The 71,911-nt window shown below is 48.6% G+C and overlaps 1 protein-coding gene across 1 annotated transcript; it reads left to right on the top strand.

Moving 5' to 3' along the window:
- Positions 1–25,778: 25,778 nt before the first annotated feature.
- On the top strand, positions 25,779–54,368 carry IRX6 (iroquois homeobox 6). Its single transcript, XM_062586850.1, has 7 exons — positions 25,779–25,823; positions 26,870–27,121; positions 27,364–27,473; positions 27,708–28,015; positions 28,145–28,462; positions 28,730–28,826; positions 54,233–54,368. The coding sequence occupies exons 1-7, from the start codon at positions 25,779–25,781 to the stop codon at positions 54,366–54,368; spliced, it is 1,266 nt and encodes a 421-aa protein (XP_062442834.1).
- Positions 54,369–71,911: the final 17,543 nt, after the last annotated feature.

Raw genomic sequence — 71,911 nt, 5'->3', positions numbered from 1 at the left:
TTATGTTTAATAGCTCTGCTACCTACTAAAAAAGATCTTGTATTAGCAAATGGGTACAGATCCAGTCCATTAGCTTAAGACAACTGAAAAACTCAAGGGTTTTGTGAACTAATGCAATAAAATATCATTAAACACTGTAGCACGACAAGACAGACAGAAGGTTTGAGTTGAAAGTCAGGAGAAGTGTTTGAAATAAAGTAAAACGTACAATAGATATGTTTAGGTACATCTGGCTTACATTTGCAGTAGGTCATCAGAGGACCTTAGTGTCTGTGATGTAAATGAATAACAGAGCCCTCAACAATTTAACTGTCATCAGTATAAATGCTTTAACTGGCACAGTAAAGCAAAGCTCTGGGCCTCTTTCTAAATCTCCATAAGCTCCTGGTCTGAATTATAAACTGGGGCTGCATTACCTGAAGATGAAAGCAGCCAGGTCAATTCACTTAAAACCAGAGAATTACTGCTGTGGAGCTGTGATGAGCAGCAATAGAGCATACGTGCGTGTGTGCGCGCGCGTGTGTGTGTGTGTGTGTGTATGTGTGTGTGTGTGTGCACGGTCATGTTTTTAAACGTAGTTTCCTGAAGACAAGGAGGGAGGAACATCTGACTGTCCAGGCATTTGGAACTCAGATTCAAAAGCCTGACAGGAAGCAAGGGTCAAGTTTTGATTTTAAACTAGTGAAAGTTCCTAAACACTAAGGTCAAAGAAAAAACACTCAAATTAGATCTCCGCCAAGAGGACTGCGGGAAAAGCATTACATTCTATATAACCTGCACCGAGTCTGCTGCTTGTGAGCATTTCTCCATCAGGTAGCACCGTTGAGCATATAGGCCAGGATGGCAAATCCCTGCTCCGTCGCTGACTTTGATGCTCTTAACCAAATCCTCTCCGAGGTACATTTCCTCCCTCACTTTTGTCAGCTTTGAGATCATCAGGTTTGGAGAATGGGAATTATTTCCTCCTGGCGTGCTTACAGCACAACTCTGCTCCAATTGCCACTAAACACAAGTCGCAGGGGCCGTTCCAATGGCCACCAAGCATACCTCCCCCATTACTCATCTTTGTCTCCCACTTCAAGGTCTGTGCTCACATGCAATTCTCTCCGATAGCAAAGGGGCTGAAAGAAACTGCCTCTAAAGCTCCTAAAGCAATCAAAACCCAAACAGATACTACTGCTTTGAATTTTTGCACAGTTTGAAATGCTGAATAGAGGTTGGTTGGGTAAGGCAATTAAGCTCAGAAAGATACAAAAGCAGACCAATCATGTTTGCTGCGCTATCTTTTCCCCTGCAATGTGGCCAGGGTAGCATATCGCCACCATAACCTTCTAGACTTGAGATGAAATAGTCTGCCTTCCCCCCATGCATAGGATGTTCTCTTTTAAAAGAAATTCCAAACAAATTAATGGATTCCAACATGCATCATCAAATTTATATTTCCCCCTCCACAGAGTCCTACCCCTGTAAGTAATCCTTAAAATTCGTCATGAAGCTTTCAAAACAATTTATGCAAACAAACATCAAGCAGAGCTATTTGTATTGGCAGCACATTTCACTTAACAACCTACAACAAGGAACAGATGGTCTGAGCTCTGGAAACAGCTACAAAGAAAACAGTAGGAGCAAGTCCATCAGAAGCACTTTTTTCCCCCAATTTTGTGAAGATTACAGACTTGTTCTTGTTTATTTCTTTGATTAGGCTGTTATTTTATGTACTCATGAATCCTTCCCTTACATTTCATGGAACAAATCCACCAGAAGCACATTCCCTGACCGCATCTAACTTACAGAAGCGCTGTTTTATGAACTGAGCTATCTGTTCCTCACTGATCCAGCCTTCTGTAAAGTGGCAGGCAAGGAAGCAAAAGACAACACACAGATGTTGTACAAGGGATTGACAAATTTAAGACAAGCATCTTAACAATTCATAGTTGTCTTTATCCCTTGGTCTGCAATATTAAAACATGCAAAAGCGAACGATTCACACAGTCACATCCACTGCATGTTCCTTAGTGCTCACTGGTATTGCAAGATGTGATGTCTCCCTGCTTCCTCCTTGCCAAGGGGACCTTTGTCTTGTGCAGACGGACTACGAGAAGGCTCAGCCCAAGTAGGATGCTCCTGCAGCAGGGATGAGCATGAGCAGAGGACCACCAAGATGCAGTGCAGCAAGTGGACTGGGTGGTAAGCAGAGGAAAAGAGGAGAGGAAAAAAAGCCTAAACAATTGGAAGCCTGGTTTACTCCAACGCCTCTACCAAAAAGGTCTTTCTTCAAGAGAAAAGGCAGCCACAATTACTCAGCACAGTGTGGGAAGTAATCTAATGAGGAAATATCTGTAATTTTATTCTTCTAAAAAAAAATCTAAGAGAGCATTACTCAAGAACTAAGCAAAATAATGACTGAGGCCAATTTCTGTAATTGAATTCTAAAGTTTTCCCCAGGTCAAAACAAGTAATAGGGAAGATTATAATAAAAAGTACAAACAGCATTAAACTGCACATCTCCAAAGGAAGCAATCTACTCCGATCTCCAGTAATCATGCATTCTTGTTTTTACTCTCACCATTATTAAATTCACTTGTGAGTCTACTGGTATCTATGTTTTTTCCCCAGGGATTGATACAAATTCATCTGCACAAAGGCTCTCACCCAGCCCAAGATTCGATTTGAACAACCAGGGACAGCTAACACCCCCCATACATGGCCCATGCCCCCAAACTAACCCCTTGGAGTTACATAGGGGTGAATACAGACCACAATACTTAAAAAAATGAAATACAAGGAGGGAAGAACTTCTGACCAGACACCAGCATAACCATAACATCTTGAAGCAACAAGACACCCCCACACACGCTTTCTGAAAGGCATTAACTTGGGCAGGAAAAAAAACAGTCACTTTGGAAGGCTTTGAGAACTAAAAACACATTCAGTTTTAGTGGAGCAATCTCAAGGACAAAGCAGAGTGAATGACAGCTCAGAAGAACCTTTCAGCATCTCCATGGAATAAGCTTGGTTCCACCCAACACTGATCTCTGTTCCACTAACAAGAATATAGAAATGGTTTTATATCAGGGATGGCTACAAAGCTGCTTTCATTGGCTGCCGCTCCTCACATATTGTGTGCATGTCTTCTGCTGTATCACTTAATTGACCAAGAAAATTAAACTGTCACTCAGGAACAAAAATACACTCATCAGAACAAAAATATCCGCCTTATATAGCATCATAGATCCAAGTTTTTCTTCTCAGGCTGATCCATAACTTATAACTTGATGCAGCAGCAAAAGCCCACGCAGCCAATGCATACACTTCCAATGCAGCTTTTCCTATTGCTCCTGGGACTACAGGAAGAGGGAAGCAAAGTCAGGCAGATTGGTAAAGCTAAGCTATCAGCGCCCTTGAGCAAGAGTCTCAGAAAACAGCCAGAGCAGAAAGCCTGGATAAACCGTAAGAATTTTCATCTAGGCATTTCTCCCAGGTTTAACTTGTAAATTAGAAAAAAACCCATAGAAGTTGACTTTCCAGAACCTGAACCGTCTGACTGTAGTTTAAACCAATTTGAGAGTAGGTACAACTCCGAGTTCATGATCTGACCCTGTAACATGATATCCAAACTGAACAACCAGTTTGAAGTTCACTTCAGATTTCTTCATTTGCAGGATTACGACGAAGCATTTCCTGAGATGTCAAGCTTGAAACAGCTAATAGCACATGACAACCAAGCGCTTTCACATTTTACATTCTCGAGTTGCAAACACTTGGTCTCCTCCCAATCAGTGGGGGGGGGGGGGGGGGAGGGGAGAAGATACGCAGGAGCCCAGAGACCAGGGCACATGGGGCCCCAGCAGACCCTTCTTTCACTTCAACAAGCGCTGGACACAACTGGGAGTTACATGAGCTTTAAGACTAGCAACATAATTGCTGAGCTAACCCAAGAGAACCCATGCTTGCTTATTATATGATAATAAGCGAGAAGCATCCCAATATTTACAGCACAATACAGGATAATCAGCAGCTTCCCAGGACACAGCTGCTCAGCACCAGCAAACTCTCTGACACCACTTCCGTTTTCTGGTCTGAGTACCAGAGCCAAAATTCTTCTTAAACACAGTTAAAAATCGGAATACTTATTAAGCTTCAAATTTCCTTCTACTGGAAAAATGCTGTTTCAGCTGAGTTTGTGTGGAGTTACAGGAGCTCATTAGGTTAACCACTGACTGCACTTCCTGCAGGGCATCCTAGACTAGGCCCTGACCCAAATTATTTAATCTTGATCCAGATTTGAACAATTTTAAGCTACACATCTCTGGGAGACAAAAGAGGTAACAAGCTTTAAAACAGTCTTTGAATTTGTGAGCTTGCATGGAGCAGCGCACAAGCTCGATTACAGCAGAGCTCTGGCGACAGGACACAACTACTGAGCAGAGTTAAACCTTGGGAGAGAACAAGCTGCGGCAGGTGGGGATTGCACTTTTTAATGCCAACAGGGTAAAAGCTACCTGCTTTGCAGGACATTACTGCGTGGGTCAGGGGTTTAGCTTCACGATCAGTGAAGCCTGCAGCCAAAACGGTGGAAAGAACAAGAAAACAAGTGCAGGCGAGTTCAGGAACCACTCACCGGGCGCATAAGGGACTCGGGCTCGCAACGTGGCTCCTCCCAGTTCAGCAAAGCGACTGGGAACACAACTTTCACCTTCCCGTGGAGTTCCCTGCCCCACCAGTACTATCTAGTCCTAGCAGTGCTTAAATACCCTCTCGCCAGCTTTGACCACAAATCCAGCCTGGCCCCGACACATCTCCCAATGGAAGCGCCATTAAGTTTTGCTGTTACTTCCGTTTGGAGCACTCAGTCTTCAGGCCAAAGGAAACCAGGCACATACCACATCAGTAACAAACTTACTAGCCTAGAAAAGAAAATATTGATCAGCTGGCTCTCGCCTTCCAACAGCTTGCTCAGTAACTGCATCAGGAGAGGAATGTAAAGGGAAGTACGCATATCTTTGCGCAAAAAGGATTTTAAGATAGCACACGCGAAGCACGCAGCGGATTTCCAACCCGCACAATACAGTGGCGTGCAAAACTGAGTTACCTCTTACTGAGTTCGCTAGGACGCTAGAAACAGCATAGCAGAGTTAGCACGATACCCTACGCAAGCCCGTCCGGCTGGGCACAAGGCAATAGTCATTACTCGGGTTCAAATGACCTGCTAATTTGGCTGAAACCATAGTAATTTATCCAGAGCAATTTCAGATACCTTCCGACTGCATAGCACCGTGCCACATGGACGTTCCTTAAAATAAATAAGCAACCCAAGTCGCTTGTGATTTGTCTCAGGACTCAGCACAGCACAGGACAATTTAACACGGGTATTTTACGACCGACCGCAAGCGGGGAAGCACCAGGTAAAGCGGGACTGTGAAGACGATGCAAACGCATCAGCGGCGTAGAAGAGGGATTGACCAGGACGCTACAGCACACGTGCGGCAAGCTTTAGCCATGCCTACGGCCCGCGCCGGCGCCCGGAGGGACCCGCGCGCACCCGCTCAGCCTCGCGCCGGCGCCACCGCCCCGGGAGCCGTGGCGGGCTCCGACCCGGGCGGCCGGCCGCGCGACCCGCGCGCCGCACCAGCCCTCGCGACGATCGCGAGGAGCGGGGCCGAGGCAGGGCTGCCGAGCAGCCCGGGACGCGGCGCGCAGCGCCTGCGGCCGGGGAGGCTCCGCGCCCGCGTCCCTGCCTGCGCCGCGCCGCAGCGGCCTGCTTTTAACTACATCTGGGACAACAGAACATAAATCCCGAATAAGCCAACTCTGGTTCAGTAGGGGACAGTCATTTTCAGTATTCCCTCTAACGGTCTTTAACCTTAGCTGAGTAGTTTTGGAAAAACATGTGCCGGTAAAGCAGTCGAGCCCTCTCCCATACACTCCTGACCTACATATATGCTTAATATGTTAATTTTTGTTTTGGTTTCAGAACAAAACCTGCCTTTTAAAGAAAATTTTAACAGATTTTAAACCAGAAACACTGCACTCCCCTGAGGCATTAAAAAATGCAAACTGAAGACTTCCCATGTGTCGAGGTTATTACTTATTTCCTTCCAAAAACAGAGAAGTGTTGCAACAGTTGTAATGCTCCAGCTCACTAGGCCAAGAAGATGTTTTCTTTCTGCACACTCATTAACCATAGTGTGGAACTCAATAACTGTTCTAATTTCCTATTTTAAATGTTTTTCTTCCCCCCAGTTTTCATTTTGTTTTACATTTACATAGGGCTATATTCCACCACTTACCTTGAGAGTCTAGTTGCTGTCAAACACAATAAAAGGAAAGGAAAAGTGTCTGGAATCACAGAAGCTTTAGTGTTGAAAATTGTAATTTAATTTCTAGAAATGAATTTAAGCTCAAAGCTTTCTTTGTCAGCCAAGGATGAGAAATTGATAGGCTTTGAAGGCAGGCAATGTTTTTTTATTTGAATTTCTCAAGTAAATATTTACATTAGATATAATAAGAGATGTTATTTCATGCCACAAATTAAATACTAGCTAGTTATTAAATTTTTTGCAGCATACGAAGCTATCTCAGATACTCTGCTGCCCACAATAGGCACACTGTGATCAGCTCACCATTTCAGAGGGCCAAGGCTGGCTAAGCTTCTGAGCACAAGAAGGGTTACCCGAGCCTAACCTCAAACCGGAGGATCGGTCAAGCTGCTTCTGTGGCTTCAGGAGTCCTTGATACTGATCCTGCCCCAAGGATCACTTAACCTCGCCACGCTTCTGTTGCTTTTGTAAAATGCGTCTCCATCTTACAACAGACACATCTGATCTGACTCTGTTTTCCAGAAGCTCTTACCAGGGGTCCTAGAAACAGAGGTGCCAGTCAAGGCAATACTTCTGGACACCTAATCAACGAGGTACCCGCCCGCACAAAGCATCTGCTGAGGTATTTGAGTGTACGCACACATATATGCGGCAACTGTGTGTACAACACCAGGAGACAGAGGACCTGGAGGACCTGAGTACCTACTCCTTACCCAGACTCCCAGCAGCACTTAATCCTTCTTGAGAGATGGAAACCACAATAACATCTCCAAACTCAGTCCCCCATGAAGAGACTGGATGCCACAGCCATAACTCAAGCAAGCTCAGTAATGCTTCACCTTGATGCCCCAGAGCACAACGATGGGCAAGAGGTCAGCTTTGGGAACCTTCTGCCTACCCTTAGATGCCTCCTAAATAGGAAAGCTGATCGTAAGTGCTTTGTTTAATTGCAAATGATATCCATTTGGGAGTTGTGTCAGTTGGGGAGAACAAAAAGCTCCCCACAGACCCACTCTGCCCTGCAAGGCAGGGGAATAGGAGTGGGGCAGAGTAGCAGGTTCCCATCCCCTTCTCCAAGCTGTTGGCTCTAACTTAGGGCAAGCATTGCCACGTATGGTAAAGCAAGGCTCAAAACTTTCATTTCTCCTCCTATACACAAGGAAGCAGAGTTGATGAAGAAACGGCCCACTCCAGAAAGGGATGAGACAGCAAGTGGCAGGCAAAGGGACCCTCCGTGCTCCTCATGACCCTGGCAGTCTCCTCAGCCTAGTGCTGGTAGCTACTGCACTGCTAGGTCTGGCCCAGATGAGGAAGGTGTAGGGCTACAGGTACCACCTCCGTGGGATGACATTAACAGCATATCGAGCACACAAAGGCCCAACCCAGTCAGCATCCTAAAGAAGCAAGAGACCCACCATGCTGAATTTGATTTCTCTCAGAAAAAATAAACCAATGTTTTCATGACTAAGATGCCTAAAAAAAGAAGTGCTGTGCAAAATCATCGTAAACCCCTAAATCTAGCCAGAACAAACACAGGGAGCAGAGATATAGGAGTGAGGATGCAATGGCTCAAGCTCCTGTGGGCTGGTTGGCAGTCTGGGTACCCATGCTGCTTGGGATGCTAACTGCACAACCACAGGAGAAGCTTTAGAGCATGCCACAGAGTAGGGCAGCAACACTTCACAGGTGAAAAGCCCTTTCGTTTATCTTGCCTCTAATAACCGAGCAGAGTGGGCTATTATCCTACCATGTTGCTGTGTCTCGTTGAGCCCTAAAACATATACTCAGCATCAGTCATAAGAGTACAGCACAGTAGATCCTTAATGAGGCAAGGTCATTAATTCTGAAAGTCCCACTTTATCTTTTATCACTGCACTATTCTTGCCCACTGCCTTGGCAGAGCACATGGGCTGTAAATCAGCAGGGTCAGGGCTATGGGGATTCCTTTGGGAATTCCCCTGGGGATTAGGATTTCTTTATTCCCCTAGGAGCTACTTTACAGAGCACATCTCCAATACTCTGGCTACAGCATGTTGTAAAAGCCATTCTGGATAGAGTGCTCCCAACTCATTCCCAAGCATCAGAAAGGAAGTGGAAAGAAGGTTCATTTATAATATCTGAAAGGGGAGACAGAAGGGATGAAGGAAACACAGTGAGGTGTTGTCTGCAGCCCTGACACAATAAAAATTCCCAATAACATCTGGACAGCTTGGCCAGTTAATGCAGCTGTGGTCCATTTTCCAACCAGCACACTAGGACCAACCCACCAGGAACCTTGGAGACTGCGTGGAGGCACACGGAAGGCAGCGGGAATCAGCCACAGAGCAACGCCTCAGCCCCCGCATTGGATTTGGTGCCTGTAACCCCATCAAACTCGATGGAAATACCACATGCTCACAGTCCAGACAGCAGCCCAACGGTGCAGTTTAATGAGACAGAACGACCACCTAACAGCCTCGCTGTCTCAAGAGGGAGCCACACGCAAGTTCAGAGCCCACGCAAGGACCTGAAGGCCGCAGGGAAGACACCCAGCTTCCCACCAGCAAGTGGCCCACAACAGCTCTTTAAATCAAGGAGATGTTCCTCCAGCTGCCTTTCATTCCCGAGGCATCAGAGCAGGAGAACTTCTTAGCAAGAAGACAGCAGTTCCTAAAGAATAAATTAAGTTACAGAAGCCCAAGGAAATCCGCAAAATAAGGCAGTTTCTTAGTAGTAAGAGACTATCATAATATTTTCCTCTGTTCATCAGGATAATAAAACAGAGGGTAAGGCTCTTCGAACACAAGATTAAGCTAGTAGTCTAGCTAAAGGGGCGAGAAGGAAGAGTACTACTGTATTTCACTAAATATCTACCACTGAATGCTAGCATAGAGTTTCTGAAAAAAGAACACATCTAGAGTATGCTAAATACAATAAATATTAATTTAATTACTATTAACAATCAAAATCTAATTTCCTTCTGTCACTTTCTGATATCTTAATTAAAGGTATATTTGCAATACCATTATAACAAGTTACAGTTAGAGCAAGAGCTGCTTGCAATAATTCAGAAACATGTACACTTTCATATGAATATATCATGCCTAACTAATGAGACTGCTCATTTCATAACTTCAGTTCCATTTTTATTATTTCATAAAACTGGAAGTCCTTATCCATTTTATGAAAAACACCAAACCTTTGTGAAATTCATTAAATAAGCATAAAAAATTCATTAAACAAGTGAATTGCATTCATGGCTGCTTTGATGCAAATGCCCTTTAAGCAATGTAAAACTCCATATTGATTTAACCTTTCATGTTCTGATATTTCCATGTGGAAATATACATATATGTATATATAAAAATATAAAAAAAGCCTTTATTCAAGGAATGAAATTAAGCGCTGATCCCTTGATCTCCAGCCAGTGTGAGGTAGATTGGTCAATTTAAATAGTCACTGCTGATCAGCAAACAGCTGAGTTTGTATTAAACAGAGCACTGCACATCTTCGCTGACAAGTAAGAAACTGTACAGTATTTACATGAACTCAATATGGTACTTGGAACTTCTTCCGCAGCAGGGATTTGGCCAGATACCAGCCAAGCTCTGCTGGGCTCATCCTGCTGCGGCCACACTGGTGGCCGGCCAGGAGGGAGCCGAGCCAGCCCTTCCTCCCAGCACGCGGCACCGTCGCCCGCTCCCACCGCGGCGGGTGCGCACCGCGCAGCAGAGCCTCTGCCGCCGCGACCAGGGGTTCCTCTGCACCCCTTCACCAGGGGGCAGGACGCACCAGTACCTCGTTCCCACCACCGAGCTCCACCAAAACCACAACCCTCTCCCAATCCTACAGCAGCAGGGAGAGTTTACAGCAAAAAAGTCACTGTCTTCCTCCACCCAGTAGAGTCATTTTCTTCTCCACGTTTCAGATACAGAGTACTAAGGAGGAAATAAGGTGGAAAAGTTCATCTGCAACAAAAATGCCTCCCTGCCACCCAAGATGTCCACCTGACCAGACTGAGTATCAGATGAAGCATTTCCGACCCGGCACCACAGGCAACCACCCCTTGATGAGGAGCGGTCATGTCCTCAAAGGGCTCCTAACGAGCAGTCTGGCTGCAGGAAACCCCAAGTCAGGGAGAAAACAGCAACCATGTACCCAAACAGCCGTGCCTGCAGCGTGGTTCAGTCGAGTAGCAATCGAGTCACCATCGACACATCCTCTCCTTCCTCAGCCCTGGCAGGCCTCCCCGTCCAGTTACATCCTAGACGCCTCTGCCGCACTCTGCCTTCTCCCCAGCCTCATCCAGCAGCAGCCAACAGAGCCAGAGACAACTCTATTTCCATTTAAAACCATTCTAAATCCTCCATCCCCCACCCCCCAAAAAAGAATCAGGTCTTAAATCCTCTTATTTCCCTCCAAAACATACCCAGACATCCTTATTTCCCAATAGGTCCAGCCAGACAAAACAAATTTTAAATTTCAAGGCTAGGCTTTTTAAGAGTAGAAGTGAGCCAAAAATAATTAAAGTTTTAAAGAAAATTACAGCTAATACAGACAAAGTATCATCATTTTTAAAACCCTGCCCAATTTTTATCCAGTGTCCCAAAAATATTGCCCATAGGAAAAACGGTGGAAGATTTTTCAAAGAAAAAGATGGAAGCAGGTTGAAAACAAGCTCTATAACACAGAATGAGTTTCAGCCTTAATTACAGAACAACTTAAGCCAGTCCAATGGAGAGCTGCTCACCGTTCTGTAGTTACAACGGCAACCAATAAAAGATAAATGAAAGCTTCATCGTTTTCCACCTTCATGCCCTCCAACCCCCCCCCCCCCCGCATCTCTCCTCAGCTGGCAAGAAGCATGCCCCCCAGGAAGGGCATCTTTGATTGAACAAGCCCAAAATAGTACTTGAAGCCATTTAACTTAATCATTATTAGATTTTAGTTTAGGTCTCCCTTGACACCACAGGCCAACAATAACGCCGTCGGGTACTCTGGAGATCCTTAAGCATTGACAGTCTTAGGAGGGCACATTCTCACCTACAGCAAGATTTAAAACTGGCTTTGTAATAATTAAAAAAAAAAAAAAGAGGGGGGGTGAGAAAAACCTTGGGAGCTTTTTTCATGATTACTAATTTAACAGACAAACTATGTTTTATTGATAGTTCCAATAGCAAATTGGCCTTCCATACACACTGCTGCTGATGCCTAAAATAAGATGTGCAAGAACAGATAATCTTGTGCCTAAGGCTTTTCAGGATAATACACAAAGAAAGCTTGCAACAATTCAACCGAGACACGTTCAGCCGCGAACTGCTCTGCAAGGGCTGCCCCTGGCATCGCTGGGTCAAACACGGAGCCTCTCTCGCCTTGCGTACCGCGCTCAGCCTCACCGCGCGGGCGGGCACCCGCGCAAGCGTCACTCCCGCAGATTCGGTCAGAAATTAAACTCGCATTTTTAAGAGCACCTTGGTGCAGCAGCACGCTGGCCTTTAAAATGCCACTTTTTATATGCTATTGGAAACTGAGGCGTAGACTCCAGACGATCTGAGGCACAAACGCAGCACACGCATCCAGAGCGGTATTACGTGCCGGAGATACAAAAGTGAATTCTGCATTCTGCGAGAAACGAGCATCCGTAAGTTTTGCGTGCAAGGGGATCATGCAGCCCAGTGCTTGCCGCGTGTCTTGAGGCCTGTGCAACGGTTTCAGCCGAAAACACGACTCCCCAGATCCACGACCAGCAGCATCACCATGAGGCAGTGCCATACACCGCTGTTAAACACCAAGTTCATCACAGACGCCAGCAAGTCGTCTTCATCAGGCACAGAGCTACACTAATCTCAGGCTTTTGCTTTTTTCTTCTTTTCCAAGTGAACACTACCAGATCAGCTGTCAGCATGGAAGTTACTGCAGCTGCAAATCCCTGCAGTGCTGGTAATTTGTGAGCAGGCCTTGATGCACTCTTCCCTCACATTTAAATCAAATTCACTTGAGAAAAATTTGGTTTGTTTTAGCTAGGCTAACTAGTCAGCCATGTGTTTGGCTAGAAACCTGTTATGCTTTGCTACTTTATCATGTTGCTATTTCCATGTTCAAAGGCTAGCTAAATTATTTACACTACACTTCATATATTGTGTACAACACTTGCCTTGACACGAACAGCAGCAACTGCAAAGGCAGCTTCCTCGAGACTGAGCTTCAGAATAATATATAATGCTTCTCTTTGCAGAGAATGACTCATTCAAAAGCTCAGATCTCATCCCTCCCAAAAATCAACAGCCACTTGGACATGAACTGCCTTCAAGGTTTTGAACACCAACATTGATCTAATTCTTAAGGATATTGTAAAAGAGTAAGATGACTCAACCGAGCATCAGCTCAACAAAAAACTAGCTACATATGAAACTTACTGCAAATGGCAAAGGGCTTTTAGCCAATAAACATCCAATTCTATTTTAAGATTTATATTATAAAATATGTACTTCAATAAGCTCTGCAATTATTTTATTACACCAGCATAATCACTGGTGCTGTGATGCAAATCTCATTGTAGTAGTCGCACTCACTTTCTAAGCTGCAGTTTGATTTCTTCCTTGATTTGGGTTGTTTGTTTTTTAATCACAACTCGCAAACTGCAAAACTTGTATCAGTTTCTTTGCTTATCAGCTGCCAAACCAGACACAAGAGTTGAGAAGTCCTGAAAACTCAAAGTACTTCTGTGGCTAGAAAAACAGAAGCCTCCTTGCACACCGCAAAAAAACTAGAATTATAGCTAGTGAGCAAAGCTGACTAGAGTGAGTACCTGCACCTCCAGCATCGATATTCGGTAATATTGCCTAGCAACATTTAAAGAGGTTTTAAGTTGCACTGTGCAAGGGTGGGCAGTGTTTTGGCAGAAAGGCTTTCATATAGCTCTACTATTGCAAAAGCCAATGCTTTTTTTTTAATACAATCTACTATGGACTGCCCAGTAAAGAGCCAGACCTTATTCCACTTTTCCTTATCCAAAGAGCACCATTCAGTCGCCCCAAACCAGGGAATACTTCCCAACACCGACTCCTTTCCTGCTGCGTTCCAAAGGATTCGGGCATTTCCCCGCTGCGACAGCGATGCATCGGCGAGCTCAGCACAGCAGCAGCGCGGGAGCAACACAAAGCGGCGACCACTTGCACACAGCGACACCAAACAACAGCACGTCACTGCGTGCATATGCACACTGTAAGAAAACCCCGTTGTTGCCGCCTGAAAAGTTCTCACTTTAATCGTCCTTCTCTGTATTGTAGTATATTGAAAACACAGTATTTTGTACCTAAACCAGAACAGGAATCAAAGGCTGGGGAAGGAGATTATAAAGGAAAGCCTTTGGTACAGAACACTAGGAGATCCCCCGTACTGATCAGCAGCCCCCGGTGCTGGTACCTGCCTTGCTGTGTATCAACACCCGGTTCAGAGGCATTTCACCGAATCAGGTCAGGGCTGCGCGTGCCCCTCGCGTTGCACAGATCTAGTGCATCGAGTCACAGATGCCAAGAAACAGTACAAGTCAAATCAATATTTTATAGCCTTGGCACAGATCACAGCCTCAAACTGTATCAGCACAGTTGTCTGAACAGCAGGACTTGCAACAGCTAAACTCATCGGCACTAATAAGGCACAGACCCACGCAGGCCTTGATGATCGCTTAGCTTTGGCGGCGCTTATTACCGCTGTCGAGCTGCTGGGAGCGGAGTTTTTGAGCAAAAAATTCTCGGATCAGATGAAGGACGTCAGCAGCAACCTAACCATGAGGCTCGGAGTTCTGTTCCGTGTAAATTCATTCCAATTATATGAAGTGCTAAATTAAAAAATGAGGTATTTAAAAACACAAAGGGGTTGTAACATAGCCACAAATACACAAACATCACAGAAATCCTTAATTCCGTTTCTTGCCTTGTTTGCTTATTGAAGTGCCATATGTTGCTGCAAATGCTATGAAAATATCATAAGATCATAATTATAAGGTTTGTTGAATTATAGACTAAAGAAGCCACTTATTTACATTTAAATATGAACGCTGGTAATTGAAATGTCACACGCTCTCTGTTCTTGACTCCAGAAAAATATCTATCTACCGACAGCTTGACGTGCCACTCAAGAGCGGCCCGAGTGCGTGGAAGCGGCTCCCTCCTCGCACGCCTCCCGCTTCCCATTATTTATTTCTCCCTGCCAACTCGGGAAACACAGTGGCAAGCGGCTCCCGGCGCGGAGCTCACCCGCACTCTCGCCTCCAAGCACTGCCCGGTCTCGCTCCGATGCTGACGACTCCCGTCCCGCGCGGCCCGGCCTCCCCAGCGGCCGCTCGCGCCGTGCGCTTCTCCGCTCCAGTAACGGGGAAGCTTTCGGTTAACAGCAGCAGTTTCAGCCTAACGCTGAACACGTGAATCTCAGCCACCTGCCCCTTCCCCACGCCTCCACCAAACCGCTCCTTGCTCACTAGGGTAGTTACTAAACACAGCAAGGAAAAAAAAAAAAAAAAAGGCTCCAAGAAGAGCCCAGGCTGGAGCACAGCAAGCGCTGGTAACAGCTGCGGTGAGGTACTCCGGAGGAGAGGATAAATGCATACATCTGTTACATGTACATACGATATAGGCAGATATACGTGCATCTCTCTGCCTTGGGGCAGCTGCAACTTCTGTGACCGCTACCAGCGGCGCTCGAAGGCGTCGCACCGAGGCCCTGCGCAGGCTCGCGAGCGCGGCAGCCGCCGTCCCCAAAGCCGCGGGGCAGCAAACGGCGTAACGAAACGCGGCAGTAACTCCATCCGCAAAGCGCACGCCGAGGCCCCGAGGGCAAGAGCGCTAACAGCGGGGCAGCGTACGCGTAATTACGCTGGCTTTAAGGATGGGGGGTTTAAACCCACCTCTGCCCGCCTCCCGCACGGGCTCTGGGAACGGCGTGTTACAACACCGCTCGTTAATGAACGAGGCTGGATTACAGAGCGTACAGGCTTTTTAAAAATATATATATATTTAAGGACACTGCAGATAAGCAGAAAAGATCCTGCAAATAGCCCTCGCCTTCACCCCTCTCTCCAAGGGCTCCTCCAGGACTAACCATGGCTCTGCCTAACCAGCACCTCACGCAGAAGCGCAAGTTCAGGCGGTGTTAGAGGCATAGAAAGAGTGCCACACCAGGCTCACCTGGAGCTCAGCATACTCAAAACAACAAAAACACCACACCTGAACCACTCTCCTGCTACTCTGCAGCCGTTTTTCCCACAGCAATTTGAAACCTGTCTTCTGCGGTTCACCCACTACGTCTACAAGCCACACAAGTTTCGGACCATTTACAGCCCATGCACCTATCATGCCAACATAAGACTAGACAGGTTGATCGTATATAAGCCATACATAGCACCTGGTCCTTCAGAAGAGAATCGATTCGATGTTTTTATTAAATGGAACAGAATCTGTATCACGCTAGCTGCCCGTTTCAAGTCAGCTTACTTCAGGGCATGTCACGAGCAAAGCAAAGGCATGCAGGCGGCAGGAGGAGGCAACCTTCTGGCCACGGTGCTACCAGGTCCTCCCAGGCCCGGGCAGCAAGGCTGCCTCCAGCCAGAGCGGCGCGCAAGCCCACCCCGCACGAGGCCGCTTTGGAACAGGAACAGCCCGACGGCAGAGGAACGGGGGGCAGCTTCAGTTCGGCTACTCCTGCCCCACGCGCCGCTCCGCTCGGAGCGCTGCCTGCGGCGCTGCTCGCGGGGGCTCGTCTCCTCTGTAGCGGGGCTCTTCAGAAGGGCAAGCGGTTATTTTCCTGGTGAAACACTCGACCAGTTGGGCTACAAACAGCAAGAGGAGTTTGAATAAGTGTTTAAGCTGAACAAGAGAGCGTGGGTGAAGTAATCTATGGGGCAACTTTTATATGAAGGAATTTTACAGAATAAAGTTACATAAGGGCTGATGACCCCAAGAAGCAGAGCCAGGCCCTCGCAGAGAGGTTATCCCAAAGCGGCCAGATGCCCTCTGATTATGCAGTGCTCCGAGTGAGCGCACAAACGGGCACAGCATGTTAATACATAAAGAACAAACGCATCTGAAGAACAGTCTTTTGTCCAGCACTTTGGGCTCAGTTTGGTGGGAGTCTGAGCTATTGCGTGTGCTGGACCCTTAGGGAGAAAAGGGCACCTCATAGGATCAAGCTGAATTACGAGGAACGTACTAGGCAGTTGCCCGTGTTTTAAGGGTGGTGCGTTTCATCCTGAACTGATGCACTTGTGCCTCAGATACCGCTGAGGCCATCCAAGCCTCCATGCACTTCCCACCACCAGCTTCAGGCCTCCAGAGGCACAGGGCCAGCGAGGAGCCCAGGCGGGCTGGAAGCGCCCGGCCGGAGCAAAGGGGCCAGCCCAGCTTCTCCAGCAAGGACCCAGGCAGATCCACCCCTCCTTTGCCCTCAGCAAGATCTAATTAAGAACATACAAGCAGCTCCCCCACTACTACCACCTGGAAAAATTGTTGGTGTTAAACTCACTCAAAAGACAGTACATGATTTACAAAGGTAAGAAGATAAAGGTGTGCATATATATAAGTGGCCAAGTTAATCATGGTAACTATAGCGCTTCCCTAACATGTAGTAAAATACTTAGAGAATAGTATCTCCCTATTAAGCACTTTTCTGTTAAAAAAAAAAAAAAAAAAAGCAGGTTACTGTTCTATCTTTAGTAGATTTTTGTATGCTTTACTTCATCTCCCAATTACAAGCCATGAAGAACTCATAGATGAATAATGGTCTGAGAATAAAATATACACACATGTATGGGGTGTATATATATTATATATACACACACATGCATATATGTATACATGCATGTATAAAACCTGGCACTACTTAAGAGGACAACCTCTTTCCAGGCACAGTAAATTAATGGTAAAAGTAATAAAGTTATAATAAAAATCATATTGATATTATTAAATGTCTAAAACTACTTCCAGTAGCTCTGATGAGCAGTCATTACTCTATTCCACAATGAATTATGTCATTTCATTGTCCATATAGCCTTCCTGTGACATATACATGAAATATTCTCTAGCAATTTCCCCACTGGCTGTATAGAGCTTACAGCCTGTTAAACATAGCTCCTGTACATCACTGCAAGCTGATATGTTACTCTAGCTCGATACCACAGCGTGTCTTGGCTAGTGCCACCCTCCCTCCAAGGGCAGGGCAGCACAGCACAGCAGACAGGGCTGTGACCCACCACAACACAACTGTGGGATTTTGTTCCAGCCTCCGAATTTTTCTGTGACCCCAGGCAAGCCACCTCACCTCTTCACAGGCCTGTTTTCTCCTCTGCTTCACCCAGCTGCCAAAGAAACCCTCCACAAGCAGCACCTCTTCCTAGCTCCCCCTCCCACAACGCTCAGCACAAGCGAGGCACAAAGACACAAGCAGCGCAAGGACACCCACCACACTGGGCACCCACCTCACAGCACGCTGCTCCAGCAGCTTTCAGCTCCCTTCCTCAGCATGCTCCACACTGAGCCCAAGCCCGAGCCCATACCCCTCCTCCTGCTCCAGGTTTAACCGATCCCCATGATTGAAACAGGCACTGTGGCACCTGGGCACCCTTATCCCTGCCCTCCGCAGGGTGGGGAGCTGCACTCACCTGCAGGTCCTCTCTAACTAACCTCAGCGGGATCAGGGGTGGGATGAGATTCACCTGTGGCTGCAGTTGTTGCCTACAAATCTGCATTTTTAACATCAGTAAAATCCTTGGAGAAAATAAATGATCTTTTCATATTTTTAAGGTGGAAAAAAAATACTTTTCTTGGATTAATGTGGGCATCATAACTCCACCACTGCACACAGGCAGGACCTGCATCCCTGCAACGCCCAAGAAGCACAGGGCTGTCTCCCGTCAGCCCGCAGACTTGCAAGCCCACATTTACACGACCGTGCGTTTGCAAACCCATCGGTCTGCGAGGAGAGGAGGAGGCTGAGGCCACCGGGACTGACGGGTTAGGCCTGCAGTCAGCATTTTAGGTTACAGCACGGGACATGGGATTCAGCGGGCCATGAATCCTCCAAAGCAACTGTCTGAGCTTTTTATGCAACCCCATTGGGGGAACAATTTACTAACTCTCCTTCCCAGTTTGCTGTTTTTTCTTACACATTTGAAGAGGATATACACACTGCCCAGGTTCAGATGACTCGGGAACCCAAATCCCATTTTCAGAGCAAAGTAGGCCCTTGGAACAAACTCTAGGACTTTAAGCAAAGCTTATGCTCTTTAATCACTTACGGAATGAAAGTACTTAGGTGACGGGCTTGCTGAACACTTTTATCCACAGGGTCTTTTTAAAGCTCATTCCTAATCATTACTTGGTAGAAGTAATAATGGGGTCTACTGATTTTGAAAGTTGATTAATGAAAATGTATATCCTTTTCTGAGTTAAGGTATTTTGAAGAACTTTCAAACAATTACTCCACTCCTCTGAAATTTTTTTCATGGCATAGCAGGTTTTTCCTGTATCAAATTATATGGATTTCTCATGGGGAAACCCACTGTTTGCAGACTGAAGATAAAAAGGAAAGTTAGAAAGGACACAATAGAAAAAAGATCAGTAAAGAAAAATATTTTAAATATTAATGATCAAGGGGGAAATGGAAACACATTAAAGGCAAATGTGAGAGCTTTTAAATATGTTATTAAAATTGATTTATAAATGAGACTCTTCTTTAACCAAGTGCTTTAGCCTTCACTCTTTATTTCCTTCTGCTGTCTCACCAAGCATCGGTGTCACCACCCAAAGCCTGCGGTGTTAAGGAAAGATATCTAGAAAATAATTAGGCTGGCAACGGCCACGGGCTGTTCAAATAGGAAAGCATCATTATGTTAAGAATAACAGAGAATGAGATGAAAAGTCAACTATCACTAAGCGCCAGTAGGAAACCTATCGCAGGCAGGTACCGCGGAAGGTGCGGGGAGCACCTCCCGGGCCGGGCCGTGGCCGCGGGGTACCCTGCTCCAGCCGGCGCCGCGAGGGAGCCTTTTTTGGCTCTATCTTCTCAAGTGTTTCAGCTTTGAAAACACTGAAAACGATGCACCCGGAGGCCAGGAGAGCAGGCTGCACGCGCTGCGCCGGCTTCACCAGGGCAGTGCACTGCAGATGGTGGATCTGCACTGTCACAAAACCAGCAACGAATGCTATTTGAAACCTGGGTCACGCACAGAAGACATATTTTATTAAGGGACGCAGCAGCAGATCCATATTGCACAGATCGCTCAATTAATATACCCAAACTACGGGAAGTTATCCTTGAAAGGAACAAATTTCATGCGTGAATTTGTGTAAAGAGAGAAAAATTGCTTCTATATATTTAATATCGCCTCCTACTGAGCTGTCCCTAAACAGAAAATCAGTCTCTACATATTTAATCTTAGATTAGATCTGCAAAATCTTTTATTTTAAAGCTGGTATCCATCATAAATAACAAGAACATTATATACGAAAATTCTAAACAGAAATATAAAACACCACTGAGAACTATAGTTCTCATAACTGTGATTTTGTGGCGAGAATGGTCCACAAAACTCACTCCGAATGTCCTCGTAAGATCCTTTTTATTGCAGGTTGTGAATCATCATATGATATCTTTAAATGGATGATCAATACTATATTTTCCCATAAAACGTTTGGTTTGAAATCCGATTTTAAGTGCATTAGAGTTTTTGTGCACTGAATGAGTGAGTGTCATAATAAATTGTCATCAAATATGAAAGAAATATAGCTTAGATTAATTGCCATATTTATTTATGAGTCTATAAAATACATTGTGAAAGTCCTGGCACATTTTTGGGATACCAGCTTGAACTTTCAAGAAAGTTAAAAGCATTAAACGAGACTGAAAGTAGATTTATTATTGGAATGTTTTTAATTGCAGTTTCAACCAGACACAGGTATTAGAATGGCTATGCCCTTAATGGCCATGTCTCATGTGTTTTTTCTTTAAAAATGATATACTTTCCATATTTTTATTGATTTTACGAGATTTATTGTAGATTAGCGCTGCTTGTGTGTGAAATCACAAGTGGTCCCAGCTTCCCCAGAGTAGCAGCTGCAGCTGGCACATCCCGGAGGAGGCTCCACCTCCAGCGCAGCGCCCGGCGCTGAGCACCGCGGCAGGAAAGGCCCCAGCAAAGCCGGGCCCGCGCCGCCCGCTCCAGCTGCGCTGCGCGAAGGCCAGCAGCAGCAGGCTCTTAGCAAACCGCCCGTGCTCACGCTGCAGGCTGCAGGTAATTCACACGGGGGGCGGCTTTAACTCAGAGCCTCCTCGAGGCCACCTGGGGCCTTCTGGCAGAGATGGCATGTGCTGCACTGGGTAAGCGTTTTCTAGTTTGGGGAAAATATTTTACGTCCTCTCTGTTTTTCACATACAGCCAACGCAACTGGGTTTTTGCAAGTAACACATGAAAGTAAGGAAGCAATTGTGATATCCGTGATTGATAGTGCACTTAAGTCCATGAGAACCCTTGAAAAATAAGGCACTGCCATATACAACCAGTACATTAATTAAAAAAACATCTGGGAAATTACAGCAAGCAGAATATATAATGGAATAAAAGTACTGTTCACAGCCACAGAACAAAGTCATGAAATATACCTAAGTTAAATTAAAACTCTTCAGCTCAACCAGGACTCAACTGACTCCTCCATGTCGGCTGAAACAACAGGCCATGAAGCACGGAGACAGGACCCTGCGGTCACCAGCTGCTGGTGAGCCCCTACCCTGCTCATGTTGTGTATCAGGACAGTGCCCACTATTTCCCCCCCCCCCCCCCCCCAAAAAAAAAAAAGAAAGAAAAAAAGAAAAAAAAAAGAGAGAGAGAGAGAGAGATTATTCAAATTTGTTTCCACTAAGTTTACGGGAAAGCGAATGTGCATTGGGTAGCCTGCATGACAGCTGACACGTGCCTGGCTACCTCCTCCCACCGTAACTTACCCCATGTCTCAGGCAGGAGCGTGCAGATGTTTTGCCCCAGCCCTTCTACCTCGCAGAAGGGCTGAGCAGAGCTCATGTTCTTGCACACAAGTTTATGTAGCTCTACCTTCACTGGATAAATTCCTAGAATAAGCTACCAGTAATGCTCAGCAGACTGGTACAAAAGCGTTGTATTACTCTGGTGCACGGAAGTATTTCCTTATTGGTCAAATATGGTTTTAGCAGCTGGTTTCAGTGGTGGCCCCAAATCAAAGGAAAAATCTCACCCAGCTCCCAGCTATGGGCTCTTCCCATGCATATCTAATTCTGAAATAAAGCCCTGGGTCCAAACCTTCTCCACAGCTCGAGCAACATTCACAGTCACATCCAACAGCTTGGTGGTGGCGCACACGGTGACGATCTGAGATTCTGCAAGTGCCCAGGCGAGCACCAAAGCAATCGTGCGAGCCAGCTGGCGCTCGGGTGCCCAGAGCCCAGGCGGGACGGCGAGGTGGCAGGCACCCTCCGAGGACAACAAGAAGCAACTAACTGGCATGCAAAGGAGCCCACACCAAAGTCTCGCTTAGGCATCCACGTGAATATTATTATTACCCTGATCTGTCTCGAAATTTCCTGATAAAGTCTGAAAAGGCTCTTATTTGCTCATCCACCTCAACGAGAAGGTTTGGAGGAAGAAAGCGAAGGCCCACCCATGTAATTCGCTCAGGACGATACGCACTAGCGTATCACAGCCTTGGGTTATCCATACTCTTTCGCTCCAGTGATACTTTGTGATTTTTACTGTGACACAGCAGAACCAGGGAGTAATCCTCAATCAGAAAGAAACCACTTCGCCTACACCAAACCCAGAACTAATGCTGTATTTTTTTGGATTAACTAGCCCAAATACCTAACTCTCCAAGAGTTCAGTGACATCTTTTTGGATGTTCTCTTTTGGAATGCTATTGTCTAAAGGCAATCATAAGACATTCCTGCTCATGTTTCAAAAGTGACCTAAAAAAAAAAAAAATCTATTCTCTCCCTAGTTTACCCTTCAGCAAACAGGGTACCACATATTATCTCAGCAATTACAGCTCACCTGCTAAATCTAGATATGTTCCATGCTTCACCATGTCAATTCTCCCGTCTGTCCCAAAGATAGTTCTTTCTATTTTCTGCTTGTATGTTAAGCAATTAAAATGCTTTATCTTCAACAAGATATTAATCTTAATATTGTCCTAATTTGTTTAGTCTTTTTCTGCATCTCATGCAGAAATCAGTTTTGACAATAGCCGCTGAGATAAGGACAGTAACCAGCAAGCTTCACAATAAACCATCATATACACTATTTTAGTTTGTCAAAACAATTAGTGTTCATTTTGGCTTTATTCAGTTAAATCTGCAGTGACTGATCAGTATAAATTATGTATTAGGCTGCCCAGCTGTACTTGTTTATTCATGCATGGACTTGAAGAATTTTCATTTTCTCAGTACAAAAAAGCTGCAGCCAAAAAATCCCCCCATATTCTAAAATATAAAGAGACTTTCTTCTCAGCCACATTTCTGCTTATATGCTTTTGAAGCTGCTTTGTTCTTACGCTTCTTAGAACATGATTCTTCCTTTCCAGAAATGATACTCTAATGCGTATTTCAATTAACCTATTATTTCGTTCGCAGTTATCGGCAGCCGCATTCGTGCCAGCGGAGAGCACGCATTGTTGCTTCCCCCCTCACAGTTACCTTCTAAGCAAAGCCGTACCAGAGCTAAACCGAATGATGTCGATTTTAAAAGCACCCAAAGTCAAACTGCAGACTGCACTTGGACCCCTACCTCACTTTGAGAGGGAGCACTGGGAGAAACGTTTACAGTTACACCTCGGCCTCCTCTCTTTCAAGGACCGAAGTTTGCGCATCGAGGGAGCTCGTTCCCCGTTTTTGCGGGTGTTTGTAGGCACATCACCTTCACGAGGACAACCTGGGGCAACGCGCACAGCGGCACGCGATGCCGCGCCTGGGCGAACGGGTGCAGACGACACGGATTCGGATAAAGGCGAGAGGAACAGCTCCAGGGACCGCGCTCGGCATCGGTTACGCTTCCCCAGGAAGCGGTGGGAAGAGCAGGAGGCAAAATCTGGTTGTCGAAGCAGTTTCTCTGTAATGAGAACAGCAGCAGCTTGCACAAGGCGCTTGCCCCAAAGCTCCCCTGAACCGAGCCGAGCGCAAGAACCCGTTAAGGGGAGGGTTGTGCCGATGGTCCCAGATCACAGGAGGCTGCTGCCCGGCGCTGCCCCCCCCGACTGCAGGGCTCCGTGAGGGGACCAGGCAGTGCGCACGGTGGCAACGTTTCGGGGAACAGGCAAAGGCAGTTTCTGACCTCTGGAGAAGCCAGAGGGAGAAAGGCAGCGCTCGCATTCGTTAGTGGGAGCCCAGTTAATACCCCCGGCTCAAGGGGCAATTAACGCTCACGCGTGGGCTCGCGGCGCGCTGCAGAGGGACCCCTGCCAGGGGCCGCCTCTCGGCGCCGCCCTCGGCTCCGGGGTGCTGCCAGGTAACAGATTTGCCTTCCCATCGGGTTTCCTCTCCCTTCGGCGGCCTGCCCGCCTCCCCGAGCCGCTCCTGCTCCCCTCCCCGCCCCGCTGCGGGGCTGCTGCTCCTGCCCAATAACGTCAGGAAGGTTCCGGTGAAAGGACGGAAATTTGCTGAATTAAGTGCTTTAGAACAAGTGGGTTTATTACTTTATAATTAGCATAATTTCCCCATAGGGATTCTCGCAATTAAATAATTAGCAGCAATACTACCCAAAGGTGCTCTTTAATGAATTTTCTTAGATCACCGCTGGCCTTAGCTGCGCCGCCCCGGCTTTACAGCGCCCGAGCGGGGCCCTTCGCCCGCGCCGAGCCGCCGCGCAGCGGCCCCCACGGACGGAGCGGGCCGGGCCGGGCGCGCAGCGCGTCCCCCGACGGCGGGGAGCAGCGGGCCGCGCCGCTCCGCGGGGCCTCCGCGGGTGGCGACCGCGGATTTCCCCGCGGACACGGGCTCTGGAGCTCGCTGAAACTTGGGGGGAGGGGGGTGGCGGGGGGAGAAGGAGCCGCCGCCGCCGGGCCGGGCCGGGCCGGGCCGCCGCGCCTCGCTCGCGGCTCGCCAGCGCCACCCGTCGGGGAGCGGCGCCGCTCCCGGCCCCCGGGCCGCCGCACAGCCCCGAGGGAAGATTAAATAAATAAATAAATAAATAAATAAATAAATACAATTCCCGCGAAGGGCTCGGCAGGCTTCGCCCGCGCCGCGCCGCGGGGATCCCGCTGGAGCTCCGCGGCACCTCACCTCCGGGCGGGCGGGCGGGCTGGGCTGGGCTGGGCTGGGCTGGCAGCGCGTAAGCTGCCGCCTCGCCGAGGGCATTCCCACTCGTTAATTGATGCAATTACGCCCTGGTGGCAACAGGCAGCCGGGCTCCAGGCCGCCATCCAGCAGCCTCCCGCTGCCCTGCCGGCGCTCCCCGTGGGCGGCCGCCCGCCCCGGCGCGGCCACCGCGGGGCTAACGGGGGAACCCGGGCCGCCCGCCGGGCTCCGCCGGCCTCCGCGCAGCGCTGCCCTCGCGGCCCCGACGGCCGCCCCGCGCGCCCGGGGCCGGGGCCGCGCCGCAGCCGCCTCCCTCGGCCAAGGGCCACGAGGGGGGGGCGGCTACGCGCCGCGGGCGCAGGGGCAGGGGCGAGGGTCCGGCCGCGCGGGTCAGGCCGGGCCGCCGCCCCCGCGCACCTCCCCACCTTTCGCCTTCGCTTTCCTCTCCTGAACCTCCAGCGTTACCGGGGGGCCGGAGGGGGAGTTACGCTCCAGTGAATGCAGCCCCCCCCCCTTTGTTTTTTCCCCAAATCGAATTGGGATTGTGTTTAAAAATAATAATAAAAGAGCAGCGCCAGAGAGGAAGAGGCGAGCAGCGCGGGGCGCAGCCTCCGGCGCGCCCGGCGGCGCTCCCAGCCCCCGGAGCAGGCGCTGCGCGCCCGGCGCTGCGCGGCCGACTGGCGAAGCCCGCGGAGCGCCGCCGCGGCCGCGGGGGCCGCGTGACGTCACGGCGAGCCTCCCCCGGGACGGGCGCTAAAGACCTATAGAGCAGAAAATAATACACCAAGCAAGCTGCGTGCCTTGCGAGCCTTACGTGATTTTGCCCCCCTCTTGGAAAAAGCCCCCTTTGCACTTAAACTCTTGCTACATGTGGGGCGGCTTTTTAAACTCGATCTATACAAACATATTTATTAAGCGCGATGGGAAGTGGGGGGTAGCCTTTTTTTTTTTTTTTTTTTTTTTTTTTAATCCAGGCACCCAACCCCATGCCTCAGATGTCTGGCTGCTTTTCTTAAGTGCAATCATCTATAATTGAGCAAAAAAAAAAAAAAAAAAAAAAAAAAAAGCCATACGTGGAAATGTGTGTGTGAGAAGGTGCATCTTGAAGCAGGGTTTAGTTACAATCGATCTGGGGGGAAAATATTGCCTATGGTTCAAAAATAAGGAGCGACTATGTCCTTCTCTCAGTTCGGATACCCCTACAGCACCACTTCACAGGTAAGGCGAGTGAGCAGCACTCACTTTTGTTCAGATTCTGCTGCTGCTGTCCAGATGTCTTGTTCCCCCTCCTTTTTTTTTTTTTCTTCCCTTTCCCTTACTTAGAGTCTTTTTAAAAGGGCACATCTGGAGCCTTTTTTTAAAAAAATGTGCGTGTGTGTTTATGTCTCGTTTGTGTTGTGTTAGGCTTAAACAAATAACTCTCAGTTTGCACAGCAAAGGCGTTTAGAAAACCGGTAATTCTCTTCCCTCCCCCCCCCCCTTCACCGTTCAGTTTTAAGTGCAACAAACAAACAAATAAATCCGTCAGCGCTGGGTGCCGCCGCGCCGCACCGCACCGCAGGGCTGCACTGCTGCGCCGCGGGGCTGGGGCGGCGCGGCGAGCTGCTCGCCCCGGCTCCGGCTCCGGCTCCGGCGCGGCTCCGGCTCCCGCGCCGCTGCCCCCGGCAGCCTTTAAATCATTCCTTCGGCCGCGTCGCGCTTGAGCTGCCGGTTCTGCGGAACCGCTCTGTGCCGTCCCCCGTCCCCGTCCCCGTCCCCCACTCCCGGGACGGTCCTTTTCCTGGATTTTATTAGGATCTGTCGGGTTTCGTTTTCTTCCCCCATACGATTTCCGAGGGACACCCCCCCACACGCACGCACAGACCCCCTGTTTTAACTAAGTCGTCACTGTGCCGTGCTTCGAGTCACAGTTTATTTTAGTGCGGGTATTTATACGCCGTAATCATTGCAAGATTTGCTTGGGAAGCTGGCTGTCCCCTGAAACTTGCTGAAATCAAACGCCTTGCCTTGCGTTAGCTGACAGACATACTGCTGTGCCTATTGTCAAGTTAAGTGTAATCGCAACTTCTTGCCGTTAAATCGATGCAAATGGGGATGGGGGGGAGCCGCACAGAGCTGCTGCTGCTTTCGCGAGCGCTTGCTTCCCCCGAGCTCTGCCCGCCGGGCGAGTCGCGCCCGCTCCCCAGGGGCGCCGCTGCCCGGAGCGCGGCTTCCCGCGCCCCGCGCCGCGCTCAGCGCTCAGCGCCGCGCCGCTCTCCCGGCAGCTCCTGGTGCCCGCCAGCCCCGGCGCCGCCTGCTGCGAGCCGCCGCCGCGCTCCGCGCCCGCCGCCTCGCCGGGCCCCGCCGCCGCCGCCGCCCCGCTCTGCTGCCCCCCGTACGAGAACCGGCTGCTGGCCGCCACCCGCGGCGAGCTCAATGCGGCGCTCGGCGTGTACGGCGCGCCCTACGCGGCCGCGCAGGGCTACGCCGGCTGCCTGCCCTACGGTGCCGACCCCGCCGCTCTCTACCCCTCGCTGGTGAGTACCGGGCGGCCCGGGTCGGCCCTGCGGGGCACCCCCGGGAGGGGGTACCGGCGGCAACAGGCTGCCGACACGGCTGCGGCAGCGGGGCTCGCCCCGGGCACGGGCAGCACGGGCGCAGGGGCAGGGCAGGCCCAGGCCGGCCGGGGACGCTCCGCAGAGCCCCCGCCGCTGAATGCCGGGCGCGGGGGGCTCCGCACCCGCCCTCGCGGCGCCCAGCGCTGCCGCTTCCCTTGCAGACCCCGCAGTACGACATGAAGGAGGGCACGGGCGCCCTGCCCTCGGGGATCGCGCAGCCGCCTGCCTACTACTCCTACGAGCACTCCCTGGGGCAGTACCAGTACGACAGGTGAGGGCCGTGCGGCGCGGCGGCCGGGCGCTCGCCGCGCTGGCCCGGGGAGCGCCGGGGCCCGGCGGCCGCAGCCCAAGCGCGGGCGGCGAGCGCAGCCGAGCAAGGGCGCCGGGCGGCCGGGCCGGGCGCCGCCGCGCTGCCTGCGCGGGGCGGGGGCGCGCGGCGGGGCCCGGCGGGGCGCGCTGCCCTCCGCGCTCGCTGCCAGCCCCCTTCGGCCCTCTTCCGCGGCAGGTACGGGACAGTGGATTTCAGCGGTTCGGCCAGGCGCAAAAATGCAACGCGAGAGACGACCAGCACGCTCAAGACCTGGCTGTACGAGCACCGCAAAAACCCCTACCCCACCAAGGGCGAGAAGATCATGCTGGCCATCATCACCAAAATGACCCTGACTCAAGTGTCCACTTGGTTTGCTAACGCCAGACGGAGGCTCAAGAAGGAGAACAAAATGACCTGGTCTCCCAAGAACAAAGCGGGGGAAGAGAGGAAAGAAGAAAACAAAAGGGGCGAGGAGGAGTGTGGCATCGCGAGCGAAGGCAGAGGTAGGCGGGAGGAGGACGGGCGCTTCGAAGTAACTCCAAGTAGGAGGCAAGTGCGGGGCACCCCCGGCTTCAGGGCACTGCCTGACCTAACGCCTGCCGCCCCCTCCTCCCCGCTGTGCTTTTAAGCAGAGCACAGGAGCTGCAAGGAGGACACGGAGCTGCGGCTCAGCGACCTGGACGACCTGGAGGAGGAGGAGGAGGAGGAGGAAGAGGAGGTGGCAAGGAAGGGCCGCAGGAGCTCCCCGCAACAGAGCGCGCTGTCCGAGGCGCCGCCCGGCCCCTTCCGCGCCTTCGCCGCCGCGCCGCCGCCGCCCTACGCGCCCGCAGAGAAGCCGCGCATCTGGTCGCCGGCGCGCACGGCGGGCGCGGAGGGGCTGGTGGCGGCGCGCACCGGCGGCCCGCGGCCCGCCCGCGCCCAGCCCTGCCACCTCGCCGCAGGAGCGCAAGGTGCCCGCGGGCGCGCCGCGGGGGGAGCGGGGCGCGCAGCCGAGCCGTGCCTCCCCGCGCACGTCCCTCCGCGGGCAAGCGCGCCTCTGCGCCGCCCGGAGCCGGCGGGCCGCGGGCCGCGGCAGAGGCGCGCGCCCCCCTCCGCCCCCGGGCTGCCGCCGCCGGCTGGCTGCTGCCTCCGCTGCGGCTTGGCAGCGTCCCCCCCCCCCGGGCCTGACACCGCGGTAACTGCCCCGCCGGTGCCAGCTGCCGTGTGTCTGCGCGCAGGCTGCGGGAGGAGCGCGGAGGGCGGCGCGGGAGGCGGCGAGCTGGGCGAGGGCTGCCTGGACAGGCTGCGGACGGCTTTCCGGCCCGTGCTCAGGAGGTGAGGTAGGTGCCCGCCGCGGGCCGCCCGCGCTCAGCGGCGCGCTCTCCGCGCCCCTCGCAGCCGGGCCGCCCGCGCAGCGCCCCGCCGGGAGCGCGCCGCGGCCGGGCGCGCCCCCTGCACGGGACCCCGTAGTTGGCACAAGTTTGCAGAGCAGAGCTCCCTGCGCACCTCCGCCCGCGCCGGCCTGGCCGGCCCGCCGAGAACCGAGCTCCTCCCGTGTCATGTGGTACATGCCAGTGATTAACGTCTTCACCAAAAAGACTTTAAAAGACTTTCTTTTTTTTTGTGCCCGCATCGTGTCTTTTTTCCTCCTTCCAAACCTGCCAGTGACTGTCCCGCCTCTGCTGCAGTGTTTGTACGTTATTGTCCTGTGTCGCTGTGAGGGGACAGCAAGAGGAGCACCGCCTAAGCGAAGAGTGCAAACTGCAGGGCCCTCTCCTTTCTGCCACTGTACAAAGACATCGCGGAAAGTACTTTTACGAGTCTCTAATCAAAAGGGAGCAGGCGAGCGCGGTGCGGCCGGGGCGCGGAGCGGAGCGGGGGGCACGGAAAAGAGCAGCGCGGCGCTCCGCGAGCCGGCGGGAAAGGGAAACCGCCTCTCTGCATTCTTTCTGTTTAATTAAAAGTGTCATCAAACACTTTCTGTTCAGACTAATAAACCAAGCAGAGACGAGGAAAGAATGTTTCTTTGTTCCCTGTTTCTAGAAGCAGTGGCAATAATTTAAATTAATAACTGTGGTAATTAAGAGGTCATCTATAGATCAACCCGATACCTGCTCTTTCCAAGTTCACCAAGGTCAACGTTTACATTAAGTCATTTGTGGTCCATAAAGTCCAATGAATCCTGCCTTAATAAATCAGGGAAATCAAGCCTCAACACCGAGTAGGCTGCTGCATGTTCACCGAAGGCTGCTAAGACAAGTGGGTCGGCGACCGAGGCAGGCGACGCGGGGCCGCGCCGCCGAGTCGCACCTTGCAGCGCGGGGTGCGGAGGCGAGAGCAGGATAGGGCCCCGGGGAGCGGGGCTTTAGCGGCCGGGAGCCGGGCGGGCTGCAGGCGCGGCCGCTTGGGAAAGGCGCCGCCGGAACGGCAGCCTGCTGCAGTGACCCGCAGCTTAGAGCGGGGGAAATTAAGCTGCGAAAAGATAAACATTATTTCAAGTCGGATTTGAAGGATTAGGGCTTGTAATAAAGAGCATTAGGCCCTTTCGGAGGGTTCTTGCAAGGCGACTTCTCCGCCCTCCTCTCCCACCAGCGGGGACAGGTACGATCGGCGGCGGGAGCGGGAGCGCAGGGCCCGCACGGCCCCGCACGGCCCCGGCCCTCCCCGCGCACAGGCCCCGGCGCCCCCGGTTCGCCCAGGAGCGACGGCGAAGGGACCCTGGGGTCCTGCCACCGCCACGTTTCCCCCAGTTAGGGAGGCGGGTGCTGGCTCTTTCTGAGGCAGGCACGAAGCTTACGTAACCTCTGGGGAGTTTTAGGACTTTTTCTTTCCCCCTTTACTCCCCTTTTATTAAAGGTCAAGCGAGCGAAATGCAGATTATCCCGCCCGCCCAGGGCTCCCCTGCAATCTGTCACGCCGACAAGATATGTATCGCAAATCGCTCAAAATATAATCTCCGGGGATCATATTCCGAATACTGTTTTGATTAAAAACCAGAGCGGGGATTGCTGCCGAGCGAGTGCGGCGCCCGGGTACCAGACCAAACTAACGGGCTCGCCCGGGCATCCCGGGAGAAAATTCGGCGCCTTCCACGCAGCCGGACTAAACCTGTTCGCGCCGTGCTCCAGCCGCGCTTCGCTCTGCGCCGAGCTTTCATGCCAACGAGCCCTGCGAAGCCGAGGAGGCCGCCGAGGCCGCGGGCCGCGCACGGCCCGCTGCCCCGGAGCAAAATCCGCGCAGGGGCCCTCGGCGTCCCGCGCAGGCGCCCGCGAACGGCGCGCCCGGCCCCGCCGCCCGGCTAGGAGCCTTCTCCCAGGGGCAGCGCGGTTAAGGCAGCGGCAGCGCCGCCGCCCCGGGCCCCCCGCTCCGCAAGGCGCTGCGGGCCGTTTTGCTCCTTTTCCCAGCGTGATCATGGGACGTTCAACACCGCGGCCGCCCCGCGGCGCTGCGCGGGCTGCGCGCCGCGCCCGAGCGTCCCGCCACTGCGCGCAGACGGGGCGCACACTCCAGCGCGCCCGCTCAAAGGCGGCGGCGGCGGCGCTGCCGGCCCGCGGCCCGCGCTAATGAACTCGCCGCGGTAATTACGGGCCCCGGGAGCCGCGATGAAAAGCCGCCTTTGTGCGGCCGAGACTGCGCGGCTCCGCCGGCGACCCCGGCACTTCCGCGGCCCCGCCGTGACCCGGCGGCGGCGGCGGCGGCGCAGCGCGGCGCCCCGCGGGGAGCGGCCGCGGGCTGCCCCGGCGGCGCCCCCGGCCCGGCCCGGCCCGGCCCCGGCCCGCTCCCGCGGTGCCGCTGCAGCGCGCTCCCCGCCCGCGCCGCCCAGCGCGAGGCTCGTCCGCAAGCGGAGCCGCCGGCCCGCAGGCTGCGCTCCGCGTACCCCGCGGAGACCTGACACGGCGCCTCGGGCTGCCGCCGGCTCCAGCGGCCGCGCCGGGAGCAAGGGAAGCGGCAAGAGCTGCGGCAGGAAACGCTCCTGCCCTCCCCGGCGCCCCCGCGCCGCCCGCCAGCACCCCCACAGCGCTCTTCCCCCACTCATCCGCCCAGACGAGGTACCACAAGCAGGGAGACACCCCGTCAAGGGGGCAGAATTTTGATGAAATGCGAGTTTTCCTCTTTCTGCATTAAATGGGCAATATTTAGGACCCTGCAATAGCAAAACACTCAGCAATCCTACTTCAAACATGGCTAGAGCACAAGTTTTATCAGCGTGTGGCTACTGAGAAGGTTATAAAGCAACAGAGTGGAGCAATTAGTTCAAAATGATCTTAAAAGCAGTGAAAGTAGATCTCCGGGCCAGGTGTCATTTCCAGATCAAAGCATCTGTTTGGGGAAAATCATTTTTTGCCATTGTGTTATTTGCTGCATTTTTTTTAACCTACTGTTCATCTGAAAATAAATTACAGGCCAGAACAGGTGGATAACATTGTGGAATTATTTAATGATTTATTTAATCTGGATTCTTTTTCAATCTACTTAGCAAAATGAGTCCTTTTTTTTAGCCTGAATCCAAAAGCTGGGTTTTTCATCTAAAAAAGAAAAAAATACCCTAATACATGGCTCTGCTGACACGAAGGTGTACTCTTAGCCACTGTTAACAACACGTAGCTAAGTTTTGGCCTGCTGAAAGGCCTGCGGGGAAAGCTGAAGAAGAAAATGGAGCAGAAGCTTCTCATTTTCATTGCCATCTTCCTAATGCTTTAGATGTTATCTGCCCTTCTTGGTACAGTGCTTGGGTAATAAAATAACTGATCACAGGATGCAATCACTGTCCCTTCAATCTCAATAGATGCAGATTTAAGAACTATAAAGACGACTGCTATCTGGATCTCCCTTTCATTAAAACAGCTTTGTGTACCAGTTCAAAGAGGTTTTACGTAATTCCCTTGGACGGCAGAGCGTTCCTACGGGGTCCTGGTCCGTCTGGGACGCCCGTGCTGCAGAGCGTCGCTGCACCTCTCGCCAGCCCGCGCCGGCTCCGTGCGGGGCCCCGGGCAGCTGCTGCAGCTGTGCCGTTCTGCTTTTGAGCCTTGTGACAGTAGGTGTCCTTTCAAATTACGCCCGCTGCTTTCCACACTGAACAGTCGAGCCTGATACCCTAAAAAGAAGCCATGCCTTCAGAGTGCTGTCACGATAAAAGCTGGAAGTGTTAACTAGGAACAGAAGCCTTCCCGGCAGCAATGGCAAGACTTGCTGTACGCCCAGGTAACGCTACTGAATCCCTGAAATGTTGTTAGATCTAACAATTTAATTCAAATCCAAATAAAACAATGAGATGCTTTCTTTCCCACTACAGCTGGACAGCAGTGAAGCTTGAGTGGAAGAGAGGCTTCTGCTGCAGAAACCTATGAATCCAGAGATGTGAAATGGGCTAGGGAGCAGTTATTCTGGAGACACTAACCCAAGGCTCACATAGCGATCCTGCTTCTCCCAGAGCAGACCTCAGAAACGAGCCTTCCCTTTCTGAGTAGATGCATGGTTTTCCTAAGGAGGTATTATTGCAAATACCTCCTGCAAATAATTTCAGGCAAAATTATTGCTCAGTAACTGAGACATGAATTTCTGATATTCACATTCTGTTGGAATACGATATTTAAAGGAAAAGATACTCTCCAGGCCTGTAACATGTTAGAGTTCATGGAAAAACTGCCTGTATGGCTGGATCTGGCTCTCTGGTCCCACCTGAGCGATAACGCAGATGTGCAGAGTGACAGGACCAGATAAAAGGCTCTTTCACATGGAGGAAAATCGGAGCTGACAGAAGGAGAGGAAGCCAAAGTTAGCACTGCTGCTGTGTTGCCCATGCATGTTCCCGGCCAGTATAACTTAAGGAACCAAACAAAGGTAAACTGGAGTTAAACTTGCTTTAAATCCATCAGACTCAGTATATGCACAAGCAAACCCATAGATGTATACATTCAAACTTCCACAGCTCTAACAGGGTGAGTTTGCCAACAAGGTTAATGCCGTGGCATCGCTGCATCCATGGCGAGGCACATTGCGAAGAATTTCTCCCTTATCATGATGAGCTCAGGGATTGAACTTGCCACCTCTACACACACGGACTGCCTGCGGGGGCAGAGAAGGGACATCACACTGCACAATTACCTGCCAGTATTTTTGCTGAAGGGCAGGTATTTTTGGCCACATGGCTCATTCAAAAAACTAGCCCTACGGGAAGTGGCCTCAGGAGTAAATGTGAAACCCATGAAAGCTTATGCCAGTGTTTCGCTACAAAGGTAACACGATGGTCGTAAGCCCACGAAATGAACAGCTACTGGGGCTCCCAGTGCCACAGCTGATCCCGCGGTTGCTCGCTGCCAGAAAAATCAAACATCTGCATCATTACGTTCCGATTTCCCCTACAAAAATACTGTGCACACAGTGGGCAGGTAATGGGTTAGGTACACAAAGAATTGGGCAAGAAGTAACTCTGAGTCAGCAGCCTGCTGTGGATTCGTGCTCCAGAGCTAAATCTTGTTTATCTGGCCATGTGCTTCCCAGTGCCGCAGTGGGAGGCTGTGATTTACGGCAGGCAGGTCTGACCAGGCCACCGCCACTGGCCGGCACAAGGACAAATGCTCTGCATGGGGCTGTGGGATCGCTCGCTGCTACCAGCGGTCAGGCCTCCCTCCTGACACCCGTGCGCGGTGTGAGCAACAGCCGCCGCTGCCTGGAGCTCGGCCGGGTGCATGGCTCTCCTCGCCGTGCATTGGGAGAGCCGCTTCCCGGGGGCGAGAAGTGGGTCGCTGCTGCACGCATGGGACAGCAGCACAAACAAAGCGCTTTTGAGCCGTGTCCTTGGCAGCACAGTCGTGAGCATATGAGGAGCCGACTCTGCTGCTATGGTGCTGTGCGGGTGGCAAACCACTCTGCCAGCCCATGAGCTGAGATCGGTGGCCACTGAAGCAGGATGACCAATTTTCCTGCTGCAGTGAACACGTGCCCAAAATGAACAGAAGCAGAAATCATTTCACTTGCGAAACACGTGCTATCCAGCCCCGACAAGGTACTGTATCCTGATGGTCATGTAACAGATACCACAACCAGCGGTGCTGGGCTAACGCACTGCTTTATATTTAGGAGGCCTCTCCTCTTTACGTACAGGAAGATCATTCTGCAGTGGCCCAAAGCCAACGAGGGAGGGAGCAAGGAGATTAATGAAGATCTTGAAGTAGTCTCTGTGGACCTCTGCAGTACAAAGAAAAGATCTGAAATGTGAATAGCCCATATCTCTAAGAAATTAAGTATCAAACCCCTCTCCCAGCAGCAGTTCTGCTGTCCAGCAGTCTCCTAAGCGTTGCTTGGTGACCTCCCAAAGAGGAGCCAAAACCATCACAGAGTAACCATGCGGTCAGATGATCATACAGATTCCTATTGCAAATCATCACCAGCAAACCAGATGTGCTTACACTTCTTCGACACTGGTGTTACTAGCCTGACTTCAGCAACAGAGAAGGAAAACTGTTTCTATGATGTTACCATTTCCCAGACAAAAAGGGATATCGCAACCCCCCTGCAGTGTGTTATCACCAGGTCTTTATTATGCTGGTGTTTCTGCACCAAACCCCGACACACCTTCACCTCTGTGACTACATGATCAAAAGCAGCAATATGCTACACGCAGGCACAACATCAGGGCATGTAAACCAATGGTACAAAAATCTCTCTGCTACCTCGCTTATAAAAATGAGCACCAGCACAAATGAAAACAGAAGGTCTCTCATGCCCCCGAAAAGGGACTTCACTGCTAAAGACAGTAGCCTCCATCTCTGATGAACGTGCAGCCACCTGCACTGATTTTTTCCTAGGTCTACATGAGCGGCAGCATCTAGCATGTCTCTGCAAAGGTCTGTCAGCTCAGGAGCAAGCAGCATTTACCAGTGCTGGAAATCAGATGTGATTTTAAAATCTTTAGCTGATATGGCACAGAAACAGATAAAGCTGAGGAGCTAAAGCACAGTTGGGAACTGAGAGCACACAATGGTACGTGAAGTTTAACACACACCAGAGTCAGGTCATGTCTATGAGGAAGAATAACTTATCAAACCAAATGTCAAACTATTTTGTTTAATCAGACACTCATATGCTTAATATTTCTGTGAACCTTCAGCAATCGGAGTACTTTACGTAACACAGTACCAGGCACCGTGGTCAAGGGAAAGGCAGCTTCTCCAGGCAGCATTTCCAGCCAGCTCACCAGCTGCAGCTGTATCCTTAGTGCATACATCTTCCTGGAGGCACTACAGTCGGGGCACATCTGCCTATCAGGGATTACAATTTACCTGTAGAAAATCAACTGCCAGTAAAACTCGCCAAGCGTCATGTGGAATTCAGAAACGTGACACAAGTGACTCTTCTCTCTGAACCTTCCCCAAAAGTATCAGCTTGCTCCAAGCATTCGGTGGCAGGACATTAACAAGGCTTTTCCTAGTCCTTCTCAGTTACAACAATAATATAACCTCTCTTTCTCTTCGTACACACTTAAAACTCAGGCTGCAAATTATACAGCGTGGCAGTGTAGTCTCAGATGCAACTGTCCTTAGAGTACAGCAGGCTACAAAGATGGTTTTTAGCCCACTTCTCACCCCAAAGCCTGAGGCTAACCGAGGGCTGCATGGCTTCCAGCTCTGCTCAGCGTGGCATTAAGACAGGTTTAAGTGGCCAAGGCTCACAGGTGCCCTTTTAAGAGCTGCAGAGAAGCAGGGTCCAGGGATGACCATAATCCCTACACGGTCTTGTCATCCAGACATGCAGCTCCCAGTCTGGAAGACTTTCTCCAAGCACCTTTCAGTGCGCAGGAGCTCGTCGCTCACCGTGCTGCTCATGAACAGGTCAGGCTGCCGTGGCTGAGAGGTCAAATGTGCGAGACTGGGTGCACAACTAGCACCACTGGAATTATTAGCTCTGAAATGGGGTGCACTGTATTTGGCAAGCTGCACGCACCTGCAGTGCTTTGCACTCCTGCCAAAACCCGCGACATGGTGGCGTTTTCCTGACTCCCGCAGGGAGGCACCGGAGTTTCGCTGCACAGACCTGAGGCTCAGGGCTGTGCAGCGGCTTGTCACCCAGTCACCCAGTTCATGAGAGCAGGAACACGGATCTTGCACATCATCTGTCGCATGGTCAGTTCCCTCAGCCTCTCCCCCGAGAGAACACTGTGTGCTATATTTGGTTTTGTAACACTCTTTCCCCCCTTCTCTAAAATAAATCTTTTAGCCTGATTTCTTACAGAAACCAAGCTCCTACAATTACTGTCGGTGAATATGAGTATCTGCCCATCACCTCACAAATTAAGTGGACTTATTTCAGCCAGTTCCAGACGTTACGGTGTGCGCCCTAGGCTCCACCTGGAATAAATGGAGAAACAGGTTTCTCCCATCCAAGAGCAGAGCTGTTTCAGAAGCATCTTCCTCTCCAGAGGAACCCGAAGCAGCCGCGCTCCTGAGTTAGACCATACAATAAAATGCCTGAAGTCCAGAGGGACTAATCCAGGCCTCAGGGTTGTGTTTTTCCCTGCTGTCATTAGAGTTCATTATGAACTGCTTTTATTTCCCCCCCCCTGTTCGCAATTGCTATGACGGATCACTCAAATCACGGCAACGACGCGCACGACCGCGAACACAATCCAACCTGCATTTTTATACAAACTTGTGCATACGCAATACTGGGGAAATTATACTTTAAAAGGATAAAAGAATTATTTGAGACAGGAAGTTGGGGAAAGGTGGAGGAGAGCAGGCAACACAGCACCCGTCCTAGGAAGCACAACAACCTCGCTGCTACAGAGGTCGCTCGGGCGCTTTACCCCCTTCCAGGCTCGGCCACAGCGACCCGTTCGCAAGGCTCTGCTCGGGCTGGATGACGGGTCCAAAGCCTGCATCACAGGAGAGAAAAATCCAGATTTTTCCTTTGCCTTGAGCCGGCAGAGCGGGCTGCAGCCATCCCAGCCGGACTCCCAGTGGAGCGAGGGGCCGCCGGCAGCGCGGTGCCCGGCTGCGCAAAGCCGACAGCCCCGTCCCCTGCCCGACAAAGGCCGTTTGCCTTGAGGTGTGATTTCAAGGGAACTGTTTGGCTTTACGAACGATAAACCTGTTTATTGTACTGACAAATGACACGTTATGCCCTGCTTGATTTTGTTGGGAAGCGAGCGACCAGGCAACCCAACGGCCTGGCTGCCGCGGCCACCCGCACAGCGAACGGGAGCCGAACCAAACCCCGTGCTCCGCGCCATCGCCCGCGGCGCCTCCCCGACCCCGATGGGGTCCCCGATGTGAAGCTTTCTTATGGAGAAAAGAGTAACGAAAACTGTTTACAAAAGACAAAAAAAGCCAGCAGGTATTCACCTCTCACACAGTTACAGCTGGGGGATTTGTCTCGCAACACTGTTGTAAAGATTAAAACAATATTCCACAGCCGCATTTCACTTTACCTTATTAAAAAAAAAAAAAAAAAAAAAGGTCATAGGACTATTCCTCGTTGCTTAAGTTCCCAAGGGAAACCAAGGAAAAACCTCAGTGAATATACTGCCGTGACCTTCACCCACTCCTGCCTGCTCCACCTAACTGAGACTCCCACTGGCAGGCAGCTTCAGCAGGCTCGAAACAAAACCCCCAGGCACTCCTCCAGCTGTGCCCAGGTGGAACCCCATCACCACCATAAAATTCTGGTGTTTGACCTCGAATTCTCCAAAATTTAAGATGCTTCAGATTCACATTGCCCATTCACAATTTCACAAGAATTCTTGTAGAATTAGACGGGGGATGAACGCAAGGTAATTTCTATTCATCTCCAAGATCCATTTTTCCTGACTCTATGCATTTCACAGCAGTGTTACACATTTCTATTAAGTATTATCAGATGGTTCAAAAGTCCTACAGAAAAATTGTCACCTTCTTTATAGTTCATAGGGTTCCCCCCCAACAAGGAATTTCTCTATGTTTGTATTTTGGTAGGAAATGTAAGAAGTATAAAGAAATATTGCTGTGCAAAAAACCTGCCCAAAAGAGTTTCTGCAAAACAACAAGGGAAATGAGTACAACGAGGAGAAAATGCCGTGAGTGGTTTCCCGGTGGAAATGAGTGAATGAACGTGGAGCTTTAAACCCCTCTCCCCCCAACACACACACATTTTTGATAATCAGAAAACTATCATTTTAACTATTTTGCTCATCTGGCTTCCTCTCATTTAGCGATCCTCTTATCATTTTACATCCGCATTTGGAGCAAGTTTGTTCTATTTTCTAGATGACCGCTGGAATGGGACCTGGAGATCTGGGCAACTCTCAGGGATCTGCCAGCTCGGCGCTCCTCGCTGTTCAGCTGTTCAGGAACTTACCTGGTTTAAAAATCAAACTAGGATTTTGAAAAAAAAATAGGAAAAACTAGAGAAAACAAATCCCAAAGCTTGTGCGTGTCTTCCTCCATAACATTAGCTTTATCCTGACCCATTTTTCTATGTACATGTGTCACATACTTATGGGACAGGAGTAAGGAGCATAAAAACTGCAAAAGATGGAAGAAAATTACTTCAAGATCTGGAAGAATTAGTATTTATGGACCAGAGTGGAAGGAACTGGGCCAAGCCAGAAAAGTTTTGCTTCCATCCTAGGAAAGCTTGCAGCGATATCAAAAAGTCTTACAAAAGAGTTAGAAGATATAAGTAGTTCCCACCAGACAGCCTCATTATATGCAGAGAAGTTATCTCACAGATGGATTCAGCTGGCAGGACAACTGGATTTATTATTTTGACATTCTCCACCAATTCGCTGGCTGCTCTGAGCCAAATTGCCTTGACTTCCCCAGACCGATAAGCTGGTGCCCTCCCCACCAGATGACTGTCCTCACTGTTGAACAACTGGCTACACATGGTGGAATATCCCACCTCATAAATCCTCGAGTGAGAAAGAGCAGCCACGCAACAGCAAAGCACCAAGACTAAGACACTCGCACTGGCAAAATCCCAGGCTCCTATTTCAGGAGAAATCTTGAAAGATTACAGAACAGCCCCTCTTCTCCACCAAAAAACTGCCTGAGCAACAAAGAGCTGGAGAAACGGGCTCAGCACACAGGCTGTCGGCTTGCATGGCAGTAAGGAGGTGGAAGTTTGGTTTGATTTGCAGCCCTGGGAAAGATGTCATAGCTGCAAAAGGTTTCGTTTCAGCATGAACTTCAGAAAGCTGCCCACCACGTGGCCACTTCCTCACACAGTACTTCTGGTGTCTCCATCCCTTTGGTTCCTAAGTGGGCTGGATGAAAGCCAACACAGATGCGCAGCACACCCCGGAGCACTGCACCAACATCTCTGTGAGGAACTGGATCAGTTTAGCTAAACCAAAGAGAAGATGGAGGTAGCATGGTGCAGCACAGCCAGGTAGCAGAGAAAATCACAACAGGCTGCAGTTAATGTGAGACAATATGAAAAATAAGGAACCCATTGGAACAGAGGAGTAATTAAACATTAGATCAGATGATCAAAGAAGATAGTAAATTCTCCATTTCTTGACACCTACAAATCAAGACCGGATGTCTTTCTAGAAGATATATTCCAGCAGCTTCATCCAGCTGGCAGTGTGTCATCTGGCCCATGATGTACACAGGAAGCAGAAGTAAAGAATCCGACTGACCTTTCTTGCCTTAAAATATCTTAAGAGCAACCTTCTCAGTCCTCTTTGGGAAATAAACTTCCCTTAATCCTTAGGCATACACTTTCTAGGACACATTTTTGAGGGTTTGGAGAGGATCTGTTCATTCAGGAACCTGCATGTACATTACAAAACACTCACAACGCATACTCTTATGAGTAAATATTATTTTGGAGGGCAAATATTGCAAAGTATTTTCCATATATAATATGTGCACACAGTTTGATGGAGATTTTACCAAGTGTCCCAGCAAACACAAATAAATGGCAGGAACATCTAAGGAAACCAGTGGTGCATGAGCACAGTGAAAAACCTTAAGGCAACAAAGTTTTGAATGTGTCCTTTTGTCCACCAGCCCTGGAGTCACAGTCAGCCACGTGGAGAACAAAAAAAAGATCTAAAGCGATTGTTTACTGCTGAGAAAACAGCCGATTAAAATCATCCTCGTTTTTGCAGTAATAATACATATTTACAGGGATTGTGGTTGATTTTGATCAGTCATACCAAAGACTTGCCTCAACCCATTTCAAAATGATGAGAGTCTGGTCATATTTTAAGTGTCTATGAAATTATGCAAATGGCATCTGTACCAGAAAATCAGATTGCCAGATAATTGACCATTAATCTTTGACAAAAGTTAAAAAAAAATTAAAACAATCAGAAACCAGCTTAGCGTACAGTCTCTTGGGCCTTATTTTGGCCTAGTAAGTCTGTACGCTAAGCTGATTTCCGATTGCTTTAAGTTGTAAAAATTGCTTTTTAACCCAGGGATATCAATGAGATTGCACCTGGCGTAAGGCAGCGCTGCCTCTGCTGCGCCGCGTGCCTTAATCACAGTATATTTTTGTTAAAACCCAGTATTTGGGTGGCTCTGCGGACGCCGATTTGTTCGAGCGCACACTAATCTCCCGCTAAGCCAGTCAGAATACAGCAGGTTAATAATGTCGTAAGGAGAATCCAATTTATTCATAAAATACAGTCGCGCTTTAACCACACTGTTCTTTTGTGGGCAGCCGCCTCGCCATTGGCCGCGGCAGACAAAGCTCCGCGGCGGCAGCCAATGGGAACGGAGCAGGGCGACAACGGCGCCGCGACTGTCGCGCTACCCCGGCAGCGGCTGTAGCCCCAGCTGCCATTGAGCGCCGGGCGCCGCGGGGCCCGGGCAGCGGCGGGAGGCCCCGCTCCCACGACGACCGCCTGGCCCGTCGGCGGCCTCTCCTCACGAGCCTGCGCCGCGCGGCCCGGCGTCCGCCGCAAGGCGCCCGGCACGCGCGGCAAAGCTGTTGCTCCTCTGTGACCAGCAAAGTAAATCAAGACCTGTCACACTGTAGCAAGAAGTTCGATCTGCGCTGTGTAAACCGAGCAACACAAAGCGTTTTCTGTTTAAGGGTTCCCTATTCGGATTAGTACAGCTGATGAACACTGGAAAATCCTCCACCTGCTTGTGCTATTCCTGCTTTGTTGGCACCGAGATGCCTTGCCACGAACCGCAGCGTGCCGCAGCTGGTGCCCCATCAGCACGGGACAGAGGCGATACCTCCACGCCAAGGGCGCTGCAGTCCAAGCGAGGACTCAAGGACTGAGAAGGATTAACCTGGACAGGGCAAGAATAAACCCGCTTGGCCAGAACGACAGGACGGGCCAGCCAGCTACGCAGGGATTCGAGCCGATCAGGCAGTAACCAGCGTGTCCCTTTCAAAACCGATAGAGATAATGAACACGTTGAACAGACTACTGGGAAAGAGGTGCATCGTTCAGCGTACTCCAAAATGCAGGAAAAGCCCAGCATCCTTTAATTTAACTGACAGCTTAGAGTACAGTTGGGAAAAGATAGAGCACAGATTTTATTTTTATGTTACACAGGTGGCCAATCTAGATGTTCATAAAATTTTCTCCCAGAATAATAAAGTTACTTTGCTGATGCGATGAAGTTTTTGCAAAAACCAGAGCAGTCCTATCACTTTCATCTCCCGAGGACATTGCAATAATGCAGTTTGCTGCAAACTGGTAGGGATCCAAACGTTGTAGGGTTATTGCTACAGCTGCAGCCAAGGACACCGCTGTGCCCAAACGGCATGGCCGAACCCGGCGGCCAAAGAGCAACAAAACCCAACTCACGGTCAGCGCAGGTCGTCCCAAGTTTCTCTCGGGTTAAGATATATTTGTGCATATTTTTTTCAGCTATTGAACATTAATGCGCTAGAAAAAAAAAAAAAAAGACTCAGAAATACCTGAAGTTTCTAACTGCAAAGCTGTGGAGTTGTGAGGTTGTTTTAAACCATTTTTTAAAGCATTGTACTATTACGGGCACTTCCCAGCAGCATTTTCTCACAGGTTCATCTCAGGGGTGTGTGCAAAGACTAACGGGGAAAACGGTGCCAAGCATACTTGAGCCCTCAGCGCCTCAGGGTTGCCAACTGCTGACTGCAAGCCATTTCCTCCAGGCTCACTAAGCTGACACTCACATCCACGTCTGCTCTGCTTCTCCCCTGTGCCGCCCAGATTTCCTCAGCTACATGTCCGTCATTAGCTTGACCGGTTAATTTTACAGCGGTCGGTCTGCACATGTAACAGGAGGCGACTGTCCTGCCACCGGTGTTCAGCGCTCTGGAGGGGCAGCACAGCTCGCGCAAAGGGGGAGGCTCCAAGGGAGCCTCTGCCTTCCCGGCTGCCCGAGCGCCTCCGGGCGGGCGGGAGCCCCTCGCCGCCTTCGCCGGGCGGCCGGGAGCCCCTCGCCGCCTTCGCCGGGCGGGCCTGGGCTGCGGGCGCTGGAGCTGCCCCCGCCTGCCCCAGCAGCGCGTTCCGGCAGCGCAGCCAGCACCAAAGCTTTGCTGCAGCAGGGGGAAAAGCTAAGGCTTGGAGGGGAGACTTTACGGTCATGGGAAAAGGTCCTCTGCGCTTCCCGAGGTCTCCTGGCTGTGAACACCAGGACCGGAGAGGAGCAAGCCGCCGGGCCGGTGGTGGCAGCGCCCGCGGTGCCACGCGCCCCGCCGCGCTCCCAGCAGCGTTCCCGCAAACGCCGACATTTTCAAATTAAGTGGCCCCATCATTATTAATTCATTTGGTATTCATTGTAACGGCATTAATCACCGCAAACTGCGGCAGCTTTATTACACGCGTAATGGGTACTTTCCTAGAATTTCCCTGTAAAATCTCTGACATCGCTAACAATGTAAAGACAATAAGACATTACAACCAAGCAAAACAATAACAAACACACAACTTAATAAATCATTATTCTGCCCACAAGTATGTTAAAAAATAAACTCATTTCAAAACTAGGGGGAGAAAACCAGCACGCAATAAGTGACATCAGTGAGTCTGAGGCTTTTGGTTGCAACAAAGAAACAAAACAGCATGCTAATATGACATTTACAAATAATACCTAACCGCAGCCTAATTAACTTACTGTGTGCTTACTAAACTAGCATACATATTATATTAGAAGAAAAACACTTATTTGTTCTGTTGCTAAGAAACTTAGGCCATTTGCATATTTAACAAATTGTTAGAGTGTTTTTAACCAGAACCCATCACTGTTTATAAAAGACAAATTTAAAACATGAGATCAAAGACACAACATTAATTTTTCTTTTGTCAACTGTCTTTGTTCAATGGCTCAAAGAAGCAGTTTTATAGCCGGCTGATACATAATGAAACATCTGGTATTATTCTGAATTACAGTGGAACCCACTAATAGTCAAGGGCTTTTCTCTATTCCTCGTACACCAGTTGACATACCCTGGGACCAAGGCAGAAGTACTTATTTGAAGAATGTGCCTTTGAAATCGGGACAAGTCTTTTCTCAGTAAGGAGATCAGGATCTGTCCCGAGAGCTGGAATTGCACCAGCTTTTTTTTCTAAAGGCTCCAGACATCAGTCTCTTCTGACTCTCCCCCGCGGCCGTGCAAGGGGAGGAAAGCCCAGCGCAGTATTTAGGGAGCGTGCCTGCTCGCCCAGAGGGTGACGGCTACGCCGGCGAGCCCACCCACCCGCCAGCTCTCCGGGGACCACAGCGACTCTCTCCAGAGCTGAGATTTCAAAACTCAAGGAGCGCTAACCTAGACCAGGTAATCTCCCATCGCTGTCTCCCAGGCGCGTGCACCCAGGCGCCCGGGCTCCCGCTCGAGCCGTAACGCCTGGTCAAAGCAGCAATAATAAAAACCCGTCGGCATATAACGATGCTCCAGAAGGCAGTCTGTAAAGCACCAGAGTGCCGCCGGTGGAGGCTGCAGTTAGTTGCAAGGAGTGGGCTGAAGCAGAGCCCAATGTGAACGTAAGGGAAGCGTCCGTGCGGCGTCGCCGCGCTGCGGAGCGGACGGGGAGGCACGCTGCTGCAAGGCCCCGCCGGCCCGCAGGGAGTTTCCAGCCTCAGCCAAACCCTAGGCACGTACTAGACACGCAGGCGAGCTCTCCTGACCATCCTTCATGCCACAGCTACCTTTTATAAAATCACTTAAATCAAGTTCTGTGGTACAAGCATACAGTATTTCCCCTTTGGAGCACTAGGGCATTTCTAACCCATCTAGTTTCCTTTTCTTTTCCTTTTCTTTTCTTTTCTTTTTTTTCCCCTTCAGAAGGATAAAGGGAATCAAAGGTACATTTTGAGTTTGATGGGACACTGTAGCTGGTAATCACACAACATCACTGTGAAAATTAATCTAATCAGAAGCAAACATTGCTCTGAGAGAATGAACTTAGGAAGTTACAAGCATTTAACTTTGCATTTTCAGCATATAAAATTCAACACCCAAACAGATATTGAAAAAAATACAATAGATTCATTTCTAGCACCTAGATACATGGTTGAGCAAATAGAGCTCTTAGAAAAAATGAAGCCTTAAGTCCCACTAACTTCTGAGCTTCAGGATCTCATGTATAGTTCTCTATCCACTAGGTATCTTATATGACAGGATAAATTGCCCCCTTTTAAAAAAGTTATTGGACCTTCACTAGGACAAGAAAAGCAAACAGCTCCTGCCCTTGAAGCACCCCATGGTGTTTACCTGTCAATGAGCCACACTATCAGATCCTGAATACAGAATAGACACTTCACGGAGCTCAAAAACATGCACTCCCTAAACTGACCGTAGTGGCATCCTCAAGCTAGCACAAAACAAGAAGGATTATCTATTTTGTCAGGATTGCAAGCTTTTTTTACCTACTCAAAAGCTACCAACCAGGTGCAGCAAATTTCGAGCAACACTGTTAGAAAGAGATTCTGTGCAAATACATTAGCGCAGGAGCAGATGGGGGCTCTGGACTGAGGTTCCCTCCTTCACTCACCTGCCCAATAATAACTGACATTATTATTTATTATTTGTTATTTTAGTCAGACATGTAAAGCCAAAAAAGAAAAAAACCCAAATCAAAACAACCCCATATTCAGTTATACTATTACTATCTCTCTAGTTCAAATGCATTTATGCAGATATAAAGGAGCTTTATGATATTTTACAGCTATATATAACAGCAATATACTTGTAGCTTGTTCTCCCTCCCTTAAAAGGATATTTGTGTGATCAAGTTTCACTCACATTACAGAACCGAGCTACAAGTCTTAGGGCAGCTTCTTGGGCAACCTGCTTGCTGACACAGCCTGCTCGGCCACGCGCTACGAGGGGAGGAACAAACGCCAGCCCAACTTCTCGTCTGTTCACCCAGCGCCCTTGTACTTCTTCTCATCCTCTCCTGGTTAAGACACACTCTTGCAAGTTCCCAATTATTAAACTATTTCGGCACTAGCTTTTGCAGCCCTTGTGGAGGAGGAGGGCTGGGGCACCAACACAGGCCCGGTGACGGAAGAAAGATGCAGCGTCCTCACGACGGCAGGACAGTGCACCGTGGCACGGAAGAGGAACAGGATGGCAAGCTGCAGTTAGTCAGCTCTCAGTGAAAGCCACAAATCAAATGTCTCTAAGATTACTATCCAATACTTGGCTCCTTTCCTCCCAGATTAAGACAGCATCCAGTGGAGAAAATCTCACAAAGAAAAATGGAAATGCTGCAAAAATATTCAGCCAAGTACCTTAAGACGTGCTCTGTCAACACAGCAGCAGCACGAGGGTGGTGTTGGGTGACCCTACCCATACCTAACGCTGCTGCGCAGCAGCTCTCCACCGGCTGCCTTCAACACTGCTGCAGAACCTAAAACTGTCTGCGGTGGTTTTAATTTATCCTCTCAGTGCTAGTGCGTAATGCATTTTTAATGGGGGGCAGTGTGGAGGGGGCAGCAAAGAGTGGTGCGGGCGGGCTCTTCCTAGAAGTCTTCCTCTTTCCTAGAACTTTGCCAGCTCTAGGAGTAAAAGCACTAAGGGCCATGCAAAATATTACCAGGAAAATCACAAAATGCTATTTGAACTTTCACACCTTGATGCCACACAGAACTGAGTCACTGAAGTCCTTTCTGTACTCAGAGGGCAACGTTTACAGTGACAAAGAGACAGGATCAGGGAGATGAAAAATTCTTACCATACTGTTATTGTTATACTGTGCACATACGTGAAAACTGAAGTGAAGTCCTTGCAGAAAGCCTGGGAAGAAGGAAAGGTGAAAAACTGGTAAAATGAAATAGAGCTGATAATTGCACAAAAATCACTGGGCAATTTTAGAGAGGTTTCCGTTTCCTGTATTTATAGCTATCGTCACACCACATCTAGACGACATCCAACACAACGTTTCGTGGTCTGCATTACTCTCCAAGCCAGCTACCACTTCTGGGGCAACTGCCCATCTTTTAAATTGCAGGACAACGGGCTGTAGGTACTTTGTAGATCCTCGTTTCCCTCATGTAAAGATAAGCTGTTTCCACACACGACTACTTCTGCAGAGCACCCAAGCCTTCTGGTAGGCATTTCAGCTTAAATCCCTTCATGACAGGCTTCTTGCAGCTCTCCATTGACCCAAGCAGGTACTAAATTTGGCTAACATTAAAAATGGAGATTATATAACTCGGAGTTCACCTGTATATGACACATTGAGTATTTTTGCTTATCAGTCATTATCGTATGTATGCACTACGAGCTGTTTTTATTGCAAACGGGGGGAAAAAATCATTTTCATGGAACGTATAAAGAACGCAAGACTTCTTAGCCTCCCTTGTTTGGTTGCCTTAATGAATTCACGCATGTCTTAATTTCAAATCTGGTTTGCACAAATGCTTGCATACACAAAGCAAGTTTCCACGTTGGCCAAGTGTCTGAGTCAAGACAATTTAGTCACTTGACTGTAGAAGCGGGCAGCAGCGTATCAGCAAGATGGAGGCAAATCAGGTGAAAAAAAATCTTGATAAATATTTGTAACCAAATGATGCCACTGATCATTTCTCTCTAATTTCACTACGATAACCCTTTCCCATTTTTATTTATTCAGTTTATTATGCTGTAAAGATTTCCTGAAGCTTTGCACTAACATCGGAGCAAAAATAACTTTATATTAAAATCAACATATTGAGTGATTATTCAATCATTTGCTTTAGCAATATCATATATATCGGGTCTGGGAGCTACAAGCAAGAGGATGGCACTTCTTGTTTGGAAATGAAGAGCCATGTTGCACATTTAAAGTATCTGTAATGAAACCTTCATTATAGAGACATATACCTCACCATCCATCATCTACAAACACGCAGCCTTGGAAATGAAAACCTGTCTGCATTTAATTTGATGGACCGCCCGCACGGTGTTCCCAGGCTGCCGGGCCGGGGAGCGCAGTTTGTTCGTAGACAGGTACGTTCAGGAGCGTCGTGTCGCCTGAAGAGGCTGGAAGTGCTCCCCGGAGCGCGGCTCCCCGCCACGGGCGCTTGTTTCCCACCGAGCGGCCGGTCCCGCCGCTCACTCCAGTCCGCCTCCATCCCGCCTCCTGCATCACCCGCCGCGCAGCATCTGCTGCCGATTTTTTACTTCCTTTTTTATTTATTTATTTCCTCTTATTTTGTTTCTAATCTCTGTTTCTTTGTGGTTTCCTGGAGTCCTTCTGACAAAGCCACATATTCTGTTCCTGTCCTTTATAGCACTGGAGGGCACTGCAGAACACATGAAATTTGTTTCTAATTTTGCCTCTGCCAAAAAGCATTCCTGGGTTACAAATACATGCCAGCAAAATTGGTAGGCCTTAGTCCGCTAATGCCGCAAGACAAACAAAGCCAAAAGGAAATCAAAAAGACTAAAATACTGCACAAATATTTTTGCACTTCTTTTAGCTTGTGAAATCTTTCCTTTGTCCCCCCTCCTCTTTCTCCCACGTTCTACCTCAGTTAAGCTTTCCGGTATCACATATTTATCTGTTTATATTTAGAAACAAATAATTCCAATGCAAGAAAATGAGAAGGAACAACTCGGCTTCCACAAGCCCCGTATGCAAGGGGAATGCTAGAAATGCCTCGAGCCGGAAGCACACAGGGGCCGTCCCCTCCCTGACCCAGCACACGCCGGACACTTCCCTCTAAACAACCGACCGGGCAAAACCCCACGGCCTGAAAATCACTTTCTACTCCAAGACGGACCTCAGCGGCATCGCTCCCAATACACAGTGTGCTTTCCCAAGTGATCTCTTCTCATCACACAGTTGCTTAAACAGTCTTTGAGATAAATTGTCCCAAACAACAGCAGGGCAAGCCTGGAGGCAGCCTTTAACTCGGGCAAAAACCCAGCACCTCCGCCGGGACGATGCCCCAAGGCAGCGGAGCCCGGGGCCGGGGCGCGGACCAGTCCAGCCCATGCCCCCCAGACTTCGGCAGCAGGAACGCGGAGGAGCAATTCAGGGCTAGATCTAACTCTGCAGCTTGGCCTTATCGAATCAAAGGTAACCGCACAGCTATTTCAGGACTTCTTACCTTGCACTTTCACACTTGTATAATTTTGCAATGGGTAACAGAATACAGTTCCTACACGCAAATAGCAGATTTTGCCTGGCTCACGCTGAGCTTGTCCCACCGGCTGCCCACAGTCCTGCTGTTTTTGTAGCATTCCTGCTGGAGGGAAGGGAATGGACCGGAGGCGCTTTTCCTCCTGCGGCCAGGTAGGGCCTGCTGCGTACAGAAGGGAGCCAGAGCTGGTGTCTCCATCTCAGCCACAAAACCTTGGGCCAAAGTTACGACTCGGTTCCTTTTGCTAAAATACACTCTGTAAATCTTAGCCTAAACTGTGCAAAAAATCATCAATTTGTGCATAATTCTCACTCAAAACTCGAGCCAACCCCACAATATTTCCCCAGATATCGGTATACGTGATCCAACATCTCCATTTAGGACCAGAGCAGGAAAGTGTGCTGTTTCTCAGGTTGCATTACAGAAATTTTACAGGGCTGAACTGAAAAAACAGTTCTTCAGTTTTGTTTGGCCATTCGTGATCTCTATTCGCATCCCCAACGATTTCTCTTGGTGAGAAATTCCTGCTATGCAGGCTTTGTAGAGACCGATCTGCCTGCACACACACATGCACAGCGTATCTTGCACTGTACAAATGTCTTTTCCAATATGGATTACGGCTAATAAGCTATATAGTTCTGCAAATCTTCCTGGCCTTTACTTTTTAGCTGTTATGTAAGAGTCATATTTCCTAAGACAAGAAACATATGAGCTGTATCTATCAAGCACTAGATGGTCACAGAGCGTGCTGTTAAAATGTATTTGAAGAAAAATAAAGCCATCTTTAGCAGAACTGTGAGAAGATTTTTTTTCCTGTTTGCAGTGAAAGAAGCTAATGGGAAAAAATAAAAAGGATTTGTGTTGCAATAATCTGACCCAAAACATTCAATGTTTGTACTTTTATAACCTTTAAAAATATTTTCATTAAACTTGCTAGATTCTGAAGTGAAAATACTATTTTAAAATGCCTTGATCAGACAATAATTCAAGCTTATAGGAAATTGAACTTTTTTTGCTCAAAACAATTCAATGCACTTCACCCAAAGCATTTCTCTGTTCCCCTTCAAACACTGTGGAATTTTCAGTTATTCAATTCATTATTTACTGTAATTACTAGAGGAAAAAAAAAACACAAATTGAGCGTAAACCTAATCTCCAATACATAGATTTTTAAAAGATGCAAATATCACGACTTGTCTTGATTTTTAACTGTTAACTATCATTATATGGAAAGCTTTGTTGGTTTAGACATTTCATCCCAACTTTGACACAGATTTATGCCCTTCTGCTAACTGTTCATCTCAATTTTCTTATCTGTAACACGTGGATAAGGCGAGCTATACGTGCCTCAGTGGAGGGGATTAGTTGGTAGGTACACGGATGCTGCCCACAGAGAGCAATATGATTATCGCGTGACTGTTCATTTCTCCTCCACTAGCCTCCAAGAGCATCATATACCTTTTGGCCTCAAAAATCCCAAACCAACTTCAATATTAAAAATATTTCATCTGTGCTATGCCAAAGGGACACGCGCGGGCAGCCGGGAAGCGCGCAGAGCGGCCGGGCAGCAGGCGGCAGCGGGCGCGGACGGCAGCTCCGGCTGCGAGGACACACGGGCAAGTTGCTTTGCTTCCTAAGTTACCGGTGCCGCACCGCTGACACAAAAAGCAGTACATTCGCTACGCTTCAGAAACATCAGTGCCCGGTTCTGCCTGTTAGGCAAACATGCTAAAAAGAAAAAAAAAGGTGTGTACATACACACACACACACACACGTATGTACATGTATACATATACATTATATAATATATAAAATTTTCACACATTTCCCTCAACACTCACCTACTCATCCTCTTTCATCCCCTTCTCTAACAACTCTTACAAATTATTTCTAACTTTTTAATACCATGCAAGTTATCACAGCCTGTATATTTTCATACATAGTGGGAGTTTCAGCCTCAATTCTGGATCCTTGGCTTTTTCACAGGAGCAAGATGTGAAACGTATACATATTTTTATGGATAAAGGTAAACATGATTTGCAAGACGAGTCAAATTAACAATCGATTACAACTAATGGGCTCTGATCAATCCGTTAATTTAACTAGAAGGGGGGAAACCAGAGGAAGGACGCAAGAGCAATTATTTTAACAGGACTGGTCAGCCGTAAGGAGCGCGCCAGGGAGAAACCGGAGCAGTCCCTTCGCGGAGGAAGCAATATCCTCTCGCTGCCTTGTTTCCCTGCACGACGCGGCGCGTGGTTATTAAAGAAGAAAAGAGCAATTATGGCATTTAGCGGGGCCAGGGCGGCGCGGGCAGAAGAGCGGTGTCAGCCTGCTCTCTAGCGTCGCTCGCGGCGCGCGGCAGCCGCGGCCCAGCTGCGCCCGCTGCAGCCCGCGCAGCCCCCGGCCCCAGGCCCCCGCCGCCTCCCGGGTGGCGAGGAAATCGCAATTATGCACACAAGGGATGTGGTTAGGGGAAGAAGGGCAAGGAATGTTTAAATTGTATATGCAAACTGTTTGGTTTTTATGGGCTGGAGTAAATCAGCACATTTGTAGGCCATATTTATCTGATCTGCTCAATAATAATCTCTGCGAACGAATGCCACTGATGTGGCCATTGCAAAACATAACCAACCCCTTAAGTTCATTTAAAGCATTAGTGAAAAGAAATGAATTTTTGCTTCTGGACAAGTCCCTGCTACAGAATGGCACAGGGCTCTGCCACGCAGCATCGAGCCCGACACGCGAGCCCCTGCTCGAGGACGGAGGTAAGGCAGATGAAGCCACGGCTTGCTTTGCATCCCAGATTCAGTCAGTCACAACCCTGTGGACATTGTGTCTGTGTCTAAAACAGCCAAGCAACCCAGCTCCCAAAGGGACCAGGAAAGGGATCCCATCCCTCTAGCCCCACGTTCTCGCAGCGAGCCCTGCGCGTGAGCATGCCGCTGGCCAGGGAGACGCCAGCCATGTCTGCCACCACCACTGGCCTTGCTCTGGGCTCTGCAGCCCCGGGCTCTTACGTTTAGCCCCTCTTGAGCTCCCATCAGGGCTCTCCTGCTCTTAGAGCGTGCTAGATATACACCTTGTGTGAGAAGAGAGGCGCTCACAATCTTAATGTCAAATAATTCCAAGAAAATTCCAGCAGAAGCAGTGGACCTGCTGCAAAAGTTCAGTATCACTGGCCACATGAAGTTGCTATCACCTAGCAGAACTTGAGAGCCACGGCAGCAAGTGCAGGCTGCATGCTGCACCTGGGCAGAGAGAGCGCTTTCAAGGCACACCTGCCGTTTGAGCAGAGATGCTGGGCGCTCTTACACTTGCATAAGTCAGAAGCAATGCAAGCCAAGTTCAGACTGCCATGAGAAAGGATAAATCTGTTTCTAGAAAAAGCCTTTTGCCAGGGCAGGTAAAGCTGAGGCCGGGTTTTGGCGGGGTGGGCAAAGGCTGCTGAGGGAGCCGGCCACGCAGCGGTCGCCACACGCTACCTCCCCAGCAGCCTGCAGAGCATCTGTCGCAGTAGACCTGATCAAATACTCACTTAATGTTCCACAAATATCTAAAATTCAGCTCAGTCTTATGATACTTTCCCCGATACATGCACAACTGCTGGAAATGGAGGATTTTTTTCATTAATATTGGCATCAGAAAATACGTGACTTACTTTGGTCGTGTTATGCGCTTTCTGCAATGACATCTATACATCCGGGTGCTCGGAAGACCACTTCACAGAAGAGGCAAGCCTTCGGTGGGAACTGTACAGTGCTCACTCAAAAGGAACGCAACCTGGGAAGTGAAAATTTGAAGGTTATATGAAAAATTCCCAAATGGTGAGAACAATATGATACTAAAATTACGGATAGCAAAGATTCCAGTTTTGAATGAACACAACCAGAGCTATCCACAGCCTGCTTGCTTAGAACAACCTGAAACAATTTTGCTCTGCAGTAACTCTCCTGATATTCAAATACACCTTCTTATATACCTTAAATTGTTTGCTGACAACAGGTGATTGGATTCAGCTAAATTCGGCAACCAGCTGCTTAGTACAAGTTACCTCCTCAGCTTTAAGAGGTACTGCAACCCCCAGAGACTTGCAGCCACTCAGGCAAAAACAGCCTCTGCCATCAGCGTGTTTGTAGTGTATCAATACCTGCCAGCACTGGGTAACACCACACCTTGCATGCCAGGTCTGCTCACTGGACACATTTTACCCATTTTTTTTTCCTAGCTGAAGGAGAGTTTATGAAGCAGGGAGCCAAAGCCTCCTGCTTGGGTTGCTCTGCCACTAGACCTGCTGGGCACTATTTCAACTTCTCTGACGCTCGATAAATGTAACCGATGTCAGTGAATTTTAAACATATATGTACGAATATTTTTCAGAATAATCCAACTGTAAGGAAAGCGAAGGATAGCTCCTGTTTTGCAGGGGGGAATGAGGGATCTTGAATTCACGACGACCTCGAGCTCTTCAGGAGCCTGCTCGGACTTTATCCAGGCCCTTCCACGAAGCAGCAGCACTGCAGCGCTCTACTGCAGCAACTTTACAGCAAACAGCAAATGGGTTTTTATCAGTCTTACACAGTCTAAGCGTAGCCGAAGAGGCAGATTTGCACGGCAGGCGGCTCAGATGCTGGCGAGAGCAGGAAGCTGCCCCTGCGGCGCCTCGCAGGTGCCGCTGCCGGGCCTGGGGCCGGGGGGACAGTTCTGTGCACCCCTGCGAGCTGGCATGGCGCTGAGCGCCGGCATCACGGCTCAGCCCTAAAAGCCTAAGCGCCCTGCACATTTTAGCCTGGCATATTTTTACTCTTCACCGAGGTTTGTTTCTGAGGAGCGGGAAGTCGCAGACAGCCCTGTGCGGACGCTGCTTTTATGACGAGTTAAACAGCCAAGCGCAGATTCATTCCCGCACACCCTAGCGAGATCCCTGGGAGGGGCTGGTTATTCCTCCCAAAGCAATCCTGTCGCCTAACACCGCTGTAAGGCGCTTTTCTTTTACTATTAGCTCCTACTGGTGTCGGTCTTCCGAACTGCACAGCCAAAGCGCCCTGCGCCCTGCCGGCCCCGTACGCCTCTGTAACAGCCTCGGGGCTCTCGTTGCGGACGGGGGCCGCCGACCTCTCCCGCTCGGCGTTCGGCGGCAGGGCAGAGCGAGGCGGAGGCCCCGCGGCCGCAGCGGGGTCGGAGCCGGCGCGCCGGGCGCCTGGGCGATTCGGCAGCTCCCTCTGCTTGCTGCAGCGCCGCACGGCAGCGGCGCAGCTCCTCTCCCGCCGGAGCCGTTGTAACCCACCGCCTGTGCTTCACCGAGGCCGAGCTGCGCCACAAGCGGCAGCGCAGCGGCCGTGTGGGCGAGGGACCAAGTGTCAGGCCGTAAACCGCCCCGGCGTTACCAATCTGAGCCAAGCTCCTGCCATGATTAACCCCAGATTTCTCGTGTTACTTAGGGAAAAAAACAAAAGGAAGAAATAATGATTTCCTACGTGTTTACACCTGAGAGAGTTCCCCGGCTCCCCGGTGAGCGCACGGGCCGTTTAGCCTTTTCACACAAGGCCTCTCTGCGCCGGGGGCTCCTGCGCGCCCGCAGCAGCGGCCCGCCCCGCGCCGGGCGCCGGCAGGCCCAGACCCCGGGCACGCGCGGCCAGGCTCAAAAGCGAGCGCCCGGCAAAGCGCCCGAGGCGGGCAAGGGCTGCGTGGGCAAAGCGAGCCTTCGGGCAGCTCACGGCCGCTGGGGCCGCGTACGCGCTGCCTAGCAGATACGCTCCCTTCCTGCACGGGCGGCGGAGAGACAACTGTCTCACGCGGTTCGATGCAGCTGCCTCCATTTCACACAGTCAAAGGAATCTCCTGGAAGAGTCCACTGAGCTTCACAACTTGATGAATATTTATATTGTTTTAAAGCAAAGGCAAACTTGAGAGCCTTATTTTGCAAGATCAGGCAACAAGTGTCTTGTATTTCAAATGAACTGCTGAGCTTAATCCCCCAGTTCCCTACTAATCCGAGCAGCCGTGGGGGTGGCAGGAGCTGAGGGGCTCCCAGCGGAGCGCGGTCGCAGGGCCACGGCTTCGCTCGTGCACAACGACACAGGCAGCCCCGAGGGGAACCCGCTTTGCCCAATTCCTAATCCACTCGAGTGTCATGGGCTTGAAAGCTCAGATAAAAATTAAAAAAAAATTATCAAACTTTATCAAATTCCCTTTCCACTTAGACAATGAAGTAGAGACGGAGAGGATGAAGGAAAAGAAATCCACTGAAAATGCTACAGCATTTTCCTTTAAACACAGCATTGCCCACGCATATCAGTTCAGCTGCTTGTTCCTAAAGCGAGGCAAGAAGTTTGCTGTCGCCACACGTAATACAGAGACTTTTACAGGTTGCTGACGGTCCCTGGGAAACTCTTCTGGTTGTTCAGAAGGTTTGCTGGCAGCCGAGACCACGCGGGCGCTCAGGGAACCCCCAGATCTGTGACAACCCGCGAGGGTTTGTTCCTCGCCCTCCCGAAACGCCAGAGGCCCCGGCAGGTCACCCAGCTCGAACGCGGCACCCGCCGCACCCGCCGCTCGCTCCTCCGCCCGCCGGCTTGCGCTGCGCGCGCAGTTACGCCTGCGCCTGGGTCACCGGCTATGTTCGTTAGCTAAAGTACACCGTAAATTATTATTGCTGTCGCTCAGTTGTTTGTCACCACCCAAAACGGTCAATACTGTCAGCAGCGGGAGGGAGAGGGTGGCAGGAGGAGGCAGCCGGCGCTCCCATAAATTAGCCGGACAAAGCCCCGGCGAAGGCGGCGGCGAGCGGCCCGGCGATGGGCCGGGGCTGCCTGCAGCCCTCCGTCCCCCGCGCCGGCCTGCCGCAGGGGAACCGGCCCGGGCCGGGGGTCCTCCTCCGGACACCCCGTGCGGGCCCGCGCCGCTCCTTGCGTGGGCAGCACCAGCCCAGGGTCGCCGGGGGAAGGTTTTCCGCTGAGTTTTGCAGATGCGGCTGTAAAGGGAACCTCACCTGGCAACAGCAAGGCTTGTCACGAATACTGGTTGATTTGGGTAAAAATCTGTATCCTAAAAACTTTAAAACGACCATTTCTGGGATTATTTAGCAAAACCCAACAGGTTTAATCATTTATTTTCATTTACAAGCGTGTTCTATGAAATAAGAATCCAGATCCTGACATTGAAATGATACATTGCCCTTACTGCTGTATTTTCATGGGTCAAAAACAATCCTCCCCCTCTAGAATAATTCAATTCACCTCTTTTTTAAACCAAAGCATTTCCCATGCTGAACCCTAACCGAGTGAAGCACTTTAGTTTGCTGATGAATGAGACAAAGAAACAGTTTTCAGTGAAATGCGTCGCAATTCCAGCCGCATTGCCCTGGCTCACGTGCATCTGCTTCAATTTAATATTTGTAACAGCTTCCTCCACCTACACTGGAGGTGGCTCTGGCACCGAGGTGGTGCTCCGCTGCTGGGGGGCGGCGGGAGCCGGGGCACGGGCATGCCGGCTGCGGCTCTCCCAGCACCGTCCCCAAATTGTGCCAAAACAAACAGTATTAACGCCTGATTTTATGGAATAGAAAATTGCTATGACCAACATCAGGATCAGAAAATGTGATTTATGCATTTTAAGTTTACCAAGAAGCATTTTTTTCTCCATCAATTACATTTCTTATGGTTCCCAGAAGGAAATGATCTTTCATAGGCAGAAACAGAATAGCCTGTCATCATCACTCAAATATAATGATGAATATTTATTGCTGTCACCAGCAACTTAAGGTCTAACAATCCTATCATATAAAAATAAAAGAAGAACGTAATGACTTCACCGATCTGTTGCTGCTACATCGTAAGTACGTGGAGAATTTGGATTAATTCACATGTTAAAATTGATAAAATATGTTGAACTGACCTCGGTGGCTGCAGAGTGGAATATTTGCAATACAGGATGTGTATGCAAGCATGCACTTGATCATAATTTTTCTAAATCACTGCCAGTTAGCTTCAGTTTGTTCCCACTAAGCTGATAAAAGTTCATGACTGTGTTAAATGGAAAGTGCATTAGGCTGATACTGCATTTGAAAATCCTGCTTGTGCATTACAAATGTAGCCAGAGTTTTGGAGGACAGGGTTATTTTGGGTGGGTTTTTTGTAAGTAAACAATGGAAGCTGTTTCCTAAAAGTTCACCTGGCTGTATGTGTCTTAGCAGAGCAGCAGCAGTGCCCCTGCTCCAAAGTCGGTAACACTCCCTGGACACATCCGACCCACGGGAATGGCATCCCGCGGACAGCGGATACAGGATCCTTCCTCCCGCGCCAAACAGAAGTATTCCCATGCACATGTTAGCCACTCTACAAAGATACACTTTTTAACATGGCAGATACAGATCTGACCCTCAGATGACAGTATCTTTCAGCTCATAGTGCTCCTTTTGAGATACCATACCTGAAAAATTTTATACTCATCTAAAGAGAGTATTTGGGTATCTAGAATAGCTTGGACTTCTGAATGATAGAAAGGCAATGCACCTGGAAATACAGGTCTGAAAAAAAATACTAGAGTAAGTACATGTACAACAAGGAATAAAATAAAATTTGATTATAGATAAGAGGAATGAATTCTGTTTCAGGTTATTTTTTTCTCACAGTACTTGTAAGGTGCTTATTTCTTCTGCCTTCACTCCTTTTTCTCTTTCTTTTGTTTATTAGGAATGTTTTATTGGTACGTGATTTCAGATTATAGCTTATTTTGTCCTGTAGGCAATCAATGGGATGCATACATCCATTTTAAAAGATTAAATTCAGTTTTATTCCCACACAAACATTTTTCTATCCCATGAGATTTCAGGATGCCTACAAGACTTTCCACACTCTTATCCTTGGCTAGGGTTATCAAACAGTCTGGGGTGCTGTGATGCATGAAAGTCAAAGGGCTTTGGATCGAGACCATAATTCACTTTCCAACTCGGTGACTTTGGTGAACTTGCACTCAGTCTGCAATTGGCCCAGCTGGTGATGTTAGGCCCTGAAATACATACACAGCTCTCATTCTTTGTCATCTGCTTAGGAGCACTGCAATATATGAACTCTTTTTATCCTTTTACCATACATGCCATTCCCCTTTATCACTAAGAAAATAGCTTCCTGTTATTTTTTTAGCTCAAATCACAACCTATTTTTCAACCTCCCCCCCAAGCCTACGCCATTTCTTAATAGTCCTCAGAACTTAATTTCCTGAGCTGCAAATGAAAGCTGAAAAAGGTGAAAAAAGCATTGACGTTTGATCTGTTTTGGTTAAGAGCACACCAGGCTCCTCAGATGCAGTTCACAGTCCTCTTTTAAGCACCTTAAGGTAAAGGATGCAAGTCACAGCTATGTCAGAACATGCTTGGCTCACCTCTTCTCCTCCCTCAAACCATTTCTGACCCTGCTTTGGGGGACAATATTGAAAACAGGGAAAATATAACCCTGCTAAAAACATGAATCAAAAAGTCACTGCTTGTGGACATGTTTTTAAAATTGCTTAGTTGCATGGAAGTCCCTTTAGTGCTTGAAGGACTTTAATAAAATTGATTTTCTGAGTATAGCCTTTTAGCAGCTACTGTATAAGCTTGAAATATGAACCCTTCATTGTTGAAAGTGTTTCATTTTTGCCCTGTAACTAATGATCAAGGGAAAGAATGTGTTCAGAATTCTCCATGGTTGCCATTTTTATAATTAAATCGTGCTAATAATAAAGCTTTACAGACTTTAAACAAACTGGCACTGGAGTGGAATGTGGTTTGCGGTGTTTCATTTAGAGACCTCTGCAATTAGCCCTTAATGAATAAGCATACCGCAGCAGTAAGTAAGACATCTCTGTGAACCTGTTATTTACCAAAGCACAAAACTGTGACATTTGCATTCCAATGACCGAAAATTATTCTCCAGATTTCTTCAGCAGGGCTCTTAAGTAATTTGAGAAGTTAAAGCCCATTAATTCTTTAATACCTGCTGTGTAATTCCAGCACCACTTCCGCATCCTATCTGTTGTGCACCCAGAGCACAATGGCTCACGCCAGCGAGACACATGGAGCTCAATCCCAGAGGAACGCACTGTTGCCTTGCTACTGGTTCAGGTAAGCTATGCAGAACTTCAAAATACTGGAATTACATTCATTTCAGAAACAGACTTTTCATTCCTTTTCTGTACATGTACTTAAACTAGGACTCACACATTAAAACTCATTTCTTGTATTTGTTCATTAATAAAATATCCTTTTATAAAACAACCCATGGACATTTTGTGCTAGTGTAACCCTGGGAACTATGCTAATTTACCTTGGCAAAGACTCCAGCTCCCTGTGACTGCCCACCCGGGATTATGAGATTCAGCCGAGTTCACTGGCTCTGCCTTTCTGACAACTGTACCGCGCTGCCTCAAGCAGGGAGTCATTATTTTCTGGCAAAACTCATTTTGGCATCTAACGAACTGGACGTGGTGGATTCTAAAGCCCGTGCTCCAGCTCACGTGGCAGAGCAGCATCTAGGGTGTTGGGGACTCTCTGTGGACATCACAGCAGGCCCTAGGAGGAGACACTCAGCGCGTGCTGGTGAAAGGGAGGATCCAGAAGACCAAGCAAAAGACCCGGCTGGGTCTCAACAAACCATTCTCTCGTATTGCTATCAGGAGACAACAGCAGGATGATACTGCACCTTCGAGACTAACTGTGCTCCAGCCTCGATTACCACACCAACCGCCTTCTGGGCTGCATTTCCCTGACAGCGTCACAGCCGCTGCTCATCATCTAAGCTTGTTTCCACGACTCTCAAATACTTTAGCAGGCAACTTTGTGCAATCATGTTTCAAGTCTCCTTGAGAACTGCTTCCCCCTCGGCCCTTTACAGAGAGACATCTTCTTTTCTTTTTCTTTTTTTTTTTTTTTAAAGGCAAGAATAAGAGTTGGTATAGATAAAAACACTACAGCCACCCAATATATTTTGGGCTCCTTTCCATAATATTTTGGCACATATTTCTTCCAAAAAGAAACATAACATGAAAACGTCAAGGAATATGAAAGTGGGGAAAGATTTAGACAAGTCGTCTCCAGAACCAGCCAGGAGTTTTGTGGCATATGCAGTAACTTCTGTGCCAGTTATTACTGTGGAGACGCAGCGGAGGCTACGTGGGACCAGAGCAAAGGCCTGCTAAGTCCCAAGTCCCCCCTGCCACAGTGGATGGCCCAGGTCACTTCACAGGTGCTCCAGCAGATCCCACCAACCAAAGGCAGATGTGGAATGACCTGTCCAGAACTTTCTTCTCAGCAAATGTAAGACCACAAGGACTACTGCTGGCTCAAACCACTACTTCAAAGACGTACTTTCATAATCTGAGCAAGGTCCACCTTAAATCAAATTATCCAAGAAAACGGGATGCTAGGGTACACTGTATAATAGAAAAACCTGGATGAAATACACATTAAGGGACACAGTGCAGCTCATGGTGTAGAGACAACCCAGTGTCTCTGAATAAATGAGTTCAGGTCCAGCAGGGCTTAATTAACTCAGCTCACCACCAACCTCATCAGCAGCCAGCAGCAGGATAGCTACGTTCACACCATGAATACCCATCCCAGCCGGACAAGACCTGGCTCTGCAGAGAGCCCGCTAGACATCTCCATCTGCACTACTGTTAATCTGAAACTCAAGACAGTTAACTCATTAGATAACTGTTTGACCGTAGCTGGGCTTTTTTGTTCCTACTGTTCTTTTTGGAGTTGCTGAACCTCATTCCCGACAGAGATAGAAATCTTCTACTTAAAGTTTAAATATACTCATGGCCATGTTGGACCCAATTTATTATTTTGCCTGAATTTGCTCTTTAGTTTAAACAGTCTTCTCCCCTTTTTTCTGGTGGTTATATCCCCAATGTGTTTGGATACAGAAAACACATTTTTTAAATGTTGACCTATGCTCTGAAGCACACCCTTCCCCCCCCCCCACCCCCCCAAAAAAAAAAAATCCTTCATATTAAAATTCTGGCTATTTTTATTACTAAAAATTGTCTTACTCTCAGTGTTGAGGCAAAGAGTTCCATAGTTTTTTGTTTTTTTTTTTTGCAAAGTCTGAAAATTTGCTTCTCTTTTTTTATACAAACTACTTGCAGCTTTTCTTAAAAATCTCAGTTCATACATTCAGTGTTAGACTCTCTACTTGGAAACATATGGGAACAACACACCATTACCCACACACCAAGTAACAGGCCATCTTTGAAAAAGCAGCAATATTAAAATTAATAAATTTGCTCTTTGACACAGGATTTAATACACAGTGGTGATTGGGACAGTGTCCTGGCCACTTAGACGTAACGTCCTGGGTCCTGGGAAGTTGGTATGTCATTGTGGTGACCTGGGCTATCACGTCGTGCGGTGAGTGACCTGCCAAAATCAGGCTAAAAGATCCTTGTGAGGAGGCTTCTCTAAACGGACCAGACAGTAAAAGGATCAGAAAAGCCCCTTTCTGGGGTGTCTTAAGCTCACCATGGGCAGCTTAAGCTCACTGTCCTGTTGGTTCAACATGTTCCTGACGTCAGCAGGCTCAGGACAGAGACCGTCCTCTGAGCGGTGCTCTTCATCACGGCACAACCCTGTCTCCAAGCCTGCTGCCACAAACTGGGTTCAGTCCTTATCCCTTCAGGTGGCTTCCTTTTAAAAACTCGTGTATGGGAGAAACAGCTTTCGGGAGGGTATGCCAGCCTCCCTGGGGCCGCTGGCCACACGGGCAGCGGCCTGCCAGAGCCCCGCGGCAGCACGGCTCTCCCGCAGCAGGACCCCGCCGACCCACGCTCGGTTTAAAGCCAGGCTGTACCTTAGCGAGCCACCCTCAGGCCAGGCTAGCTGTTGTGCGTATTCCTGCTCACGGAGGAGTCCCGGGATGCCCAAAAGTACTGTTCAGCTGGCAGCGCGCAGCATGACCACGCTGAGGACCTCCGCACGAGGCAGGAACTGCCAAAATAACTTCTTCTTCATTCTGATTATAACCTGCAGGTGCTTTTCTTTCTACTGGAACTTTATTCATCAGACTCAAATATTTTGCATACACAAATGGGACAAGCAGAAGTGCTTTTCTTAAACAGAAATCTCCTACGGTTTATTCACAAAGCAAATCAATCGAGGCAGGCAAAGAGAATACACCTTAGAAGGCCAGGGTGAAAAAGCAGAAGTAATATATTGTGATCATTAAAGCAATATTAAAATTAAATTTATACAAAGTACCTGAGACAAAAACCCCAAACTATTAACCCGAAAACCACTAACTATTCATTAGCCAAGTCAATTTTGCATCCCATTATGATTCACAATGTGTAAATTGCCATTGAAATTGATTTAGTAAACCAGCGCTTTGATGGGCCTGAAATTAAAAGGATAGAAGAAAAGATACAACTAATTGAAGAACATAATTTGATGCTTGTACAGGGTGTGGAATTTACTGAGAGCAGGCCGGAGCTTTAATTAAAGACAACGGGCCAAATTCACACCTGGGATAATGATGGAGGAATTTTCCCGAGGTCAAAAGAATCGCAGCCACTCAGAGCAGCTCTGAATTCAGCTCCTGGTACTAGTCTGCTTTAAAAAAGGAGTTGGAGAAAAGAACCTTAAAAAAAACCCCAAAAAGTGGAAAGTGTGCATTTCCCTAGTCTGGAAGGCAATATGACTAGTTGAGTCTCATGCTCTGTACTGAGCAATGCTCTGAACGGCTTCCCACAAACAGCAGGGCCCGCAAGAGTTGAGATTAGCTGAGGATATTCTTGCTCGGGCTCCCAGAGTAAGAACGATGAGAAGAGCTGACATTTACAGGAGAACTGTGCCACAAGCATCTGGAAGGGGATGCAAAGAGCCAGAAGAGAACTGATAGCTTTTACTAACACAAATGTTTTGTGTTTGTTCTTCGACTCACTATTTAGTGCTTCAACTGGTCGAACACTGAGCTTTCACTTGCAACGAGGCTGATCACATGTTCCCGAGCCGGGTCAGCCCAGCGGTCTGTCCTGCTCCGTGGGCTGGATGCTCCTGTCCAGACCTGTCCAATAATTTGCTCAAGAAGTTTCTTTTTGAATAATCACTAATAAGTAAAGGATTACAATGCTTATCCTTGAAATCCAGGAATAGCAAATATCTGCAGTCATAGGGATTGGCTGGCACGAGGCTGGAGGATCTAAAGCAATGAACACACATGGTTCAGAAACCTTCATCTGCCATAAAATTCAAACAAAGTTTAGAGTCTTAGCGCCCAACATTCAGACAGACAGGCTGGGATGAACCTGAGATGTGATCTAAACTCATCACTGCAGAAATTTATTATGAAGGAATGAGCTGACGGAACACAGTTCTGCCCACATTATTTGGAGAGTTTGCAACAAGCCTTACTCATGTGCATGCAAATGGTAAATCTGGGATTGTACGAATATACACCCCTTAAGCTACTCTGTATAGCTTTAAAATACAGAGCCAAGTAATGCTAAATCCACAGAAACACTGGCTTAAAAGTTGGAGTATTTGTAGCATAACTCATTGGCCTGCCAAGCTGTCGCTGCTGCATAAATCTGTGCTGACATGTACGTGTTTTTACCTTTATCTGCTAGTGAGGGCTCTCATCTCGACAGTGAAAGAAGGTATTCTTAACCAGAAAGTATCACCAAAGTTAGGAATGGGCTGAAAGCAAGTCAGATTTAGTACTAAGCAGTATCTGTTTGGGCTCCATCAACAACATCCACATAAAAGCTGCTGTGCAGGAGCAAATAAGAAAAGTTTAATTCTTTGCCTAGTGTAATTCACTTCATTTATTGACTTTTTTCCTTTCGTTTGTCAGTGGTTCTGAGATGCCTGGCATTCAGAATGATTTGTAATGTAAATTATATAATTGTACTTTCACATATTTTAACATCAAATGGAATGATTGACTACAGAATTTGAGCTGTCTACAGGTGGGGGTCAATTATCATCTGAATAATCATACTGCCACACAAGAATAGCATGGCCATGGAGTGTGACATATTTTTATCTCTATGCATTTCAATGAAGTCAGGCTGGTACATAAAAGGTTATCACCTAGGAAACATATTTTCCTAAGCACAAGTTAAACATGCAAGCGAGATCAGCATAGATATTCAATTTAGCCAGTCAACCCTAACCTATTAATATTTTAACAAAATCCAGTGAGGATAATTTTTTTCTTTGATCCCATTTCATTTGAGCAGCCTGGAAAGGGAAGAAAAATTAAAAACAAAATAGTCAAGCATACAGAATGAGGTTATGTATTAAGTGGGCTATTTAATGTTTTTGGCATATTATAGCCCTAGGGAAAGTGTGGATGGATTTAACAATCAAGATCTGTGTTCCCTGGGCCCACAAAGTTCGAGAAACATAAAATAATCTATACTTCCGAGCTGACAAATCTTACCTGACACTCTGCTTCATCTCACTGGGACTCTCTAGCTCAGCATTAATCATATGTTACAGGGAGTAAAAAGAAAAGTAAATCACACTAAGCTGGAAAGTGAGATGGAAGGTCTTTGGGCAAAGCTTTTAATCAATAATATGTGGGATAATAACCAGGAGCTATTGTTTGAATCTTCAGATATGAAAAGGTAGCAATGCAAAACACAAAGCAACTACAAACTGCTGCTGCTTCCAAGGGGTCCAATGCAACACAAAATCAGCTTTGTTTGCCCCAAACACCTCCTCTCCCCCCAGGCTGTTAGCAAAATTCTGTATTCTCAGTTCAACGATATTTTGAATTAACTCTAGAACTGCAAATAAAAGAGTCTATATGAACTTAAGAGATCAATTCAGAGGATGCAGTGGCATCATATGCATTAATTCTGGGGGGGTCCAGCCTGAGATTCTTTGTTGGCAGCGGAAATTCAGAGACTGTTCCCCAAAAACCCCTCCTGTATCTCTTGTCAGACAATTTTCCTCCTTCCTACAAGCTTCTCTTCGTACTGTTACTTCTAACATGAAGAACAGAGGGGTTTTGCCCTGAATTCTACTGCATTGCCTAAGTCGTAAACCTACCCTCACTCTCTGCAGACTCCCTCCCTGCACTCATCCCCAGACATGAATGAAAAGGGGGGGAAAAAAAAGACATTTTATAGTTACTTGTCCGATGGACATTGCAGAATTCTTTAGTCTGTGTATTTCTGAGGTATTTAATTTAATCTGTGCTTTGAATTAGGATATGTGCCCAGCTGCTGAGCTGGTGGAAGGCAGCATAACTCACCAGCGTCTCCGGGCTGGGGAGCTCGCCCATAAAATCGCTCGCCTGCGATGGAGCCGACCTCCAGCTAATCCTAGCCCTCGGTTCGTGACCTCTAACTTTCCTCACCCCTCCAATAACGTATGTAATAATATTTAGTTTGCTCAGTTATGAACAGGGGGCAGAGACGCGAGTCCTATCTCAGCCTTTTGTAATTATTTTTATTATTTTAGGAGGTGGGGAACGAGAGTCGCAGCTCAGCGTGAAACCTAACCCAAATCCAGTTCAGCCCGTCCAGTAATGCAAAACAGTTCTGAAACTGCGACTGGAGCTCCAGCAACTCCCCGGCTGCCGCGCGGCGGGAGCTCAGCAGCACGCCGCTTGCCCGGCTACGTTAAAAAGAGAAAAAGGTCTCACAACCATAAAAACATTCAGGGACCGTTTTCACAAGCCACAACAAGTGAGGCAGTATTGTTTTTACCACTGAGCCTGTAGCCATGTTCTCTTCCTTTCCCTTTGTCTTGCTTTCAGGATACAAATAAGATTTTTTTTCCCTTTACTTTTTTTTTTTTTTTTTTTGCATATGAGCAAAGTGAGAAAAATGCTTCAGTATTATTATTTTGAAGTATATTTTAACCTTATCAGCTTCCTGAGAATTTACCACTCAAAATAAAGAAGACGGTAACTAGATTTTTAGAAACATTTACACTAATTGAATTATTTTCCAATGGCTAAAATGGCCTCCTGTAAGCAAGGTCTCCGTTTTTAGGGGCTCGCTTGGCCACGCGCAGCCACGCTGCTCCGCAGCGCCCGTCCGGAGGCGACGCTCGCTAAGCCCAGGGACGAGAGCGACGGTCCCCGTGGACTCGCAGCTGCTTCGGCAGAGACCAGTATAACAGCCCGATTACCCCGCGGCATTTTAGCAGTCATTAAAAATAGTTTGCGATGAAGTGTTTCTCCGATAACTGTGGCCCCTCCTGTGCTCCCGGGAACCCCCCAAGAAAACCCAGATGCCGGCAGCGTGTCTGCCTGCCCCCGCAGCGCCCGCGGCCCCCGGAGCGTCCGCCGCTGCCGGCAGCCCTCTCTGCCATGAGCCGCGGTGCCGGCAGCCAAACAAGATCCGGGCTCCCTGGGGCTGGCCATGCGCCAGGCAGGGGCACCCTGAGCCCCCCGCCGGGAGCTCCCTCCCTGCTGCCATTCCTGCTTTTTTGCTGACTATTCACCAACGCAAACAGAGGTGCCGGGAGCTTCCCTTTCCCGAAAACCCCGAAGCACAGAGCAGCACCTCTCCCCTGCAAGCAGCCAGGCGGCCTCGGCTGCTGCCGGGCTCTGTGCCCTCGGCCAGACCACCGCGTGGCCCCGGCTTCCGGGGAGCAGCAGCGCGGTTTTAGACAGATTTTGAATTGCCTTGCACGCAGCTGACCGCTCGTCCCAAGGCCCCAGTTCAGGAGCGATGCTGGCGCCTTCTACTGCAGAGTAAGGACAACGATCTCCTCCGAGGGTTTTTGTGTTGGCGTTAAACAAAGAAAATCTGCAAGCACCCTTGAAATTCCCAGGCGAAATACACATTTGATTAGCTTTGGTAAACTCCAATGAGACTTGAGAATGCCAAAGCTGGGGAAGCGGCGCAGACACCCCCCCTTTTGCAAGGGCCAGCGCAGCGTGCGAGGTGCCAGCTGCAGCGGTCGCCCGTGAGCCCACCCGCAGCCCTCTGGCGCAAGGTGGCCACCCACCCCCCTTCCTTTCCCGGGGCTCGGCTGCCCAACCGGGCACACGCGGGGGATGATGCTCCGGGTGTCCCGCAGTAATTTATTCATACCCGTCGACCCTGAGCTGCCCGCGCGGCTCCGGCCGTGAGACGTGGGGACAAAGTGCCCCGCCGTGGCCAGCGACGGCGAGGTGGCCTGCTAATGACATTAACTGTGCTTCAAGACACCCTTTTGGGTACCATTTGGAAAACCCAGAGCAAGTTTTTGACCACTTCTCTCTCTTTTGTATTTGTACGTGTTCTGCAGTGGTTCCTATTACAAATCAGCATTTACCAACAGTTACTAGAGAAATTGTGGCCTTCCTTCTCTGACGTTACATTTTATGAAGAGCTGGCATTTTCATGATGACTACTCTATATTCAAAGCCACCATTTCTTACTTTCCTAATAGACATCCCTCTCCTGCAGCCTTCGTTTCATTTGTAAAAACTCAGTCTGCAGCGAAGCACTAGGAAAAGCGCACATCGGCAGCGGCTGCAGCCAGAAACCTCATCGGGGTTTTTCAGCAGATTTTGATTCTACATAAAGGAATGTCTAAAACCACTGATGTCCCTGAAACCAGAACGAACTGCTTATAATAAGCAGATAAAAAAAAAAAAAATCAGTTTCCTTACTGTACAACGAGCTTTTGTGCATCCTTTGAGGAAGCGATAGTGTTGTTTGAATCTAGGTTCAGGGAAATAGCTGAAATAGTTAAATTTCATAGTCCTTCCTGTTTTAATCTCTGCAGAAGTGGACTTAGTAAAGACTAACAACCAACTCTCTGAACATCCGAGTCTCGTAAGGCTTAATTGGTTATTTCTGAGGGAAAAAAACACCATGAATAAATAATGAGAATAAGGGACAGAGCAACCATAGACAATTCACCAGTGTCATTTACGTATACGGCAGGGTTCACAATTCCAAAAATTTCTCATTACCACAATATCGCACAAAAATTAGCAAAGCCCAGGAAGGCAGCTAACACCAAGAGCTACTCTACTGCAAAGGACGCAGTTATCTTCAAAGGGTCGTGAAATTCTCCGCTGCTATTTAAACTCTGTAATATTTGGCACACGGTGAGTTAACGTACATTGGAGAAAGTAACGCAAGTACTTAAGCCACCAGTGTCTTACGAGCCAAAATTAGTTAAGTACGGCTAAAGGAAAGGAGAAGGAAAAGAAAGGAAAGGAATAGAGATAGCTGAACCAAACAGCCCATAGCATTTTTCAGAAAATACATATTTGCTGGAAATGAAACTTTTACAAGAACATACCAGTTCCGACAAGCCTTTCTGCAGGAGGGTTTTATTCGGTACTCAGCTGAATTTCTTCCTTCCAACCTTCAAAGCACAGCACTACCGTGGGAGTTGGAACAATTGTTCAAAGTGTGACAAATCCGGGTTTAAGCCCTTGATTCAGACCAGGGGCTTCAACCTGGATCTCTCACATCCTACACAACTGTGTCAGTAACCAGGGTCCTGCTTGTTCCAAGCTGGATCTATGCACGTCTTTTGTTTGTTATTAAACTTTTATTATATGTCTTTGTTTCATCTTTATACAATTTCTTTTGCTATTTCACAACCGGTTAAAGACAGAAGGAGCGTTTCCTGGGAAGAGTGAGCAGTGCAGTAAATGCAGCACTAGAGCTTATTTTTCTTTTATTTAAATGCTCCGTGAGGCAGTGAAAAACCAGAAAATTACAACAGTGTTGTAGGAAGAAGGCTTTGCTCACAAAGCAAATTTTCTCCTGAAGAGCAGTTTATTGCAATATAGAAAGCTCACTAATTGGATTTACTACAGGCAGGCAGTGATGGTAAAAAGGAGTAATGTGAACAGAGAAAAATAAATGGATATTAAAACTTACAGACACCTGCATATTTCCTATGCTTTCCTGAAGAGATACCCAGTAACCAGCGTTTCCAGATTTCTGTTGATTCTTAGTTTACTCCTCAGAAAGAGAAGCAATGTGGTTACATATGAAGTAAATAACTGAGCCACACAGAATCGACTATAATCAGGAGAAAGGCTTAGCTAAGCTAATACGGAGATTGCTGCGCTAACCTCTAGAATATGCAGCCGACCAAGGCAAGAAATGTGTTGTGCTCATGTATTGCACTGACTTTTCTGGAGCCTCAGCATATGCTGAAGTGCTTTGCTGAACCAGGTTAAATGAAGGGCGTTAGAAATGGTTGGCTGAAATATCTGAGCAATTTTAATGGGGCTTTCTACAGACAGTATTCTGCAAATCTGATATTTATTTGCTTCACATAACAAGTCATCTATAAACTTTATCCTTCTTTATACACTATGGCAGAACTGCAGGAACCTCTAAAATTTAGCTTTTCATTTTGAAGGTTGCTGTATTTTTACTGTTCACCAGAAGGATGAACGAACAACACAGTCGGGGTAGTTCTACATTATCTTGAATTGCAGCATAACCTACCTAAATTTTATATTTAATCTTGGCAGACTTAAACGTTTTAAAATATAGCTGAAATTCAGAAAAGAGTGCTACTGAAGGGGTGTCACTGCAACAGCCACCCCAGAAATCCGGCACATATTTCTCTTTCATTTGGTGCCATGAAAGACCTCCGCATCAATCATTAACAACCTATTAACACATGCAGCTGATAAAAGTGCTCCAAGTCTGTTTGCTAACAATGACAGAAATTCCCGTTTTACAGCTGGTTGAATCAAAGTACGGGCAGCTCACGTTGGGTATTTTCTCAGCTGAAAAGCGCTTCTCAGCTCTTTTGCTTTCATCTTTGCCTGTGCAGCACACAGGGAGGCAGCGGTTTCTCATCTCTGCCCAGCAAAAAGTCCTTTCCCTCCGCGGGCTCCTCGCCCTCATTCCTACAAAAAGAGTTTGCAAGCAAGCAGGCAGGAACCCATCTCATTCAAATGCTGGAGGGTTTTAATGTGTTATCACCTCCTAGCGAAGGTGCTGTTAAAATCAAAAGAAGGAGAAACGTCGTCTCAACTTGCAATTCGTAAAAACAATAAACACTGCTTATTAACGAGAGGGAACGCAGGGGCTGGCATTTACACAGCACCCTTAGCTGGCGTTTCCTTCCGGGTCTCTAAACCGCACCAAAACTCAACAGCACCGCCGTACCGAATACAGCTGGAACTGGCTTTGGCTCGCTGAACAAAAATAGAGTTTGCAGTCTGTAATTCCCTCTATTTGATCGCTCATTTTGTGAAATAAAATCTCTGATGTCACGCAACCTGGAACAGCTGCTCCATTAGCTCATTACTCTGTGTGCTACAAATGTCACGCCGGCTTTTGTGTGCGTGTGCGTTACTGTTACTGATGATTTTGTCATTGCCCCCTGCTGCTAGTAACACTTGTCAATAATTGCATTTACTCAAAGATAGTTTCTTGCCTGTGTGCAAAGGAATTTGATGATAGAATCGGCATAAAATGTCATCATAAATCGCAGGCACAGAAAAACATGAAAACACCTCGCCTCCATCTGCTCAAGTGTGATACACTTCAGAGCTCCCATTTCACATGTAAAACAGAGTATGATTTATAATTTATACCTAGCTGGTGCAATCCTTATTGAAGAAAAAAATACTCTTTGATGCAATCCTGGCTTTATGTTATCATAAAACTATTGAGAGAATCACAGAACATTTGGCAATTTACCTCCACTACTGTATCTTTGAAGTTTGGGTGTTTATATTTTACGCACTTTTCAAATAAACTGTACTGCTGAACACAAATACAAAAATGTCTAAGTGTGAGTCAATGCTGAAATGTAATTACATTAACAGCAGTAAACTACTGCAGATATTTACAGACCGCCAGGTAATGTTTAAGGCCCAGTCCTATTAAGATTTTAAATATTCTGTGAAGTGTGGAATTTATACATTTCCTTGATTCATTTGAAATCTGTAACACATGAAGAAATTAAAGAACAAAGGCAGAAGCAAGGCAGCTCCTAGACTAGGCAAACTCACATATGTTGCCGATACTTGCAGTGTTGTGTATTAACAAAACTACAGCTTTTTAAGACTATACCCGGGCACCGATTCTGCATCCCCTATACCTGCAGATCATCTCAATGATTAGCAGTGATTACTCGTAATGGGGTGAAACTTGCTTCTGGACAAAATATCCTAACCTTAACCGAGACTTGTACCGAGTCATGGGCTAAGGCTCTGCACAGCAGTGAATTAGTTACTTGTGTGAAAAGCTCTTTCCAGTCTACAGGAACGTTCATGAAGGCAGAAGACATACGGTCAAGGAGCAACGGGGGATGCTGGGTGCTGAAATCTGCAAGGCTCAAGCTCCTGATCCTCCTGCAAAGCCCCATGAGCCCGTCCTCGAATCAGGCAATTTTCAGTGCACCTCTCGTCTGCTGGCTCGGGACAATCCCGGCTGCGACGCTCCAACAAGCGCAGGTTTCAGAGCCGTCTGTCTTTGCTCGGGCAGGTTCATCTGCCTGTTACAACTGGGAGAAATACTGCACTCCTATTTTCAGTCCCTTTACAGCGGAAATGCATCACACCTGTGTGACAACCCTTCACAGCGCTGGCTAAATTCGGAGCCTGTGCCGACTGCTAACCAAAGCATCAAGGAAGCACCTTGCCGGGGTGACTCTCAAACGGCTATAAAAATGGGCTTTATCTTTTGCCCATGACAGAACTAGTCAGAGGAGCGGCGTAAAAGATGTCAAAAATACTGTGGGTCAGTTAATTTGACAAAAAATATTATTTTCATGTAAATAGCACACTTGAAGAGTATCGATTAAATTTCACCTACTGAACCTGCAGATTTGGGGTGGTGCGGCAGTGCCACCTTTTAACATCCTCCTGGAAAGGAAAGATCTGAATTTGTTTCCCATCCTGCCAACCCAGAGTAAATTCTATATTTACATTAGTACGAAAGCAAATAAAAAATGTTAAAAAGTCAAAAGCAAAATTTGAAAGATTCACCTAT

This window comes from Rhea pennata, chromosome 13, assembly GCF_028389875.1.
Source record: "Rhea pennata isolate bPtePen1 chromosome 13, bPtePen1.pri, whole genome shotgun sequence".
Lineage (NCBI taxonomy): Eukaryota > Metazoa > Chordata > Aves > Rheiformes > Rheidae > Rhea > Rhea pennata.
This window is presented reverse-complemented; position numbering and strand designations above follow the sequence as displayed.

What these genes read in the sequence shown, in the direction of transcription:
- IRX6 (XM_062586850.1), top strand. Translation starts at nt 25,779, where the DNA reads ATGTCCTTCTCTCAGTTCGGATACCCCTACAGCACCACTTCACAG. An exon ending in CCTACAGCACCACTTCACAG is followed by an intron (nt 25,824 to 26,869) that starts GTAAGGCGAGTG and finishes CTCTCCCGGCAG; the next exon opens with CTCCTGGTGCCCGCCAGCCC. An exon ending in GGGCAGTACCAGTACGACAG is followed by an intron (nt 27,474 to 27,707) that starts GTGAGGGCCGTG and finishes CTTCCGCGGCAG; the next exon opens with GTACGGGACAGTGGATTTCA.